This window comes from Pyrus communis, chromosome 17, assembly GCF_041283825.1.
Source record: "Pyrus communis isolate YQ-2024b chromosome 17, ASM4128382v1, whole genome shotgun sequence".
NCBI lineage: Eukaryota > Viridiplantae > Streptophyta > Magnoliopsida > Rosales > Rosaceae > Pyrus > Pyrus communis.
In genome coordinates, this window is record NC_142581.1 from 12737229 (window position 1) to 12809317 (window position 72089).

The 72089-nt window shown below is 36.5% G+C and overlaps 3 protein-coding genes, 1 long non-coding RNA gene, 1 other non-coding gene and 1 pseudogene across 5 annotated transcripts; 4 read left to right on the forward strand and 2 right to left on the reverse strand.

Moving 5' to 3' along the window:
* The first annotated feature begins 16023 nt into the window (after positions 1-16023).
* On the forward strand, positions 16024-17382 carry LOC148689490 (uncharacterized). The gene is made up of 2 exons (XR_015958289.1): positions 16024-16374; positions 17126-17382. It is a non-coding gene; the product is annotated as an uncharacterized LOC148689490 (long non-coding RNA).
* A 5090-nt stretch (positions 17383-22472) lies between these two features.
* LOC137749149 (pollen receptor-like kinase 4) lies at positions 22473-25649 on the forward strand. The gene is made up of 3 exons (XM_068489262.2): positions 22473-23469; positions 23671-24345; positions 24591-25649. Exons 1-3 carry the CDS (start codon positions 22758-22760, stop codon positions 25229-25231), a joined length of 2028 nt encoding a protein of 675 aa, XP_068345363.2. The 5' UTR covers positions 22473-22757; the 3' UTR covers positions 25232-25649.
* Positions 25650-37719: 12070 nt separating this feature from the next.
* Positions 37720-48350, forward strand: LOC137709049 (kinase with adenine nucleotide alpha hydrolases-like domain-containing protein). Its single transcript, XM_088689549.1, has 11 exons — positions 37720-38145; positions 38222-38346; positions 38666-38787; positions 39135-39343; positions 39438-39483; positions 39625-39913; positions 40055-40156; positions 40226-40654; positions 40966-41721; positions 47895-47988; positions 48073-48350. Exons 1-11 carry the CDS (start codon positions 37833-37835, stop codon positions 48084-48086), a joined length of 2499 nt encoding a protein of 832 aa, XP_088545675.1. The 5' UTR covers positions 37720-37832; the 3' UTR covers positions 48087-48350.
* LOC137709591 (U6 spliceosomal RNA) lies at positions 37808-37911 on the reverse strand. Its single transcript, XR_011064883.1, has one exon. It is a non-coding gene; the product is annotated as a U6 spliceosomal RNA (small nuclear RNA).
* On the reverse strand, positions 44285-47347 carry LOC148689491 (uncharacterized; annotated as a pseudogene).
* Positions 48351-61830: 13480 nt separating the features above from the next.
* On the forward strand, positions 61831-63611 carry LOC137709048 (uncharacterized). Its single transcript, XM_068448191.2, is given in 4 exon segments — positions 61831-61884; positions 62086-62114; positions 62116-62459; positions 62991-63611. Coding segments are annotated over 4 exon segments (951 nt in total). The 3' UTR covers positions 63515-63611.
* The last annotated feature ends 8478 nt before the right edge of the window (positions 63612-72089 follow it).

Here is a 72089-nt window from a genome sequence, read left to right on the forward strand (position 1 = left end):
ACGCTCGAGCATATACTTAACCATAGTCACCACTCACTAGCTCACATTTTATCAATTAAAACATGATTTTGGATGTAGTAACATGCCTTAGAGAATTCCTCAATTCCATACTGGATATACTCTCTATTTTCACACAGATTTTCTGACTACACTCCCTACACTAGGTATATGTGAGAAGATTGATGTAAATATGTAGATTAGCACTCAGATAAGTTATAATCAAAGAAGGCAATTTCTGGAATTATTAATATGTATATGATCTCATGAATGGAATGCCACTACTTAGACGCGAGAACCAGGGATACCATATGCTCGTACCAATTTTAAACTCCACATATTGAAACACATAACAATCAAGATAGAAGTTTAAGGGTTGTAACGGGGCTAAGATATTGGCTTACAAAGAAAGGTAAGGATAAACAAAAGTTCTTAAAGCAATAATAAGCAATGTAATGAAATAAACACTTAGAATTCACTTTTGAATGCAGAAATCAACTTTGAACACCAAGGGAAACTTCACACAACACTTAGGGCCAGATTCACACTTTTGGACCCTTTCTTCAACAACCAACACTCGTGAGTTCATTCTCACTTATTTTCAACTGTTTTTCTTTCTTTTCTTCAACTTTTTCTTTTTTTTTTACATTTTTTTTCTTTCTTTTTCGTGCCCTTTTCTTTTTCTTTGGCACATAAAACATACATCCTCCTAGATTTCCAACGAAAATCCTTCCCCCACACTTGTTTTTCTGCAAATTTGTAGAACAAAAGGAATTCCCTCTAAGTCATTCTCCACTATACTTTAAGAACAAGGGCATGGATAGTCCTATTCTAGGTTAGGTAAGGATAATGTGGTTAACAAAGAAAATAGGCTAACTAAGGCTCAAAGAGGTTAAACCTACAATACATATGCAAATGGTAAGGCTTTTTGGCTCTGGTTTTAATTAAAAAACTTCATCTTGTTTTATGTTATGCACTCAATTTTATGCTTTGAATGAAACTGGCATGAGTTCTAGTATTTGGATCTATAATGATGAAAATGCATTCCAAGTAGCAACCAAGCAAAGAATAATGAGATCATGCAACGACTTTAGAAAACAAAAACATCAAGATTAATAACTTTCCAAATAAAGTTTAGGCTCAAGTCTCTCAGAGTTGTAGCGTTAGTTTGAGTTTCTTCCTTCAAGCATGTTACAAAAACTGATTTCTTTTCTTTATGATTACATGTCAATTCGTAAACGACAACTACAACTAAGCATAAACCAAAGAGCAAATCAAACTTCCATCCATGTTTGTAACTTTCTTTAACAGTCACGCAATTAAAAACCAAATCCTCATCATTGTGTTGGAAGGTACCCTAAGACACAAACAAACACACAAAAACGACTCTTTTTGGGTTTTTCAAAACTGTTTTTCAAATTTTTTGTCAAATTTTCGTATTTTCTGTTTAAGATACATAAAAACACTTCAAAACACACTAAAAAACACTTTAAAATAGTGAGAAACAACATTAGAAGTGATAGGTGATAAAATCCCACGAAAATCATGCAAAAACAGCTTATTTACCCCCCCCCCCCCACACTTAAACCAAACATTGTCCTCAATGTTTTAAGCATAGACTCACAAACAAACAAACAAACAAATAACACAACTAACAAACATGACAATCATGGCAAAGTAAAAGCAATAAAGAGTAAGGTTTAGGAACGCAAATCTGGTTATGGAGTGTTGGAGATTCCTAGGTCTTCTTTATTTACATGCATGGGTTGTCTCCCAAGAAGCGCTTGCTTTAACATCTTCCAGCTGGACGATACCTCATCTTAAGCTTCATTAGAGCCTACGGCATGGAGGGGTATATCCTCCACTACATGCTCCTCAAAGTGCTCATAGTATGGCTCAATGAATAGGAGGGGATAGTGATCCTCCCTGATTGTGGTGTTTTGGTTCGTAAAGCCCATGTAAATGCTCCCACCACCTTGAAATCGATTGGGTACCTACACCAAAGAAGATAACAACCTATTAGTTGAAATGGGAATTGGAATTGGGATTGGAGACTTACAATCATATTGCGATAGAGGCTCAAAAGTGGTAGCAATGTCAACAATTTCACTATGGCTGCTTTCGGCCAGATTGGGTGTTTTTAGGGCAACCACTCTAATTCCTTCTTCGATGGTGGTTCTAGATGCATCTTTCTTGATTGGTACTGAACGTTCCTACTTTATATTTTTAATTACACCAATGGAAAAACAAGAATGAACATCATTGGGATTCTCAATTGATTCAGAAACTTTAAAGTTAATCATATCGCCACCAAACTCCATAGTTAAGGCTCTCTTGGCCACGTCAATCTTAGTGTGGGCTGTTTTCATGAAATGCCGTCCAAGTAAGATTGGCGATGGTGGAGAATGGGTTGAATCCTCCATGTCAAGCACATAGAAATCTGTAGGAAAAATCAAGTGGTCTACCTGCACCAAAACATCTTCCAACACTCATCTCGAGTATGCATTAGATTGATCGGCTAATTGAATAATAACACCATCATTTTTAAGCTTTCCTAGATTCATAGATGCATAAACAGAATATGACATGACATTAATTGATGCACCTAAATCTAGCATAGCATGTTCAAACCTTGTATTAGCAATTACACAAAGGATAGTGAAACAACCCGGATCTTTGCATTTAGGTGGCAGCTTTCTTTGCAACATTGCAGTGACATTCTCGCTTACATGTACCACCTCTTTTTCCCGAATCCATTTCCTTGTTGTACAAAGCTTCTTAAAAAACTTAGCCTACTTCGGGATTTGCTTTATAGCATCAAGTAGCGGGATATTGACGTGCACCTTCCTAAACATCTCCAGAATGTCTTTTTCATCCTCCTCTATCTTAGATTGCATAAACCTGCTAGGAAAGGGCACATTTAGTGGAATAGAACTAGAAAAATTCGAATTTGGATTTACCTTGGTGGTTTGGGACGGCTTAGGTGCACTAGGGGGCTGCAGCAAGGGTTGTTCTACCCTTGTTGTGGCCTTGTCCACTTCTTCTTCTTCGAGCAGCAACTTTTCATCCTCTTTTTTACTTGCTTTGGATGGTTTGGGGTTGATTCCAACTTCCTTGCCACTTCTCAAGGTGATAGCCTTAGTGGTTTCAAAACCTCCCTTTGGATTCACAATGGTTGAACTAGGAAGTTTGCCTTGTTCTCTAAACTGCCCAAGGAACTCAGAAATCTGCCCTATTTGCTTCTTTATGCCACTCATCTCCTTTTCTTGGTTCGCTATTCTATTATTTTGATTTTGTAATCCCTATGATATAGAAGTTAGTAATTGAATAGTTTGATCATTATCAATTAGCGAACCTGAGTTTTGTTGGGCAGTTTGTGATTGAGGTTAAGATTGTGCGAATGGCCTTTGATATATCCCAAGGGGTGGCTGTCGAATTCCTCCTTGTTGTTGAGGTTGTTGAGGCTCCCTCCACTTGAAATTTGGATGATCTCTCCACCCCAGATTAGAAGTGTTAGAGAATGGATCATGGCTTGGTTGATTTTGACTTTGGTACCCCACAGCATGGGCACTCTCGTATCCTCTATTCTCTATCAATTAAGGACATTGATCATTAAGATGTCCTTGCATAGAGCACGCTCCACATATAGCCGCACCTTGCATTTTGGATCCATCGACAACCTGAGATACAAGCATAGTGAGATTAGCTAATTGAGATTGAATTTCAAAAATTGCACTTACCTCATTCACTTGTTATTCCCGTGAGGGGTCTTTTTGTCCAACTCCCTCGTATTATTGTGCATTCAAGGCTCGATTTTCAATTAAGACCTTGGCAGCCACTGGTGTTTTATCAACCAAAACACCCCCTGCAGAGGCATCTAGCATTTGTCTCTCAATTGGAAGGAGTCCCTCGTATAAATATTGAATTAAAAGTTCTTCCTTCATTTGATGTTGAGGGCATGATGCAACTAGAGTCTTGAAATGCTCATAGTACGCTGGAAAAGACTCTCCTTGGCTTTGTTGAATGCCACTAATTCTCTTCCTCAAGAGAATGACTCTCGAAGTTGGGAAAAACTTCTCTAAGAATGCTCGCTTCATGCTTTCCCAAGAAATGACGGTTTTGGGTGCCAATTTGTATAGCCAATCTTTAGCCTTTTCCAAAAAAGAGAATGGAAAGGCTTTCATCTTCAAAATATTCCCATCCATATTAATGGGTGTCATACTCGAGCATACTACTTCAAATTCCTTCAAATGCTTGTTTGGATCTTCCATGGACAGCCCATGGTATTTGGGAATATGTTGCGGCAAGCTTGACTTCAATCCGAACTCATCGGTCTTTCCTTGAGCCGCCTTAGGATATTGAATGCATAAAGGCACTGCATTGTCCAACCCCGAGGCTGAAAGTTCCTTGATTGTTCGATTATCCATAGCCATGGCTTGTTCTTCCTCTTCCACTTATTCTTCTTCAAATTCGGCCTCAGAACTAGATGCACTAGGTTCTGGATGCCTCATCTTTCTTCTCAACGTTCGTTCAAAATCGTCATCAAATTCCAATATATTCTCACGAATAGGTTGAGAACTATGAGTCATAAACTAGTACCTAAAACAAAGTAAACAAAATCAAATCAGAAAACAAAACAAAACAAAACAAAAACAAAAGGAAAACTCACAGCACTAACTAGGGGAAGATTAACAATTTTGCTAATCCTCGACAACGGTGCCAAAATTTGATGTGAAAATTAACTTGACACACAAATTAAACCCTATTGTTGACAATTGTAGTATATATGCAAGTAGGGATCGTTCTAGACCGAGGATTAACTAAGGATGCTAATCAACACAAATAAGACTCAAAAACACTAAATTAGACTCTATAGACTCACAACTAACTTAAAACACTCAAAACAGCAACAAACAATAAAAAAGACTCAATTCTAGACCTAACAAGTGATTTTGATGAAAATAAAACTTAACTTGACTCAAAAGACCAAATAACACTAAACTAGACGTAGAAACACCAAACTGACTCTAAACAGCACAATACTAGCAAATGGACTCAAAACAGACTCTCAGGAGTTATTTGGATGAATTTTAGACTAGTAAGACTCAAAACACTAAATTAGACAGATTCAAACACTTTTTTAACTAATCTAATACACTTAATAAAAGGGGATATTGATTTGGACGAAATTAATTAAACTAAACAGGTTAAGCACAAAAATAGGTGAATTGAATGGGTGAAAGGCTAGTTAGAGGGTCCTTCTCCACACATGACATATGCATATAAACCAATTTCCAGTTATTATTCCTTTAGACTATGAATGACAATGCCCCAAATTAACCATGAAAAGCATAAATTAACTTTCAGATTTTCCTTAACTCATTGAATTGGATGGAATACGCATCGCAACCGAATTATCTTTCTCAAGTTCTTTATATGAAACGCATAATAAAGATACATATCAAAAGTCATTAAGTTCTATGAAAATCATAAGCATTGACAAGGCATTCATCACTATGAAACGCAAGAGACTCATGCCAAGGATTCACTTAACACGATTATGACTAGCAACCTCCACTACTTGTGAATACAAACAAATAACTATTACATGAAACTCCCTTATACTTTAGCATCAATTCATGCATGCAAATTAAGTGTCGACCCTCAACCAACATACATAAACAAGTTTTGATTACTCAGATAAGCAATTCACATTCAAGACTTAAGAAACAATAATTGGATGTAATCAATTCATATAAAACATATAATCATGGCTTCGAATTCACCTCCAACTATAAAGAAATTAGTTCCACATGATTGCAGAAATTAACAATGAAATCAACATAATTGTAAAACTAAAACAAGGATAGAAGACACCCCAGAGACGCTCCAAAACTCCCAAAAGCTTGGGCATAGGCACGGCACAAAGGCTTCTCCCTTCCTTCTTTCTTTTTACTGCGGTACAAATTGAATTTTCTGATTTTCTCTCTAAGTTTTCCCTCTATTTGGTGTGGCATAAATGTATATATATGTATGATGCACGGCAAAACCCTAGGGAAATCAGAATTAGGTCTAGGGTTTGGTAGACATTAGGTGGGAGAAGGACTAGGGTGCGGCACAAGGCTTTAGCCTCAAGAAAATGGTCAAAACCTAACTAATTTCTGAAAAGGCTTTGCACGATCCAAATCCACAAGGAATAAGGCCAATTCAATTCAGAATCCAAAAGGAAAAAGGTTAGGGAAATTCGTCAGAAATTAGGGCTTCTAGAAACTATGTATTTTGTGGCATAAATTGGGATTTCTAGAAAGAATGAAGGGGAAGGGTGCGGCACCATTTTAGGAACAGATAGGGTCTTCTAGAAATCAGGTATTTAGGTCCTCTTGTAGCTAGAAATAAAGTAGAACAAGATTAGGTTAGGATAAGATAGGATAAGGTTGTTTGGATAAGATAGGATAAGGTTCCTTCTTTGTAGTTGATTCCTTATCTTTAAAACTTCCAATTTTGCTTCTCCCACTCTTTAGCACATTCCTAGACACCTTTGGTCTTCAAATTCATCCATCCATCTTGCTCCACTCACAAGCTATCCAATTGATGCCCAAAACTGCTCCAAATGGCTCCAAAATGCACTTTCTTGCCAACTTTGCCATTAGGACCTACAAACACACGAAAATAGCTTAAAACACTATAACAAGTAGTAATTAGCTAACTAAATGGAAGGAAACAACATAACTAAGTAGCATAAATATGCTTCTATCAAGCATTCAACTATAACAGAGTGATCGAACAAAGTATGATCGTCAGTTTAGCAGGTTAATAATACAACTACAATAGTGTTTCCCTGTTTTGTACTAGAAGTCTAAATAAAGAAACACAGTAAAGAAAGAAATGAAAGCTTACTTAAGACTTGGAGATTACTTGAATATGTACACTTGAACTTTTATTGATATATAGAATGTTTACAAAGATAGTTGTTTACAAGAAAGTGTTTACAAGGATGCTATGAAGACTAAGGATGATTGAGAGTATGAAGATGATGTGAGTATATGGTGAGAGTAGGGTGTTCAGGTTTTGAGATGCTGAGGCTGTGAGGTGTCTGTTTACAATGAATGGAACTCCTCTTATATAGACTGAGTGAGAATATTCTAAAAATTAAAATCTTTGCAGATGTATAGTATGGACATCTTCTTGGTACTTGTCATCTTCTATTGTTGCTGAAATTATCAGCACTGTTTCTGAAACGTAATCTGACTTATTTGTCTTCTTTTTGCTTTGCATGTGAGCTTGCATGTCTTCTTTTGCTTTGTCTTAATAAATACATGTGAGCTTGCTGCATGGCTGTCTCTAGGAACCCATTTTTTGCTTTTATTTTGAACATGCATGTGATCTTTCTGATTTCTTGTCTTCTTTCCCATACCTTTTTGATTCCTTGTCTTCTTTCCCATGCCCAATTTGGGTATTATCACAAAAATTTGTCCGGATGATTAAAATGAAACCTTTGAGGGTGTTTTGGTTACTTTTCCATAGAAAATATGCAAGTACATTGATAGCAAAAAAAAAAATTAAGAAAGTTCCAAGGATAAAAATAGATACATTCGTCATATACATTGGCAACAAAGTTCCCATTTTCTGTTCTTGGATCAGCTGTTATTACATTGGACAATACTGTTTTATATCTTGAAAAATTATATTTTACTACAAAATAATACATTTTATGTTACCACAACAGAACGGGAAATTTAAAGAACAGTCATTTATGGTCCGTCCAATCATGTTTTACAAAGTGATTTTTGAATAACTGTTATGTAAAACGAAAATGACAAATAGGATTTTGCATTTACATAATTTGAGAAGGTAGATTTAACCTGAGATTGATTTTTGAGAAAAAAAAAATTGAAGACATTTCCTATCCCTATCTAGGAAAAATTAGTATTCAGTCTCTAGTTTCTAATGTTTATTGACTAAGACCCTATCAGTTTTTAGATTTTGATCAAAGTCCCTAGGATTAATATATTAATGAATTACATGTAAGTTACTATTGTGGTCTATTTTATCTGACAAGGAGAGAGAGGGCCGGCAGCAAGGAGAAGATAGAAAGATGTGTTTGTAGAGTTGTAAGGGAATGTGTGTGTTGTTATCCCTCCTACATTGTGCCTTTATTTACAGTAGTAAAGGGAGAGAAGATATTCCTTCATCCTCAAGGAATACAAGATACAATAGGAAAGGATAACTAGAATCAAATCCAATCTAGGATTTACACAATCGTACTTAAACTAGGAATGTTTACAACAGTTACATAATTTTTTTTCTAATTTTTTTAGAGTTTTAATACTCACACCCTTATTAAACTCCTAATTAATTTTCAATTCAAAATATAAAAAATAAAACTAGAATAAGTTTGTGCAATCTTGTATGTACCCATTTTTTTATATAAAATTCATTCAATCTTTCTCTAATCTATTTTTTAAACTTATATGGGTACATTCTATTTCATTGATTTGAGAATGTATTCATGTCAAGTTTCATAGAAGCAATTTAATCATGCTATTAAGCCTAATATCTTTTCTTTTTTCTTTTTTTGAAAAATGTATCCATGTTTTGGTACAATAATTTTTTTGGTTAGTTTTGATGAACGTACCCATTTGGTACATATATATACACACAATATATTGGAGAGTATAGTTGATTTTTAATATTTTAATCCCATAAATTATGGGTTTTATTTAAAATTTCATTAATATAAATAACTACAAATTTTATTTGTAATTTAAAAATATAATAACCTACATAGAAATACATTATTACATCAATGTCAGGGACTTCAATCAAAAACTAAAAACCACAAAGGTTTTAGTCAAAGAAATATTGGTAGTTAGGGACCGCATCCAAAGTGTCTCATCTAAAATACCAAAAAATAATAAATACGTGTTTGGTAGTCATAGACTCATAGTTAATACAATATTTAAGATGGTGGTAATAGTGGTAAGGCATGTTAAAGTTATGCCTGAAAACCCAAGAAGGGTAGTGTTGGTAGCAATGGTGCATGGTTGGAGTGGTGGGAGTAGTGGTACAATAGAGGTGTCAATTGTGGTGGACATAGGTGCTGACAATAGTGGGGTAGAGGGCAATGGTGGTGGTGATGGCGGTGGCATAGATGAAGATGGTGGCAGATGTGTGACAACCCGTCCCTAATTTTAAGTTTTATAAATTTTAAAATATTTATTTTACGAAAATGCCCTTAGAGGAGAGGATGTTTGAGATTACGATATAGAAAATTTTATATTATCGACGATGTTGCTCGAGGAGCTAGTTCGCGAGCAAACCGAGGCTTTTATCAAATGTTGTATGTGTATTTCCCAATGGGGGCATGATGATAATATTGCACCCTCGAGAATTTGTTACTTGCTTATCGAGACACAGTGAGTTGTTGGTATTGCGGGCTGCAGACCGTAAAATTGAGAACTTATTTGTAGAATTCGTTAAGCAAGTGGACATCTAGGTCCATATCTAGGTCCGTATACGTTAGTATTTTATTTATTTATATGTTTAGTTATTTATTTATTGTTTGGGCTTAACCCAAAATGCTACACACTTATTCTCGAAGTACGATACGATAAGAGTGCGTAAGTGAAATCTTTCTATGTTCGGTTTTGATTTCAGTACTATTATTTTAATTTCATTCTATTATATACATATCTTGACAATATGTTACTATATATCTATTTTCGACTTTATGTTTTGAGAAAATTTTAGTATTGAACTGAAGGAGAAAGAAGGTAAGAGTTTGGAGGCATGAAAGAGGAATCACCACACTCTAATCGCAACAGAATGGCGTTCTCTTTTATGCAACCGCTCTAACTTGATTTCTTCCTTATATATATACTTTCTCCCTACCTTCTGGAGTTTTTATGTATAACAAATGATTTTAAATTTTGGGGACGAAATTTTTTTTAAGGTGGGTAGATTGTGACAACTTGTCCCTAATTTTAAGTTTTATAAATTTTTAAATAGTGATATTACGAAAATGCCCTTAGAGGCGAGGATGTTTGAATTTCGTTGACCGCTCAAAGTCACAATTAATGTTTCCGAATAGATCTTGAAGCTACAAACGAAGTAGGCAAAAGCTGTTTGCAAGTCCAGATTATAGCGATATAGTTACGGACGTTTGAAATTGTTTACTCAAATTTTAGTTTAAGAACTAATTAAACTCCCACAATGTGGGAATTGTAACCAATCAAATTAAAGGGGGAAGGACCAATCATAAATTAGAGGAGAGAGAGATAGCCAATTAGGAGAGGGGAGAGAAAGCTTCCAGCCTTCCCTTTTCTATCGACCCATCCGTGCACACCCACCCGACCAAATTCCGGCGATTTCCGCCATTTTTCCCGTTGAACCACCATCATCCAACACCTGCAATCTCTTCCACAACCTCTGTGATATCCCATCCCTAAAATTATTATTTTATTTTATTCTTGATGTATTTCGAAGATTTGATTGGAACTAGTTCTTTATTTCTCCAAATTTGAGAAAAATGAAGTGAGGGGTACTTTAGTCCTTTCAAATTTTCTCGACCTTTTCAGTCAACTCTTGAATTTTTTAGGTAGAGTTCGATTCCATGAGCGTGTAGGCGTAAACAGATCTTATTTCCGAGTCAGAACGGAGAAGTTAGAGTGGTTTGAAGTTGGTGGCATTTTGGTAATTTTACCAAAATGCTATAATTAGAGTGAAACCTCTAGAAAAAGGAGGGAGTTTTTGAAAAATGGGAGGAAAAGCTGCTGTTAACCCGTTTTAGGGGAGAATTGGACACATAAACCCACAAAACTTAACCCGTTTGTATCTTTTTCATCCGAGCTCCATTTTGGGTGATCTTGGTGTCCATGGAAAGCTCTTGACGAACCCTACATCTCTGTGATGTTAGATTTCCCAATTTCTTTTCCATCTTTGCAGTTTGAATGAGTTATGAAACTTCATCTACTCTTCATAATCTTCAAGTTGGTATGCTTAGTTTGTGCTTTTGTATTCATTTTAGAGTTGGGTGTTTAGAACCCTAGAAATCCGGTTTTCTCCGGTAAATTTGGACGGTTTCCAGTTAGAATTTATCGTCGGCCTAGTTGTGAAAAGTGTTTCCCTTGTTGAGCTTTAGCTACCATGTAAATTTGAGCTCATCTAGTTAATATTGAAAATTCAGGATTTCTAAACCCTCCATCTTGACTACCACCGCGTGTGGCAGTGCGTGAGATCGTTCACGAGTGTTGTCTAGGTTTCAAATACCTTCTAGTGACCCTGTGAACCTATGTCTAGCTCGGTTTCCAAAGATTCAATTGTTTGGTGTGGTGATCAATTTGGACCGCCCCTTATTTGTGTGATTGACGACAATCCGACCGTTAGATCATAAGGAAATTTTAGTATGTTATTCTAGATGCATAATGTGGACTTTGGGAAGTTATGGATCATAAATCCGATGTACGAATCTTCAAGATCGAATTACATAGAGTGGTGGACCCTATCGTTGACCGAGAGTTGAATGGTGGTCAACATGTCTCGATACGTTCTAAATAATAAAATTAGTACTATGGGAGACTTAAGTGAAGTCTACTGGGCCTACATTGGTTAGTGAGTGACTTGAACATATGTGATATGTTTATTACCTTGATTTCTTATATTGGTATCATCTGTGAATTTGACTTGGTTTTCTAATGTGATTCTATTGAAATGTGATTATATATATATATATATATATATATATATATATATATATATATATATTTAGTCATAGACCTATGTTTATTAAACATGATTTGGGTTGTGTACTGATGATGATCGTGATATGTGATTTGACGTGCATATTTGAAAGGTGGTTAATTTGCATAGATGGTATGATATGATGAAATGTCAGTGATTTTAATATATGTGAATATGAAATGGTTTTATAATTATGTTTCCTATAAATTGTTAATTTTTATATTTAGCCATCGAGGTAGTTTATGAAGTGGGATTTGATGTGCATATTGGAAATATGGTTTGTTTTGTATGATTGGCTTGATTTGATGAAAGGTGAGGGCTAGTAGTGGACTAGGACCCTGCTTGGTTAATCTGCATTGGGGGGTCACTGGTGGTCCTGCTTGGTTAATCCGCATTGGGGGACCATACTATATGCATGGATCGTGCTTGGTTAATCCACGTTGGGCGATCCTTATGGCCATGTATGCTTAGGAGTGATCATGCTTGGTTAATCCTCATTGGGTGATCACTTCCTAAAAGTTGTAGGAGTGACTCTGCTTGGTTAATCCACATTGGGGGGTCACGGCCTGCTGGGTTACTTTCTTGGGGGTGGCTCTGCTTGGTTAATCCGCTTTGGGGGGCCACTTCCTGTTTGGTTACTTACGTAGGCTTCGGTCCAACTGCATCCCTTTAACCGTACTTTTCATTGTGTTCTATGAGATTATGGTTATGAAATATTGTGATTTGTTTCAGACGAACCGTTGGATGTCTAGGTGACTCCTTCAGAGTTTTCAAAAGTTTGGTATTGATTTCTTATGAATGATTTATATTCAAGGTTTATAAATTGTGATTGATGGCTGGTTTTATTATTGTATCATATACTTATTTTATTGTCACTCACCCGAGCCTCTCAACTTATCTGAGTGCCTGATTTACCAGTGCACTAATTCCATAATATTGGCATTGACTTTTGATATGATAGGTCTGGGTAGATTATGAGAAACCGCTTGATATTTTGGTTTTGTTGAGTGGTCTGGAACCCGATGTTGTTGGATTCCGTTTAGTGGTTCGGAATCCTTGCTCTTGTTCATTCTGTAAGGTGATCTTAGAATCCTAAATTTGAGTAGATGGGAATTACCATGTTTATTACTCATAATCCAAGTGGGGAATTATATAGAGTTTCTTGGTTAATTCGTGAAATATTATGTTATCGCACTGTTTGATTAACGTAATTAAATGCTAAAATCCTGCATCTTAGATTCATGAATTGATTAATTGACGGGATTGTGGAATGACATTGGATATGAGTGTGGTTATTATGAGTATCTTAGTTGATTAATATTTCTAGAGAATAATATGTACTTTGTTAATTCTTAAATATGTTACACACTATGAAATGCGATTTTATGTGGGAAACATGATGATTTATGTGATGGATGAAGTGGAAATGTTAATCGTCATGTGGGATTGTTATGTTGGATATCATTGTTATTGTTATGATTAGACTTGTTGATAAATGTGGCTAGAGAATGGTATTGTACATCGTTGGTTCTTTGAAATGATATATGTTGTGAATTTCGGTATCATGTTGCGACATAATGACCTATATATTGATGGAGGGGAAATCATGATTTTCAGGTGGGTTTGTTGTGTAACCCTGAGTCTAGTAATTTCATGCTTGTCAAGTTCTATTAATTGAGAAATGTTATGCCTTTCGACTTAATCGGACTGTGTTATATGTCAATTTTTATGCATGACGAACTACAAATGGCTTGATCCCTATTTAGGGTACGTAGGCAATCTAACGGGGAGGTTAGATGCAACCATAAAGCATACGAAAAATTACTATGCGATTCGATTATTGAGTTGTGCTTTGCCCATATCCCGGAGGTGGGGTATGATAGATACAGATTTTTGGTAACGTCACGTGTCAATTCTGGACGTATGTCGGGATTGGGGTGTGATAACCTCCCTTCTACCATCTCCACCCAAATTCGAAAGTTTTTAGGTCCAAAACAGTGTAGAACCTCATCGGAGCACTAGAGGTGCTCAACGGCAATTCCTCTATTCCGGCGAGTTTCACCACCCACCACAACCCCTAATCAACTCCCCTTGGACCCAGGAACAAGACCCAACCAGTGGTAGGGGTGTTGGAACACTAAGGAAGGAGAATCAAAGAACACCCACCTTAGGGTTTCCAAGGGGTTCAAGCTAAATTGGTGCTTTTCCTGGCCAAATTGAACTTGGCCATAGGTATGAAACTTGCTCTATTCACTGACATCTTCATTCTTGTAAAATTTGAGAATTTTTGGAAATAGCTGAATTTTCTGGCGAGTCGGCGTGGCCGACTGCTATGTGCAGCGGTGGCACGTGGCCCGAGGCCCCCTAACCTTTCTAGGCTAAATTTGATACCCCGATTCTATATGTGAAGTCCGATTGATGAAATCTCATCATTTGAACATAGTTTTGATATAGACCTCCACTTGATCCTTATATAAATTGACGATCTGACCGTTGGATCGTCACCAAACATTAATAAATTATAGTACATAATATTTGAGGAAAATAGGAATTTACGGATCAGGAATCTGACGTTTGGATCTTCCCGAATTGGATTTGTATGTTCGTAAAATAAAACGTAGTGATGTCACTTAATTTTAGCAATTGGCGGAGATCCAACCGTTGGATCATTCTCAAACTTTAGGATGTTGTTCTAAAAGCTTAATGAAACTCTAGGGCAGTTACGGATTAGAAATCCGAGGCGCGGATCTCCTGGATCGAGTTACGTAGGGTTGTGGACCCTACCATAAATCTTTGACCGACAGTTGACTTTTGGTCGATGAGTTTCAAACTATTCTAGAACATCCTTGGGGATGTATTTTATGTAAGTTACATGTTCTATCTATAAGAATTCTGAGACATGATTTGATAATGGTCTAGGTATTGATCGTTTGAGACGCCTCAATATTCGTGCTAGGGAGTTGTAGCGCAGACATCAGGTGAATAGGTCTATATATATATATATATATATATATATATATATATATATATATATATATATGATTGACAGTTTCTAGAAATGTTTTTGAATTGATTTATGCATATTAGGCCACGATTTACTTAGTTTTAAAAGATGTTATGTGGTTGAGATTTATGTCGTCATGGCATATTCATATGTATTTTACCTGCTCATAAATATTGTACTGTTGTGAAATGCTAAAGAAATTCTATAGAACGCGTAGGTAAGTTCAGGTAAGTTATTATATTGTTGCAATCATAGAATCATTATGGCATGCATATATTCATGTAGTGCTCATCATTGCTGCACCCCAGTGTTAGTGCTCCTACCCCGGGCCAGGGCCAGCCTTCACGTGATTGTTCACCTCCTGCACCGTACGCTCACCTTGGATCTAAGTTAGGTGCTAGTCTGTCGTACAGGTCGTATTAGGCGACTCCGAATCGTAGGTGACCTGCACATGGTGCTAGCTTTCACATGATCGTAGCACTAGAGCGTATATTGTTACACCTAGCAATCGTATAGGTCACATTAAGTGGCTCTGACTCGTGTGTTAGCATAGATTGATGAGCCATAGATGTAGTCGTACATGTTACATTAGGTGACTCCAACTTGCGTGCCAATATAGATTGTTGAGCACATGCCTATATTTATATTGTTGTTGAGTTGTTGTGTTGTGGCATACTTTTGGATTTACTGTTGGCATGCATTTGATTTTCATTCTTGTATGTAGTATGATTTTCTGGAAACTATACGTGTTTTACAGCGAGGGGTTAATATGTTCAGAAAACAAATGGGTTTTTTTTTTTTTATAAAACTTTATTTTCAGGCCCACTCACCCTTGTTTTGCACCCTTCCAGGTTTTAGTAGCTGAGCTTTTTTTATCAACGAGAATTCTTGGCAAATCTCAGTATAGGTGGCTACCTTTGAGGGTATAATCCTTATTCTATCTTAATGTACTTTACTTATACTCGGACATCACGTGTGAAATGAGTTCATTCCCGCTCACAGTGCACTCTTGTATTTAGGCACTTTTAGGTTTAAATTTATTCATATTTTCCACATTACTACACTTTATGGTTTCGTCACCTTCCAGGTGTCGGCCAGCATAGCTTGATTCGAAGTCATAATGGATATTTCGAATCAGGGTGTGTCAGATGGTAGGGGTATGGTAGGGGTAGGCAAACGAGCCCTGGACCCGCAGGTCGGGGCAGGTCCTCGCGGTTAAGGGCAGGTTTGGGGCGGGTCTAAGTATTTTGAAGAAGAAACTGGGTGGGACGGGACGAAAGAATTGATGAGACGGGGCGGATCTAAATATTAGGAGGAACGGGCCCCCAGCCCAAACCGTTTCTAACGTGGGAAATGATGAATTTAATGATTATTCCCAGTTTCTAACCTCCACCGTCCACCATTTGATTGGATTTGGACTTTTTAATCACCCAGTCTCATCTTCTTCCTCTACTCCTCACAGCAGCCATTGCCAATTCTTCGTCTCTGTCTCCCTCTCTTTGGCTACTTGTGAGATGCGACCATCACCACCTTCTCCTCCCAATCGCGACTACCCCATCACCGCCGTCTAGAACACCACCATGATCCTGTGAATCGAAATCGACCACCTTCATCTCATCTCCTCCTAAATTAAGGTACTATAATTTCTTAAATCTTAACTCTCTGGAGTCGTTCCATTCTGCAATCTCTTATTCTCTCTGATTAATTTTTTAGATTTAGGGATTTAGGGTTTTCTAGGTATATGCCTTTTCTAACTCTGCAATTTCTGACTCTCTGCATTCTGTAATCATATGGGATTTCAAGAAAACCCCAAACCCAATCCATAAATTTACCTTATATGAATTGGAAGGGGTTCATAAATTTGCCTTCATAGGATTACCAAAGAAAAGCTGCACATGCTGATGCTGTGATTAACATTAACCAAAATTGTTATGCTCAAACAAGAGATTGATGGTGCACTAGATTTAGGGATTTTGTTGGGTTCTTGAATCTTGACCTCTGTTCTGTTCCAACTTCAAATCTTTTGTTGAATTGAATTTGAATCTTCTGTTGAATTAAATTGAATTTGAATATATATATATATATATATATATATATATGTGTGTGTGTGTGTGTGTGTGTGTGTGTCCTGTGATAGTTTTAGACTTGTATATATTTGAATCTTCTGTTTCAGATTTGGGTATTTTTAATTAGATTATGTTTGGTTGATTGGTGGAACGTTTCTGTAAATCCAAGTAATGTAATTAGATAATTGTTGGTTGATGAGAAAATTTAGTGGAGAATTTTGTAATTCCAGTTAATATGCAAGTCCGCTTGATTCAAGTTCTGAAATTTAATCGATTCGAAATCCCCAATTTGACGTTGAGATGCAATATATGTTTGCAGTCTGTAGACTATCACTTATGCAAGCCCAGCAAGTTGACACCAAATATGATCAGGAGGAGGTATTCAAAATCCCCTTTTTTTAAGTATGACCATTTCATGCAAATTGGATTTGAATGTAAACTCATCTTCATAAGCTTTTATTTGTAACTATTGGTAGGGAAAGATGTATTCACCCCTCTAAGAACTAGGAGAAGGCTGCGAACGCCTTGTACTGAGAGCAGAGCCTATCTCATTGTTTTCTAATGAGCTATTCTATATACACAGTCCAAATAACCTGTTCTAAAAAAAAATAAATAAAGAAAGTAATTTGGACCCGTGGACTCGGCCCGATTCGGCCCATTTAAAAAGGGCTAGGTTAGGTCCCGTTCCAAATCTTAAAATTCATATACCTAGCTCGGCCCGTCCCGTTGCATTTTAAAATGGGTCAAGTCCGATTCCTACAAATTTGGGCCCGTGCCCACCCCTAGCAGATGGTGATATTGTTAACAATGGTTGTGAGAGATGGTTGTGGGAATTGTTGTTGGAAAGGTAGTGAGGATGATAGTGGCTGAGATGGTCATGGCCATGCAAGATGAGGGTGATGGTAGCGGTGGTAAGAGATGTGGTGAGGCAATGATAGCGGCGGTGGTAGTGAGGTGGTAGTTCTTCTTGATTTATTACGGGAATGCCAACTTGAGGCCCAAGGCCCAGCACGTAAAGAGAAGTTCATAATTTTCATTGTGCTTGATTTGACTTCTTTCAATGTGATTGAGAACCGAGGCAAGAACACATCTCAGTCGAGGGTTCTCTCCTTCGGTGCAAGGACTTTAGAATGGGCTTTGTTTGTTAAAGTGAAGTGGAATGAATTTAGTCGTTGATGTAGCAGTAGGGCTGGTGATTGATACGGTGAGATGGGATGGGATGTATGGAGAAGACGAATCGCATCAACCCAAACGCACTAGTCAAGTGGATCAAATTGATAAGTATTTACATTATAATCCTCCTACTACATGGAAATAACTGCGAGAAAGTAAATTCGCGATGAAATAAATTGAAAGAAAGTAAATTGCGATAGAATCAATTGCAAGAAAAATATTTGTTCCAAGTGTGAGAAAATTTAAACCACAAAAGGTGCAGAGAAAGAAAAAGTTGAATGTGTAGGTTGGGAACTTTTTTTTTTTTTTTTTTTTTTTTTTAAATGATACTGGAAATTCATTAACCAGGGCCAGAAGCCAAAGAGAAACACAGGAAGCCGAAGAAGGCTAGCAACATTACAATGAAAGAGCAAGCGGGGCATAAAGATTACAAGATGCTGCCGAAAGGTTATCGCGTCTGTCCTACACTTGCACTGCTCCTACGGACTACGGGAGGCAATGAGTCTGTCCTTGTTCAAGATTCCCACGAGCGAGGATGGGGGTCAATCGACCCAAATTGAATTGCGCATCCCCGAACAGAAATGCAACGCCACAAAGGATGTCGCTGCATTTGCTGATCTTAGGATCCAAGACCAGGTGCAGGCCTGAAAGGATTTCCCTAACGCCAAAGACCAACTAAGGATAAGAAAAACCTCCTAGGTGCTGCACTCCAAGCCTTAATGGACACCTTCCACCGAAAGCAAATTTCACCAAATGCTTCATAATGGACACCTTCCATTCAACGTGCCATCATATCATTAATTTTGAAAATTTGGTCTAACAAACTCCTAAACCAGCTCAGCTTACAGTAAACGATATGACGTCATTTGGTCAAAAGCTTGTGTGCCCAAAAATTAGTCCATACCCCAAATACTAGGAGTGAAAAGACTAAGACCTGGTTTGATACTGAGGTGATTCTGAAAAAAATTGGTATAAAAAAAAGCTGGGAGCTGTTTTTGTGTTTGGTAAACATTCAGCTTCAGCTTTTTTTTACAGTTTTGGGTGAAAAAAAAGCCAAAACAAGAAGCTGCAAAATCCAATTTTGAAAAACCGGCTTTTTTTTCACATTTGTTTTACATAAAAGTTTACTAAACACAATAATACTATTTTTTTTTTTTTCAAAAGCACTTTTACAAAAAAGTTTACCAAACACTCTGCTACTTTGTTTTACAGCTACTTATTCTCACAGCACAGCAGAAGCAACTTTTGTTTTTCAAAGCACAGCAATACCAAACCAGCCATAAGCCGAGAATTATAATGAATGGCCACCAGTCTTCAAACCTCACCGCCGATTATTTATTCTACAAAAAACATTCTAATATGTTTGGTAGTGACAAAATCCTACCAGATGCTTTAATGCTCCATACAAAGAATCATGGTGGATTCCCCTTTTGTTTGCAAGTCAGCATGACGTTGCCCCTATTTTCTTGGCACCGGCTCAAGCAGCCAGATGGATAAGAAAAAAAAAAAAAAAACATAAGTTTAACAAACGAAAATAAAAGTCACTGATACATACATAATGAGGAGGAGGCCAACGATACTTTATTTCGAGCCGAGATATTTTTGTATCATCGACGTCGATTTGGTTTTGTTTCAGGTTTTGAGATGAATGCACCCGGAAAACGTTTGTAATACTCAGCTGTAGAACAGGCCGAGTTATTATGCCCCCAAGCATAATTGCTTTGCCAATTTTGGCTTTTAACTTGAACAATTCACATGAACAAGATTGCTCCATATTAGCGGAATTATCAATAATCTCAATTGAGATGGTTTCTTCATCTAAGGCCGTGTTTTAGCCTTGTTTATCATTGGAGAGTTCCTCTGACAAATCCTCATAAAGGTTTCCTTCTAAGCCAACCAAATTTTCAATCTTGGCAGAAAAAATAGGTGGCCTAGCATTTTCTTCTAGGCCAACCAAATTTTCAATTTCAGACAAAAGAACAAGTGGTCTAACTTCTTCTTCAGCCAAATTGACAATTTTCTTAGGCCTGGCTAGAGCAGAAATTAACCGCACTTCAAATGGAATCGATTTGAACTCGAGAACAAAAGGAAATGTTTCTCATTGAGCCACACATTAAATCGGGCTCTATCTTCTTTCAACCATTGTTCTTGCAAGGCGCTATGAGCTTTCACCTTTATCATTTGGGAGAAAGACTTTTGCCTCTTTGTGTGTGCATCAAGGGTCTTTTTCGCCTTATATTAAATTTGGAGGTTGTTCAATTGGCCAAAGAATACCATATCGTAATATTGGAATATCATATGAACTTTTTAGTTTTACCACTACGTCCCACTAAGTGTCCCAAAATGTTGAGCCCTAAAAACTACCAAGCCTACGTGATGCGCAAGCTGAGAAATTAAGAGCTAGCTACGTCTTTCTTATAATTGATGTTGGTGTGCCAACTTGCCGCCGGGGTTAATTGGGCAAGTGAGATGAATGTGGTGGTGGTGTAGGATCGTGCTGTTGACTTCTGAACCGAGCGACTATGGCCAAGGAAGGAACACTCACTGCCTAGGGTTCTTAGAACTTAAAGACAAGGATGCTAATCTCGCTACGAAGTTCAATAATTGATTTGACTTTCATTGTGTTGAAAAAGAGGTAACTTAGGAACACCTCACTTCGCCGAAGCTAATGAGATGATCTCTTGTGACGAAATAATAGAGGATTCCTCGTCTGTCGAGACTTAGATAACCAACAAGGATAGAAGAGTGTTGTTTAATCAAACTGAAGGTCTACTGCCAAGCAAGTTCTACAGCTTCAGTGCTATTTAACTAAATTGAAGGTGACGAGACTTAGATAACCAACAAGGATAGAAGAGTGTTGTTTAATCAAACTGAAGGTCTATTGCCAAGCAGGTTCTACGGCTCCTGTGTTGTTTAACTAAATTGAAGGTGTCTTTAGTTGTTAACACAATGATGTTTAACCAAACTGAATATATGTCAACCGGGAGGGGGGATGGGGGTGTGGGGGTTTAGTAAGTAGTTAATGTTTTTTTTTTTAGAGTGTGAGAGAATTTCGCGTAAAGCATTTATTTGTGTGTTGAGTTAAGAAGTCCCTTCATGTTGCAGAGTATCTTGTATTTATAGTAGTCGCATTTTGTTTAGCGCGGCCTCATAATTTGTAGAATCCAATTGCATTTTCAACTTTGTGGATCATCATCTTGCTACTTTGACTCAGAACCTGTTTGAGTGACCGATCATTTTAGCCGGCTGAGATTTTCCAAAGATATGAATAAAGCCTGAGATTTTCCAAAGATATGGTAAAGGCTTTCTTCCAGTTTTCCTTGATAAGCTTTGTCTAAAGCCTATATTTTCCAACGCGCATGCTCCTTGACCAAATTAATGAATACACCCTCCCATCTTTATCTCCTTTTTCTCCTGACTGATAAACAAACAATTTGCAGATGCCAATTGTTTTGTAATTGTTTTTATCATATAGCAAGTAGCCAGCAACATCTTTATTTTTCAAAACTCTGGAAATAATCCTATGGAAATAATGGATAATAATATACCATAATTCTCAGTTAATTATTCCATTGTAACATTATCACTATACATCTCGTCCAATGCCATTGATTTTTCCTATAAGGGTAAAAAAAAACACTAACACATCAACGTTGATTAGTGCCTAAAATATCGGTATCGTGGGAATATCTAAATGCAAATTTGTGGAAATATCTATAGATATATCGACATCGATATCAATATCTGTTGCCTTGATGGAAATTTGTTAAAAAATGTGAAAATTTAAATGAAACATTACAGAATGTCATATAATAGTTTGTCTATACTTAACTGATATGTCGGAAATATCAACAAAATCTGGTCGATTTTAGCCTAAATTTAAGAGTTTTTTTCGATATGAGGTGAAGTTTAGACTTCATCCCCTCTTTCCATATAGTTCTTTGATGTTTTCAATTTCATGAAAATATCGACCCTTGATTGGCATTAGGGTTTTCCGTAGTTTGAAAGAAGCAATTTACTCCACTTAGGAAGGTGCCAGACTGGGGTCAATCTGAAAACAAATCTTGCTTGAACATTGTTAATTTTTGTTAGCAGCCACAAAACCATATGCACAACTTCTTCTACTAACTTTTCTGGTTTCTAACTAAGTTAACCCTTGCTTAATATAGTGCAGAATATATAATATAAACCTAAGAATCTAAAATCCATCTTGAACCATAAAACTAAAAATCTAGAAAACATTCCAATAAGTTGATTAATTTTTTGGTTAATTTCCTCTTTTAATTCTGTTATGAAATATCAGATTAAATTCACCATTGTTGAAACTTAAGGAAAGCACGATCAGTCATCACAACCCTATTATTGGCACGACAACAAACTTTGCTTACAAAGTATAGCAAAACAACATTTCCAATTGAAAGGTCGACCTTAGATCTCTCCTGCCTAAAACTAAACCTCTATCTAACACACAGAAACAGCTCAATTGAGCTGTCATGCCACACTAATTAGACATTGTCAATTTCACAGGCCATGGTTTCCTAAATTTCTTCCAATATCATCCTCTCCACCTCTTCCTATCCTCTGGTTTTTGGCCCCTTCACGCCCACCTTTTGCACTTCCTCTTATTCCCATTCCCAATAAGCACCAATAACAAAACTAAAAACTCAGAGATAGAGAGGGGGAAAGGGGATTTAGTTTGTGCGATTAATTAGAAACCAGTTCAATTTCTGATTAATTAAGCTGGCGAACCCTTTACGTTTGTACTACAACAACATTGCATGGTAATGGGCGCGCATATGGCTATGGCTAAGCTTATGCGCGCACCAACCCCAACATCTTTTGTTACCCTCTTTGTTGCTTATCTGTCATGCATGGTCATGTTACCGTTTGGTTCACCAATGGATACGACCACCGATGCCCTTTTGAAGTTCAAGAAAACGCTGCAATTGGGAAGCAAAACCGAGGTTCTTAGCAATTGGGATCCTAACAAAAACCCGTGTAACGGTAACACGGCGAATTGGGTTGGTGTGCTTTGCTTTAATGGGAATGTCAGGGGTTTGCAGCTCGAAAACTTAGGTTTACAGGGAAAGCTGGATTTGGAGCCTCTCGCTCAGCTGCCTTATTTGAAAACCCTAAGCTTCATGAACAACATGTTGGATGGTCCATTACCGGACCTTAAGAAATTTAAAAAGTTGAGGTCTTTGTATTTGTCTTACAATCATTTCTCTGGTGAGATTCCAGACGATGAATTTGAAGGTATGCACTTGTTGAGGAAATTGTATCTAGCAAACAATGCGTTTTCAGGCAAAATCCCTTCTTCCCTTACCACTTTGCCTAGGGTTTTCGACGTGGGACTTGAGGAGAACAAGTTTAGTGGCCAAATACCTGATTTTAAGCAGAAGGATTTGAAAAGGTTGAATGTATCTCAAAATGAATTGGAGGGTCCAGTTCCAGAAAGCCTAAAAAAGATGGATCCAAGTAACTTTGCAGGTGATTAATTAATATTGTTCACACGTTAGAATATTTGACTGATTAATTTTGAATTGAAACTGAAATGTAAATGACATTAATTTTGAATTCAAAGTGAAATCTCAGTGGATGTGATCATCAAAGTTTTCCCATTGCGGTCATCATCTTTCATTTAAAGCAACACCATTTATTAACTTGGATCTAATTTTAACCAAAGTGCAGGTAATGGAAAGCTATGTGGTCCGCCTTTTCAGGGAGCATGCAACCCCGCTCCTCCTCCTCCTTCTCCACCTGCTGCTCCTCCTACGACTCCTGCCCCACCGCCTGAATGCACAGGGGACTCATGCGGCACGTCTAAAAAGCCGTCAGGTCTAAAAGTAGCCTTAATTGTGGTGAGTCTATTACTCCTACTGGCCCTCATTGCTGTGATTTTCATGTTCCTCAACAACAAAAAGCAACGATCAGAATTAGACAGGACTGAATCATTGGACGAGTCCTCCAAGTATACGGCAGCTGCAGGGAGCAGCCAAATGGATGTTAAATCAGTAGAAACTAACCCACATCCAAGGAGGGCGGACCAGGGAAAGTTGTCATTCGTGAGGGAAGACAGGCAGAGGTTTGATTTGCATGACCTTCTTAGGGCCTCAGCTGAAATCTTGGGGAGCGGGACGTTTGGGGCTTCCTACAAGGCTTTGATCATGACTGATGCTGTGGTGGTCAAGAGGTATAAGCAGATGAACAATGTGGGAAGAGAGGAGTTCCATGAGCACATGAGAAGGCTTGGAAGATTGACACACGAAAACTTATTGCCTTTGGTAGCCTATTATTATAGAAGGGAAGAGAAGCTCTTGGTTTCTGACTTTGTGGAGAATGGTAGCTTGGCTTCTCATCTTCACGGTGAGTTTTTTCCCTTCTGTCACAAGTGAGCTTAAAATTAGGTCTCCTTAATTATGTGCATGCTTGGATGACTACTATTATGATCCGCCTACCATATTTACTAACATTTTTTATGGTGTTTCTCATAAGATCCGGTGGCATCCACATACCTGAGTGGGATGGTGATTGTTGAATATATATAGTACGAGTTGATTTATTAGTTCATAGTGAAATAACTTAATGGTGGGAAATTTTTGTTTTTACAGGCAATCATAATTCAGATATGCCTGTGCTTGATTGGCCAACACGTTTGAGAATAATCAAAGGAATATCAAGAGGATTGACATACGTCTACAGTACACTCCCAAGCTTGGTTGTACCCCATGGTCATCTGAAATCCTCTAATGTGCTTCTAGACGAAAACTTTGAGCCCCTATTGAACGACTATGCTCTACTCCCCGTGATCAACATGGAGCAAGCTCAACACTTGATGATGGCCTACAAATCACCCGAATATGCCCAGCACCGGCGTATAACAAAGAAGACTGATGTATGGTGCTTCGGAATAATCATCTTGGAGGTGTTAACAGGGAAGTTCCCGGAGAACTACCTCAAGCAAAGTTATGATAGTAAGGCGGATTTAGCGAATTGGGTCAACGGAATGATCAAGGAAAAGAGGACGAGTGAAGTGTTCGATGTAGAAATGGGGAGAGTTGGGAACAGTAGAGGAGAACTGCTAAAGCTGTTAAAGATCGGAGTGAGTTGCTGTGAGGAGGATGTGGAGAGAAGGCCGGATTTGAATGAAGTTGTTGAGAAGATTGAAGAGTTGAATGAGGGAGAAAGTGATGCAGATTACCGATCAAGTGTTTCTAGTGAAGGAGATGATTACACTTCACAAGTGGTGTGATTTGAGAAATGATGAGTGCTTCTTCATTCCAAGTACTACTGGCTGGTTGGGACTTGGGAATACCAATGTGTAAATTAGATGATATAATATGCAGGGGTACTAGGTTTCAGCTAGCTTCATTCGGAATGAACCATTCCCATAAGTTGAAGCATGCATATGCAGCGAGAGATCTGAAATTAAAGAAATGAAGAACTAATTGGTTACTTTTGTTTTGTGTCATTATTCTTTGCTCCCATTTTTTTTCGATCAGGAAATGGGGTTGTGTTGTAGGAGTTGGGGGATGACATCTTGTATCATCTTGATGTAATGGGAATTAATTAGTTGATAAACTAGTTAGAAATGCTCTCTCTAGTTAGAAATGCTCTCTCCAAAAAATCAACATGTTATTAAGTCCAATATTATCTTTTTTTCACTTTTATTTTTTTATACTCATTTTACATTTTTCTAAATATTAAGGATAATTAAAATCTTCTAATTTCTTTCATCTTTTTTGTTGCATTTTTTATTTTTGAATATTTCAAGATTGGTTTATGTTTAAGGGAGCCTTACATATAGAAACAAAAACATATAATATATTTTAAGAAACTCTTCACTAGTTTTTGGACATTTTAAGGAGAGACAAAAACACAAAAACGACAAAAGCCCATCCCAAGAAACATGGAACAAATTTTTTTTAAAATACCAGCCATACCCTAAATAGTTGTTTTTGTTAACAGAGGCCAACACACACAACATAATGAAATTAATGTGTGTTTAGCGCAACTACTTCTTGACTTTTTTTGCAGCATCACTTTCGAAACTATATGTAGAATCAGTTTGTATCATTTACTAAACCTCCTCAATCATTTTTGTAGAATCCGTTTTGTATATATTTTTAGTGAAACGAGTGGAATCAATCAGTATACTTTCAACAAACTACGTACATGTCATCAGTACAATTCATCCTCGATCATTTTTGCAAATCAGTTTGATATATATATATATATATATATATATATATATATATATATATATGTAATCAGTTTTGTATATTTAGTAGAACCTGTATGTAAAGTTTTAGTAAAATCATTCTGTATACTTTCAATAAAACTACATACATGCCCCATCACTCCAACCCATCCTCGATCATTTTTGTAAAATCAGTTTCAAATATATGTAGAATCAAATTTTGTATATTTTTTTAGTAGGACCATTTGTAAAGTTTTAATAGAATCAGTTTTGTACTTTCAACAAAACTACATATATGCTGTCAGTCCAACGCCTCCTTGACCATTTTAACATAATTAGTTTCAAACACATGTAGAATCAAGTTTGTATATTTTTTTTGTAGAACTCGTTTGTATAGTTTTAGTAGAATCTGTTTGTACACTTTCAACAAAACTACATACATGACGTCAATCCAACCCCTCCTCGACCATTTTTGCAAAATCAATTTCAAACATACGCATAATGAGTTTTATATATTTTTTTAGTAGAACCAATTTGAATAGTTTTAATAGAGTTAATTTGCACACTGTCAACAAAACTACATACATGTGAGCTGTCCAACCCATCCTCGACCATTTTTGCAGAAATATTTCAAACATATGTAGAATCAATTTTGCATATTTTTTAGTAAAACCAATTTGTTTAGTTTAGTAGAAGTATATTTTTTTAGTAAAACCAGTTTGTTTAGTTTAGTAGAATCAGTTTGTATACATTCAACAACCTTCATACATGCCATTAGTCAAACCCCTCTTCGACCACTTTTGCAGAATCAGTTTCAAATATATGTAAATTCAATTTTATATATTTTTAAGAAGAGCTTGTTTGTATAGCTTTAGTAGAATCAGTTTGTATCAACAAAACTACATACATTCCATCAATCCAACCGCTCCTCGATCATTTTGCAAAATCAGTTTTAAATATATGTAGAAAGATTTTTGAATATTTTTTAGTATAACCAATTTGTATAGTTTTAGTAACATTAGTTTGTATCAACAAAACTACATACATGTCATCAGTCCAACGCCTCCTCGATCATTTTTGCAGAAACAACTTCGAATAAATGTAGAATCAATTTTGTATACTTTTTTAATATGACCAGTTCATATAGTTTTAATAAAATCAGTTTGTATACTTTCAACAAAACTACATACATGTCATCAGTCCAACCCCGCATTGACCATCTTTGCATAATCAGTTTCAAATATATGTAAAATTAGTTTTGTATAATTTTAGTAAAATCAATTTGTATACTTTCAACAAAACTACATAAATGCCATCTTTTCAAACCATCACCAACCAATTTTGCAGAATCAGTTTCAAATATAAGAAGAATCATTTTTGTATATTTTTAGTCGAACCATTTTGCATAGTTTTAGTAGAATCAATTTGTATACTTTCAACTAAACTACATACTATTATTCAACTCCTACTCAATCATTTTTGCAAAATCAATTTCAAACACATGTAGAATCACTATTGTATCGTTTTAGTAAGATCAGTTTCTATACTTTTCAACAAAACTACATACATGCCATTAGTCCAACCCATCATCGACTATTTGTGCAGAATCAGTTCCACATATATGCAGAATCACTTTTGTATATATTTTTAATAGAACCAGTTTGTATAGTTTTAGTAGAATCAATTTGTATACTTTTTAACAAAACTGCATACAAATCATCAGTCCAGCACATTCTCGACTATTTGTGCATAATCAGTTTCAAATATATGTAGAAATGAGTTTTGTATATTTTTTTTTATAGTAGAATCAGTTTGCTTAGTTTTAGTAAAATCATTTTTTATACTTTCAACAAACTACATACTTGCCATCAGTCCAATCCATCATCGACCATTTTGCAGAACCAATTCCAAATATATGTAGAATCAGTTTTGATACTTTTTAATAAGACCAATTTGTATAATTTTAGTAGAATCAGCTTGTATACTATCAAAAGAAAATCATTTAAAAATATAATGATTAGCAAAGGAAGTTTATGAAATTTACGCTTTTCGTATAACAAACATGCAACTTTGGGGTGCTATTAAAGAGATCAACTCATACACATTTGTCCAAGTTCAAAATTCAACGCATTTACGAACCACCAAAAAAAAATTAATTAAGGAGGAAGTAGTATCTTGAATTAAATCTATTGGGTAGCACTGAATTTCCTATTATATGATTACATCTAACAAGAATTCTACTATTAGTTCATAATATCCTTACTAACTCAGATCGAAGAAATTTAGATATTTGAAACCATATATTCTCAATCAATCATATAGCTAAGCTAAATTAGTCTGTTCCAGTATTCAACATACACAGAAACTAAGATTTATTCTCAGTTATTTAATGTAGCAGAACAGTTGTAATAATCTTTACGGAAAAAAAAAAAAAAAGCAGAACGAACGACGAGTAATGGCCATATATGCGTTCAGGTTCTGAACTAGAAAGAAAGTAGTACTGATCATATAAGAAATTTAAGAACTGTTAATTACCCACTTATTTACAACTTAAAATTCTATAACTTGAAATTGGAAGTGGACATACTAGTTGAATTTTTAGTATGAATTGATGAAGAAAAAACATTTTAGGCCAAATTTGGTGTTGATTTGGTCTAGAAACGTGGACCATCGTGGAGCATCTTTGATTGGGTAGAGTACCTAAACAGTTAGGACTTAGAAATGTAATCTTTAAGTTATCTTATTTTATTTGGTTTCCTAGTTTTATAGAAAACCTTGTTTAGGTGTAGTTTAACAAATAAAACACTATAAATATAGTGTAGCCATGTTTAAGGTTTCTCTATGCACTACTTTGAAGAACTTAGCATAACTTTTGGATTTTGTACTTCAATTACAAGGTGTTTCCCATCTTTTTTTCTTGCTAATAATATTTTGGCTTTTCGAATATGATTACACGTAACTAATTCCTTCGTTTTTTTTTTCTAGGGCGAGGCCACCAGTTTTAGCACGAATATGTAGTTTCTTATCAGTTCACATATGAAATGATGCATGATTGCTTTGGATTTTTAATCACCGCGTGTAAACTATCTATATATCTTAATGCTTGATCACTATTAGGATATTTAGACAAGTAATATGTTGGAATATCACCTTAGAATTGATTAAGGCTTCTTGTGATTGATAATTGTAATTTCACTTAAGGCGAATATCATGTTGTTAAAGGTTGCATGGTTTTTCAAAAGGTTTTCATAAAGCTTAATAAGTTTTGTATGTTCATACTTGATCCGAATATCACATGGATTGCATGTTAGATATATGTTCTTACTTGAATATCACGAGGACAATATGCATTACGAAAGCCAAATAATAAAGCATGTATGTGGTAATTCATAAGTAATTGGTAGAACGACGTAGGATTATTAATGGCAACGATTAAACCCGTGTGCCTTTTTCAATTGATTTTTATTGAAGCTATTTATTTTTCTTCCTTGCTGCCTGTTAGAAATATGCCCTAAAGCCAATCATGTGATGATAGTTTACAAACATTTCACATGTTAAACTAATCTACTTTAATATAAAGGGTAAAGATTATTGTTTAAAGCCATCTCATATAAATGTTATATGCTTAAACGATAAGTCTAAGGAATATGTAATTGGGAGAATGTGATTTAAAGAAGTTAGATTCATGAGATCATTGTCTTTCGTATACATATCCTAAACGTTCCTGATCATAGGATTGCCAATTAGGCATTGACAGTCCGTTAAGATCAGTACATCCTATGTCTTCTCTTAGACAAAGTGACTAGTCTTGAGTCATTAGTGTGACTAACACCAAGACAAGCATGTAACTGCTCAATAAAGAATGAGTCCACTGAATGCGATCAACAAGGAGTTCTCATACTCATGTCACATGAAAACTCATGGTTGGGATAATGCAAAGTAGTCATTTGACCTGAGGCATCATAGTTGTCTTATGGTTAGGCCCTTGATCTTTGACTATGTCAAAGTCACTCCGTCAAAAGGTGTCCACAACATAGTTGGGGTTAAGCCACTTAGCCATGGAGGCAAATGAATAGGCCCTTGATCTCTAACCTTCAAATCGTTTGAAGGAGAATACTCTATGATACGATTAAGAATCTCTGGCCAGAGTATGAATGAGATTTAGGAATTCGTTCCAAATCACATTCAAGGTAATCATATACGTAAGAGAATCACATTGGATAGTAGACATGAATAAACTATCAAATCAAACAATGTGGTCTTCTGATTAGCTTGGGTAGCCATGGCATACTACTAGGTGTCACTCATGGTTTGCGGAAACCCTAAAGGTGTATAGTCACTAAAGGGAGAGTTGTAAAGTAAGTTTCAATTCACAATCGATTTGAAGAGTTCTAATCGCCCACTGCCTCGTTAAAATGAACCTAATGGATCATACATCGTGTAAGGTAGAGATTGAAGAAACAATAGAGATAAGGAAGGATAATTAAAAGGTTTAATTATTTATGGCTAGGATTAATTAATATGTTAATTAATCAAACGAATAAGTTTGTTTTAGACCTCGGGTTAGTTTTGGGCCTCAAGGCCCAATGGGATTCGAATGTCAAGTCCAATAACTCAAGTTGTATGACAACTTGAAAACACAAAGGGCATGAAAGCCCAATGAACCCACATGGGCGGCCATAGAGAGTGTAAGGGAGAATTGGTTTTAATTTCAATTATGCCACTCAATGTAAGTGGCTATAGAGAGGAAATTATAACACATTCCCTCAAAGGGGTTTTCTAGAGAGAGAAAGAGAAAAACACAAAAGCTCTCTCTTCTCTTAGGAGGTCGACCACCCTAGGAAGAATGCACTACCATCCATTTCTTCCTAGGTCACCCATCTCTTCCTCAATGCTCTCCTTGGTGTGGAAACTTAGAGGTTCCCTTTCATGGGAACTTGGATAATCCATTCCTTCATCTATATCCAATAAGTTATGGAGCTAAGAAGTAAAGTTCCTCCATCCACATCCATGGAGCCAAGGAGCAAGGAAACTAAGGAAAGAAGGCCCTTCATATGGGTGAATATCCTTTGCTAAGCAAAGAGGTACTTCAAAGGTATAAAAGTTTCTCAACTCTTTTCTTTAAGATTTGAGTCGAGTCTTGGTTCACCACAACTACTAGGCCTTGAATTTCATGGGTACAGTTTTGTTTTTGGGTGCATACAAGCATGATTCTGACTTAAATTGTTAATTGCATGCATAGATGTTACTCAAATAAGTTTTTTTTCACAATTTTTTCCTTCAATCCAAGTTTTACAACATCCAATTTCAATTATTTAATTTTCTGATTTTATCTTTTGCTCCGATCTAACCTTCTCCTGGTGTCTTTGTGTTCTGGAAGACTTTTCTTAAAATCAGGTCTCAACCTGAAGACTCCGAGTTGACACCCATGTTGCAGTAGCATCTGATCTACAACTGGTAAGTAGGGAGCTGGAATTGAGCACACTCTCAGCATTTCTCTGCAACGTCGAGGTTGAACTTCAAGATTACAGCGCTTCAAGGTGGGTTGGTTATTCTTTATATTAGTGTGGGAACCGTAGTAACTTAAACTGGGATGACGGCTTCTAATTCATACGCTATGAAGAATGGAATTTCTCTAGTCACCTTGCGAATGGTAGTTTAGGATGTCCATAAAACTCCAGGCAGTTTTTTTGGCCATTTACTCTTCGTCTCCAATCTTTTCTTTAAGCATTGTAAGATAGTTTTGTTTGAAGTTTTTGCCTACCCATTACCTTAAGGATAACTTGGGGTGGAGGTGAGGTGATGGATGCCAAGCTCCTTGTACTAATCTGTAACTTCAGGATTGGTGATTACAGCCCATTCTTTGTAAGTATGGTACTGAAGATACCAAAACGATAAATGATGCTCTTCCAAACAAAGGATTTTACCGCTACCCCAGTGATCCTAAATAGAGATTCTACCTCAATCGAGTTAGAGAAGTAATATGTGGCCATTCTCACGGATTTTTTGTTTAGTTGTCTAATGAGGTCGATGTCCCATTGCATGAAAGGCCATACCCCTTTTAAAGTGCTAAGTCATCAGGATGTTAATGGTTCATAGAGGCATAACTTTGGCAATTGTCATAAGTCTGAACATAACCAACCATGTCCTGTCACATGGTCGGCCAATAATATCCTGCTGTCAGCGCCTTCTACACGAGTGATCTGGCACCTACATGGTTACCGCATATACCAGAGTGGATATCATTTAGAATCTACAGGCCCATCTCTAGGGTGACAAACGACATGTGGGTTCTGGAGTAAAAACATTGGTAGAGCTTTCTGCAAATAACCGTGTATCTTGAGGCCTTTTGGACCAGTTTTCTAGCCAAATGACGGTCTTCAGGTAGCTTCCCATCTTTGATGTAGTTGATTATCTCATTTATCATGTTCTTCCTGGTGTCGATAATGGTTATTATCTCTGACGTAGGATGGTGATTGCTTGGAACCACAAAGTACTCAAACGGGATCATTTGCCAAAGTACGTAATCAGCAGTTGATGTGATGTTTGCTAAGGTGTCATCATGTACATTCTCGTTTCTAGGGATTTGCTGAATTTTGCACTTGCTAAAACCTTCAAGTAAAGCTTTGGGTAAGGCCCCATCGCTAGATGATGAACAGCGTAATCACCTTTAACCTAATTCACCATCAGCATGGAATCGTAATAAACTAATAGTTCCTTGACTTGTAATTCTACCTTAGCCCGCGAGTAATGCCTTGTATTCTGCCTTTTTATTACTAGCCTTGAATCCTAACTTCAAGGCCTGCTCTAGTATATATCTATCTGGCAATATTAAGACCATTCCTCCTTATGCCTCGCTGACGTTCAAAAATCCATCCACATAGAGTTTCTATATACGAAGATTTTCAGGTGTGTTCTGTGAATCCACGAATGATGGAATGTCTTCAACTACTAGTGTGAATTTTACCACAAAGTTCGTGAACACTTGGGCTTTGATTGAGGTCTTAGAACGATAAATGATTTCGTCCTGCCCCAGCTCGATAGCCCACTTTGTGATTCTAGAAGATGCGTTTGCAAGATGGATTGTAGAGGTATTCCATCATGTAGACTACTCTGAATGATTCGAAGTACAACCAGAGTTTCATGGCTACAGTAACCAGGGCTAAGATGAGTTTCTCCATTTTCGAATATCGAGTTTCTGATTTGAGAAGAGCTTTAAAGATATAATATAACGTCTTTTACTTCTACGAGTCTTCTTGAATTAGAGGCACGCTGACCACGCAGTCTGGCAATGCTAGGTATAAGAATGAGTCCTCCCCGTCTACTGGTTTAGTTAGTAATGGCGGATTAGATAGGTATTCCTTTAGTTTCCATGAAGGCTTCCTCGCACTCATCCGTCCAGAGTAAATCTTTAGTTTTCTTTATTGTAGTAAATAAAAGTTTGCACTTGTCGGTGGATCATGAAAGGAAATGGCTAAGCGATGCTGCCCTCCCGATCAAATTCAGAATCTCCTTTATTATTTTGTGGACTTTACATCCATGATCGCCTCTATTCGGTCATGGTTGGCCTTTATTCCGCGTTTGGTTGCTAGGTAACCCAAGAACTTTCCAGATGTTATTCCGAAAGCACACTTCTCCAGGTTGAACTTCATGTTGTGCTTCTGGAGTAAGTCAAAGGATTTCTAGAAGTGGTCGAGATGGTTCTTCCTCTTTTTTCTTTTGACAATCATGTCATACTTATAGACTTCCATCGTTCTTTCGATTTTCTCCTTGAAGATTTGGTTAACCAACCTTCAATATGTTGCCCTTGCGGTTTTTGGGACCAAACAGCATAACTCTGGAATAGTATGTACCTCAATTTATAATGAAGGAAGTTGCTTTCATTTTCGGCTCATACATCTTTATCTGGTTGTAATCGGAGTAGGCGTCCATAAAGCTTAGTAACTTGTGCCCTGCCGTGAAGTCTACCAGCAAGTCAATCTAAGGAAGAGGGTACGAATCCTTAGGGCATGCCTTGTTCAAATCGGTGAAGTTCACGTGAACTCTCCACTTCATATTCTTCTATACAAGTACCACATTTGCTAACCAATCGAGGTGGTGGACCTCGACAATAAAGTTGGTGTCCTTGAGTTTGCTGATCTCTGACTCAATGATCTTACTCCGTTTTATGCCATGATTATGTTTCCATTGGATAACCGGCTTGGCAGTAGGATCTAAGTGGAGTCAATGATAGATAAAAGAAAGGCTGATTCCTGGCGTATCCTTGGTGACCATGTTAATACATCCTTATTGGCTCCTAGGAAAGCTATGAACAATTCTTTCTCGTGATCGAATAACCTAAAGCTTATCTTAGCTACATTCTGGCTTGTCGAGGTTGATAATGATGTTGACAACGTCCTCTTTAGCTTTAGATTCCAGAGTGTTGTCGTCTAGGGGGTCAAGGTCTAAGTCAAACTCTTTGTAGTTTAACTGTTGGCCCTTAATCTATGATTGTGATGTCGTTTCATCCATGGCAATGCTAGAGCTCTGTTCTCCCTTCCATATAGCGTTCATATTTTTTACCGTACAACAATGCTATACTACTTGGTGTCCTTTGATTTCTTTGACTCTGCCAGGCGTCGGGTAATGAAGCAAATTATGGTAATATCATTTTGTGACCACTATTCTAAAAATCCCTACCGACTGCTGCCTAGGCCTCCCTAGGCACTAGATGGTTGGCCACTGCCTCGATTAATCACTAGGTATTTGAAAATTAAGAAAGGTCACCTAGACCTACTTGGGCGTTCGCCTAACCTGTCTAGGCGTCCGCCTAGTCACCCATTTAAGTTGCGACTATCACTTAGATAGAAAATAGATAACTTTCATTTTGCATTTTATTTTATTTTAATAAATTGTAAGTAACTTGTTGAATACTTAGATGAGCACTCATTATATTCTGATTCCCCATGTTTTCAATAGGTTATAATACTTTCTAATCTATATGTAATTCTATTTTTCAATTTATATATCCCAATACAATTATTTATTTTTTAAGTATAAACAAACACTTATTTAGATGATATATAATAAGTTTACTTAAATCTGCCTAGTCTACTTATGCTCTCGCCTAGTACTAGACCCTAATCCGCCGCCCAACTAGCGTCTTTTGAAACCTTAGTTGTGACCTAAAATCTAGAAAGAGAAAGAAGAGGGTGTGGCAAAGGGAAAATGAAGAAAGGCTTGAGAAATTCTATGATGATATTCATCATGTACAGTGCCTTTATTTATAATAGGGTTAATATCAGTTTACTACCCTCATGTTTCGTGGTCTTCAACATTTAGTACATCAATTTTTTTTCGTCCCAGAGTCATACCTAAAGTGTTAATTTTGGGACAGTCTCATACATCCGTTAGTCAAACTGTTAAGTCTCCCGTTAACTGATGATGTGGCACATATGTGGACAATGAATGGGCGCCACGTGTCATTAAGGGTCCACATAGAAATTTAAAATTAAAAAAAAAATAATAATAATTATAAATAAATAAATATTAAAAAAAAAAAAAAGAGAAAAAAACCTACAAGCTTCCCGTATTCTATCTCCCCATTTCTTTACTCTGCAACGCCAACCCCCCCCCCCACCCCCAGCGCACCCTCTCCCTCCCTTCTCTATTCTATAACCCCACCCTTTCCCTCTTTTCTCTATTCTGCAACCCGCACCCGGCCTGGCTAAGGTTTCCCGATTCCACCTCAATAAGATCTGGGTTTTTTTCTGGGTTCTTTTTTTTTTTTTTTTTTTTTTTTTTTTTTTTTTTTTTTGGGCTGCAGGTAGTGGGTGCGAAGGTGGGGAGGTTGGGTGCAGGGAGAAGAGGGGGTGGGGAGGGGGGAAGACAAATTGGTTTTTTTTTTTTTCTCTTCTTTTTTTTGGGTTGTAGGAAGGGGGAAGAAGATGAAGATGGGGAGAAGAGGGGGGGGGCACGAGGAAGGGGGCTTCTTCTGGGTTGGGGGAAGTTTGGGTTGGGGGGAAAGGAAGAACTAGGTTTTTGATTTATTTATTTTTTTTTTCCCTTGTTCTTCTGGGGGGATGGAACTGGTTTTGGGTTTTTGGGGGAGGGGGGGAAGGACGAACTGGGTTTTTATTTTATTTTTTTATTTCCTTCTTCTTCTTTTGGGTTCCTTTTCTTTTTCTTCTACTTTTGGGTTGGGTGCGGGACTGGGTTTTTTTTTTCCCTTCTTCTTCTGGGTTGGGGGCAGGGTTTTTTTTTTTTTTTTAACTTTTATTTAATTAATTATTTTAATATTTTTTAATGACACATGACGCCCAGTCATGGTCCAGATGGGTGCCACGTCATTACTTAACGGAAGAATTAACAGTTTGACTAACGGATGGTATGACTCTGGGACGAAAAAAATTGATGTACTAAATGTTGAAAATCATGAAACATAAGGGTAGTAAACTAATATTGACCCTTTATAATAATAAGAAGGAAAGAATAATTTGTTCACCAAGTAATACAAGGTCTAATAAGAAAGATCTTCTAGATTTCAAAGAATTCATAATTTATCTACATTCGGAATTTACTTAATCACATTGTGTTACACCATCAAATATTTAATTAATTATTTTAATATTTTTTAATGACACATGACGCCCAGTCATGGTCCAGATGGGTGCCACGTCATTACTTAACGGAAGAATTAACAGTTTGACTAACGGATGGTATGACTCTGGGACGAAAAAAATTGATGTACTAAATGTTGAAAATCATGAAACATAAGGGTAGTAAACTAATATTGACCCTTTATAATAATAAGAAGGAAAGAATAATTTGTTCACCAAGTAATACAAGGTCTAATTAGAAAGATCTTCTAGATTTCAAAGAATTCATAATTTATCTACATTCGGAATTTACTTAATCACATTGTGTTACACCATCAAATATTTAATTAATTATTTTAATATTTTTTAATGACACATGACGCCCAGTCATGGTCCAGATGGGTGCCACGTCATTACTTAACGGAAGAATTAACAGTTTGACTAACGGATGGTATGACTCTGGGACGAAAAAAATTGATGTACTAAATGTTGAAAATCATGAAACATAAGGGTAGTAAACTAATATTGACCCTTTATAATAATAAGAAGGAAAGAATAATTTGTTCACCAAGTAATACAAGGTCTAATTAGAAAGATCTTCTAGATTTCAAAGAATTCATAATTTATCTGCATTCGGAATTTACTTAATCACATTGTGTTACACCATCAAATATTTATAGTAGTTAGCTTAAAAAATTCAAAATTCAAATCCTCACCCAGATTTATCGTCACTAAAAAAAAAAAAGCATTTTGTGAGAGAGAGGGGGATATCCATTGCCTACTCTTAGATCTTCTACTTTTGGCAACAACTCTCTCAATCGCCAGGCTACCTCCTGAATTCTGAGGCTTCTATTTGAAAAGCCAAAATAGAAAAACCGCCAGGTTCTGAACGAAAAGAAAAAAAAGGAAAGAAAGACCAAACAAATGCAAAAACTCATATGCCTGTTGTACCGCCTAAGTTCTTGTAAACCCTAAATCTAAAGTATAGTAATTTATTTTTATTTTTATATTCGTTTCATCAGGAACAACAGGTTTCAGGACTCATAGATCTCTAGGCCAGTTAACATTCTCGATTTATGCGTATCATCTTTGTGGAGAAGTCATGCTTATCTTCTCTGTATCATTCTAGTATTCTCGGATGTCCCCATAGAAAACTGTATCCTAGAAACATTCCATTTTTCATAGAGGATTTTGAGAAAATGTGGTCTGTAAAAGGAGGAAATGTTGCAAAGAAGGGCGCAGGAGGAAATGGATTGGTGGCAGTTGCCATAGACAATCAGAAAGGGAGCCAAAATGCACTCCGATGGGCTGCTGAGCATCTTCTCACCAAGGGCCAAACTGTCATTTTACTACATGTTGTTCAGAAGACATCATCAGTTTGTTCGTCATGTAATCTGTCTCTATCTGGAGCTAAAAATTTACTTTTCAATGGTAGACAGTGTTACAACTTCTATTTTTGGTGCAGTAGCTGGAAACAATGCCATTGTATGCAATATAAACAATCCGTTTCAATCACCGCGCAAACAGCAGCTTGAAAAGATGACCAAGGATCTGTTCCTTACCTTCCATTGCTATTGTGCTCGTAAGGACGTAGGTTTTGGAGCTCTTCCTTTGAAAGCTTATTCCATGACCACCCTGCAAGAAATGCTTTATTAATTTTTTTGGAGCAGAACCCTAAAATCTCATGCATTATCAGACTTTGCAGTGAACACATTATACGTATCAAAGCGTGTCTTACAAAAACTTGTCTTAAAAAGTACATACCATCATTTAAAAATCAAATAAATGTACCCTTTTGGGAAGAGTGAATTATCATCGCATTACTTGTATTATGATTCGTGGTTTTGTATGGTTATATTTTTGTTACTTTTCAATTGTTTTCTCATGTCTTGCAAATTTGTTTTCTCAGATAAACTGCATTGATATCATACTTGAAAACTCAGATATAGCAAAAGCAGTAACAGAATATGCTTCTTGCGCTGCAATTGAGAATTTGGTTCTGGGAGCTCCAACAAAGCATGGATTTATAAGGTAATTGCCTCGGTCTAATATTTACCTTTATTAGATTTTTCTATCATGCAAAGAATGACAATTGAACAAAATGTTACAATAAGAAAAAGCATTATCCGCGAGCAAAAGCACGCACTATCGATGAAAACATATTGTTACTCAATATTCCGTAAAATAATAGCATGATGCTGATCCAAGCAGGAACACGTTGATTGTTTTCAAAATGTCATGGTTAATGTATTTGACTCTCATAAGTGTAATCACTAGGAAATATGACACATTTATCGATGCCATAGTACGTGTAAACCCAAGATACGTTTGTTTGGACTCATTTAGGGTGCTTAAAAATCGATGATTTTCTCATTCAGATTCAAATCATCAAGTATTCCAAGCAGTGTATCAAAAGGGGCACCTGATTTCTGCACCGTATATGTCATCTCCAAAGGGAAAATCCACTCTGAGCGACATGCTTCTCGTCCAGCAGCTTACAGTTCTCCACTACTTGCCCAAATAGAGGCATTAAATCAGCAAAGTGCTAAAGCAGCTGAAACACCTGGACAGAATATGTACTTGAAAGGTTTGTTTCTTTCAATTATTAAGTAAGCTATCTTCAAAACCAATTTTGCTTGAGCAATAATAAACGCATTTTTTGGATCCTCTCTATCCAGCAGCCAGACCATCGTTCAAGCCTCGTAACTTGCCAGATGAAGCTGCCAGGTAAGTCATAGCACACTAAACCTGGTTTTTGGGTACAACATGACATGGCAAGGCAATTTCTTCTCACAATGCTGGTATGCGTAGTGATTGATGCCATGTAATCTACCGAAAAGACTGATCCATCGTCCTGATTGGAAACAGATATATATATACAAGAGGAGGAGGTTTTAGTAATGGAAGGATTAGTGGAGGGTTCTCAGAATCGGAAAGTGAGAGATCATTTATAAGCTCCGACAGGGCAAGCACTGACCGAGCTTCATCTGTGATGTATGAATATATGGACAGAGGGCGGCTATCTACCATCTCAGACCAAAGCTTTGGATCAATGCGCCTAGGACCTAAGTTTGCAGAACTCAATTTTCCGCAAGAGTTCTTGTCAATTTCACATGAAAGCAACCAAACATCATCTTCATGGTCGTCAGAGAACCTGGTCAGCATCCGAAAATCTCAAACCTTTTACACCTTATATGATGATTTTTTTCACCATCATCCCTTTCTCAAATTTTGTTGCAATATCTTTCCATACACTGTCTAGATGATTTTTTTCACTGCATTTATTAAACTGATGCAGGAAGAAGTAGAATCGGAGATGAGGAGGCTAAAGCTAGAGCTGAAGCAAACAATGGACATGTACAGTACGGCATGCAGAGAAGCACTTACAGCTAAACAGAAAGTGAGTGCAAGTTAGATTTTTTTTTTCTGCATTTTTTCATGATTCCATTCAAACTTACGTCCCCTGTAGGAAATGGAGCTGCACAGCTGGAGGGCTGAAGAGGAACAAAAACTTGAGGAAGCACGATTGGCTCAAGAAGCAGCACAGGCAGTTGCGGAGAGAGAAAAAGCTAGGTGCAAGGCAGCCATAGAAGCAGCTGATGCAGCTAAAAGGATTGCAGAGTTGGAGTCAAATAAACGGGCAAACGCAGAAATTAAGGCTCTTAGAGAAGCAGAGGACATGAGGAAGCTATTATCAAATCTAGCCCACACTGATGACAAGTATAGGAGGTATTCCATTGAGGAGATTGAAGAAGCAACAGAACACTTTTTGCCATCTCGAAAAATTGGGGAAGGAGGTTATGGTCCTGTCTATAAGTGCTACCTCGATCACACACCTGTTGCAGTCAAGGTCTTGCGTCCGGATGCTGCTCAAGGAAGGTCACAGTTTCAGAAAGAGGTAAAGGGACAGAGAATCTTGACTAGCTCTCATGATTCGTTAAATTTTCTTTTAACTTGGTTTTGTGCTAAAAACAATTCCATTGGACAAAGGTAAGTATAAGTAGTGAACTCCACACAATGGCCAAAGATTTTCGAATAAAATTAGCTATCCTACATTCTAGTTTCCGTTACAAGTTGAACATGCATTTTTTCTTTTACAACATGCTTATTATCTTACATTTCGTTCTAAGTTTCATCCGACAAACATAAAAGTAGAAAGATATTATATGGAAAAATTTAGCTAACCTCTTCTTTCATGATTCAATGCAGATCGACATACTTAGCTGCATTCGACATCCCAACATGGTGTTACTTCTAGGAGCCTGTCCAGAGTATGGCATTCTAGTATATGAATACATGGCCAATGGAAGCTTAGACGACTGTCTCTCAAGGAAAGGGAACACCCCAGCTCTATCTTGGCAACTGAGGTTCCAAATAGCAGCTGAGGTTGCCACAGGCCTACTTTTTCTTCACCAGACCAAGCCGGAACCCTTGGTGCACCGTGACCTCAAGCCGGGTAACATTTTGCTAGATCAAAACTACGTGAGCAAGATTAGTGATGTCGGATTAGCCAGACTTGTCCCAGCTGTTGCTGAAAACGTGACACAGTGCCTCATGACAGCAACTGCCGGAACATTCTGCTATATTGACCCTGAGTATCAGCAGACAGGAATGCTTGGTGTAAAATCTGATGTGTACTCCTTGGGCATTATGCTTCTTCAATTGGTAACAAGTAGGCCACCTATGGGGTTGACTCACCAGGTCGAAACTGCAATTGAAAAGGGCACATTTGAGGGGATGCTAGACCCAGCTGTGCCTGATTGGCCATATGAAGAAGCCTTGAGCTTTGCAAAGCTAGCAATCCAATGTGCAGAACTTAGACGAAAGGACAGGCCAGATCTTGGCACTGTGATACTGCCGACACTGAATAAACTGAGAGAACTTGCTGACGAAAAGATGAACCACAAGTTATTAGGAGGCAGTTATAGCCCTTCCCTTAATCACAGTCACGCTGCCGATCAACAAGTAAGTCAAGAAAACTCAAAAGTTCAGAAGCATTTATTTTCATATGTCTACCTAAAAAACTATACATAAATTCTCAACCCTCCCTGCATATTCCTGGTATTACAAATTAAGTGTCTAGGATTCGATTGGATACGATAACTCGTTGGAATCAATGCATGTTGAAGGAAGAAATGCATGCATGCAACTTCCAAATCTTGTCCAAGTTGAAGGTAGATGATGTTAGTTATTTAAACACTGCATGCATAGAATCACATACATACAATGACATGCATACGTAAACATAATAGACTTACCTGAAGAAGAGCTCGACATTGCTACAATGAATGATAGAAGATCTTCTACACTCAGCAGCCAATAATCCAGCTAGAATAGGGTTTGCTAAAAAGGGATGGCACTATGAGTGCAGGGACCTCCCTATATATATCCAAACTTCCTTGATATCAAGCCTATTAACTGATACCTTTGATAGTCCAAACAGATTAGGGTTTCGGTATAGTCCTTGTTGATATTGAACTCTTGTCAAGACTTGATAAGGTTACAAGAATATAATTGCATGTTATTAGGACTCTTAATCTTAGCCAAGTAGGATCGAAATTTCCTCAACATGGTAACTCACATACTGAGCTATCAGTTTGTCGGGAACAGGAACTCATTCTTCTTGACACTCACATCTTACATTCTCCCACTTGAGTGTCCAAGAAAAATTATATTACATTGGCTAAGACTAAGGTGATCATTGAGTCCCCAAAAGTTGCAATTCAACCTTTAACAACCTGTCACTTATGGCTTCAAATACTAAACCATAAATGCAGTATGTAATCTCTTCACCATAAGCATTGTGTTGTTTGACAGAATTCAAAGGTTTTAAGTTGATAAACAACATTCAACTCCTGAACTGAGCCTCATACAAAAGTATGGCTCATATTATTACTATAACATAACATGAGAACAAAACATTATGAAAGCATCCAATTAATCGAAAGGAAACATAACAGAAAAACAATCAATGGGTTTACTACTCCCACTCATTAACATAATCAAAATCCTCTCGCATCCCTATGTAGTAGACATGTTTCTTGAACACTCCCACTGGTAAGCCCTTAGTCATTGGATCAGCTACCATAAAATCAGTTCCAATATGAACTATGTTGATCAGTCATTTTCTGACTTCAACTCTCACACGCAAGTACTTAATGTCCATTAATCCGCAAGCAATGGACCTCTTGTTGTTTCTAGAAAAGAAGACTGCAGCCTTGTTGTCACAGTAAATAGTTATCGGTTTTTCAACTGACTCTACAACCTTCAATTCCACGATAAAATTCCTCAACCAGATTGCTTGTTTGGTGGTAGTGTAACAACCAATAAACTCAACCTCCATAGTTGAAGAAGAAATCACCTTTTGCTTGGAGCTTTTCCACGAAATTGCACCAGTAGCAAAAAGAAAAACATATCCACTTGTAGACTTTCTATCATCAACACAACCTGCCAAATCTGAATTGGAATAAGCCACCATTTCCAAATTCTCAACTTGGTCAATGCTAAGCTTATCACCCTTTGCAATGGGAAGCTCGCCACCTGCACATTTCTCTATGTTGAACCTCTTCATGATTTTGTCAATATAGGACTTTTGAGATAACCTTAGCATCCTCTTGGATCTATCTCACTCAATCTCAATACCAAGAACGAAATAAGCATCACCAAGATCTTTCATATCAAACCTTTCAGTTAACATGGTCAAATTTGATGTACCACTGCCTAGATGATTGCTTTAACCAATAGATCGATTTGTTAAGTTTGCAGACCATAGACTCCTTCCCTTTCTACTCAAAACCTAGTGGCTGAACCAATACTATTTCTTCATCCAAAACACCATTGAGAAAGGCTGATTTTACATCCATTTGATGTAATACCAAATTGAAATGTGATGTTGAAGCCATGATCACCCTCAAAAAGCCTTTGGATGAAACTCGTGAAAAGGTTTCATTATAGTCAATACCATCCCGTTGTGTAAAACCCTTAGCTACAAGATTAGCTTTGTGTCTTTCAACCTTTCTCTTTGCATTTCTTTTAGTTTTGAACAACCATTTGCAGCCAAAAGGCTTAGCATTGCATGGAAGTGGTACCAGTGTCCAAACTTGGTTCTTCTCCATAGCTACAAGTTCTTCGACCATAGCTGCACGCCATAAGTCTGTTCTTGAGCTATTGATAGTTTGATTAAAAGTTAGAAGATCATCATCATTTCCTATATCATATTTAGTCTCTTGTAGCTACACAAAATCAGGTAGAATCACTGGTTTTCTTTGCCTGTTTGACTGTCTAATAGGCAACTACACTTCTTGTAATGGTTGAACAGCATCCTAAAGGACTGGGTGCTCGGGGATTTGAGGTTCAGGATCATAACCATTCAATGTTTCAGGTAAGACATGGTGTTCATTGGTTAAGTAGTTTGTCAAATAGTTGGGAAAGTAAATGAGTTTTCTTGAGTTCCAAGTAACAGTGCATCAGTTGTTGCAAAGGGCTAACCAATTTCATTTCCAACTTCTTCGAAATTTGAGCTGATGTGTTAAATTGTTTCTTCTTCGAGATCTTCAATAAGCTTTGCATTGTTGGTCTCCTGAATTCTAGTGTGAGAATCAAGACGATAGAACTTAAAACCCTTGGACTTGTCAGCATATCCAATGAACCTGCAACTTACAGTTCTCGGATCCAACTTTTTCTCGTGAGGATTATAAAACCGTGTCTCAGCTTTACATTCCCAGACATGAAAATGATTGAAGCTTGGCCTTTTTCCTGTCCATGCTTCAAAAAGTATAACTTTGAAAGACTTGCTTAGAGCCTTATTGAATGTATAGTTTGTTGTTTTGAGTGCTTCTCCCCACAAAAGATTGGAAGTTTAGACCTTGAAAACATGGATCGAATCATGTCCTTTAGGGTTCTGTTCTTCCTTTCTGCCACTCTATTTTGATGTGGAGTACCTGGAGTGGTGTATTGAGCAAAGATCCCCGAGGCTTCAAGGTAAGACGCAAAGGCCCCCTCGTGTTGTCCAGTCTTTGTGAACCTGCCAAAATACTCACCACCCCTATCCGATCTCACTATTTTAATGCTCTTTTTTAGCTAGTTTTCAACCTCAGTTTTGTATGTCTTAAAACAGTCAAGAACAAAAGATTTTTCAGATATAAGGTATACATAACAATATCTTGAAAAATCGTCAATGAAAATGACAAAGCATTAGTTGCCACAAATTGTTTTATTTGGGAAAGGGCCACACACATCTGTATAGATTATCTCTAATAGTTGGTTGCTTCTTGTGGATCCTAATTTTCTAGTATTGGTCATTTTCCCTTTGAAACAATCAATGCAAGTTGGAAGAGTTTCAAAATCAAGGTTTGGGATGAGATTTTGTTTAGTTAAAATCACAAGTCTTTCTTTGGATATGTGGTCGAGTCTTTTATGCCAAAGTATAGGAGAGTTTTCATTTTGAGACAGTCTCTTGGAACCAATATGATAAACTGTAAAGCATTCATGTAAATAATCACACTGCAATTGCCACATATCAACATGAAGGAAGGTGTAACCAAGCAAGGTGTCTAATTTATTCGAATGGAAAAGTCTTACACCTTCAATGTCTCCAATAAAAGTATAGCCTGATTTCACTTAGAAGCTGAAATCAAATTCTTTCTCATGGAAGGTACATAGAGTACTGGACTTAAAAACAAAATGAAACCAAAAGCAAGCTTTAAAGAGACACTGCTAACTGACTCGACTGCTACTTTGCTCCCATTCCCAACAAAAAAATTGTAAACTTCATTATTTCTCTCCTTTAGGTTTGTGAAACCCTGCAAGGTATTTGTAATATGGATTGAGCATCGAACCACCAACCATAAGGAGGTACGTAAATCAAATTTGACTCGAAACAAACATAAACATTGATTTCATTACCTTTCTTAACAAGCCAATTTTTAAAACCAGTGCATTCTTTCCTTAGATGACCAACTTCTTTGTTGAAATAACAAGGCTTTGGTGCTTCAAAGATAGCTTTAAAATTTTGAGATCGTTTAAGGGGGTTAGCATTTTTAAAAGAAGAAAAATGTGAGTTTTTCTTCTACTTACCAGCAACCACATATGACTGATCAACTGCAACATGTTTGCCCTTTGCTGTGTGAACTAGGTTCACAGTCTCCACTTTATCAGTTGACAACCTCAATTCCTCTTGTGCACACATGGAGATTAAGTCATTGATGTCCCAAGTTACTTTCTGAGTGTTGTATGACACTTTCAACTGACCATACTGTGCACTAAAGGAATTCAATGCCATATGCACTAGAAACTGATCTGTGATCAGATGCTCCAGGTCTTTCAACTTCTGTGCTATGTCTGACATCTTTAGTATGTGTTCTCTCATGCTACCAACACCATCAAACTTCATGGATGTAAGTTTTGTGAGAAAATTCCCCGTTTCAGCTTTCTTAGACTCCTTAAATTTGTTCCCCACTGCATAGAAAAATTCTTTTGCACTGTCACTCTTTGGAATGCCACCTTTCACACTGCTTGTCATGGCCCTCCTCATAATCATGAGAGCCATTTTGTTTGCCTTCTCCCATTGAGCAAACTTCAGTTTTTCTTCTGCTCTACTTGTAGCTGTTATCGCTGCAAGTTTGTCTTCCCTTAAGGCCAAATCGAAATCGTTTGTCTTCCCTCTTAAGGCCAAATCAAAATCCATCATGACAAGGGCTATCTCGATGTCTTCCTTCCACTTCTTATAGTTGGAACCAATTAGTGTTTCGATATTAGAGAAGTTAAGAGAAGTCATAGCTGCATCAACAATATATGTTCAGTATTTGTTCTCATAAGCTCTTCATTAAAAGTTTAAGGTATGAACAATTAATGGCATCAAAAGTCATATAATACCAGTCACATCTTTAGATCTAAAACTAATTATATTAGAGTTTGCACAACTGAAATACAAAATTTCACATTAGTGACGCAATTTTAACACTTTTGAGTAGATAAAATTGCATCAATATTAATTTTGCATCTCACTTATACACCAATTAAACATGATTGAATATAAGAATTCTTTAGAATTATCTCAAAATATATTCACCATCAGTTCAATAGTTCTGTTCAACTTGAACAGATAAATTGAAGGATGATACAAACACTTTTGAGTTGAAATTGAACATGTTCACAAAAGATTTGTCTGTCAAGTCCTATAGTGATAATAACTCATTAGGTTTTGGTTCTTCGAGATCTGGAGACTCATCCTTGTTCTCCTGCAAATTAAACTTGCAGAACAGGTACACACATACACACACACACACACACACACACACACACATATATATATATATATATATATATATATATGCATGTATAAGTGATGTAAATTAAAACATAGTGTCGCTAGGTAATAGTCGATAACTGTATCAGTTTCTTTGCGCGGAAGTCTCATGTCAGGATCATACATTTATTCAATATATTCTTGTGCTTATAAGGATTCTAAACACGACAGTGTGTGCTCTGATACCACATGTTAGTTATTTAAACACTGCATGCATAGAGTCACATACATACGATGACATGCATACGTAAACATAATAGACTTACCTAAAGAAGAGCTCGACATTGCTGCAATGAATGATAAAAGGTCTTCTACACTCAGCAGCCAATAATTCAGCTAGAATAGGGTTCGCTCGAAAAGGATGGTGCTGTGAGTGCAGGGACCTCCCTATATATATCCAAATTTCCTTGATATCAAGCCTATTAACTGATACCTTGGATAGTCCAAATAGATTAGGGTTTCGGTATAGTCCTTGTTGATATTGAACTCTTGTCAAGACTTGGTAAGGTTACAAGAATATAATTGCATGTTATGAGGACTCTTAATCTTAGCCAAGTAGGATCGAAATTTCCTCAACATGGTAACTCACATACTGAGCTATTAGTTTGTTGAGAACAAGAACTCATTCTTCTTGACACTCACATCTTACAGACGATGGATTAGGCGTGAAGGAAATGTACCCTCCAAATCCTAAATTTTTTTCTATTCTAGGGATTGGAAGCAATGAATTTAACATCCATTTCTTCGTTCACCATACACATAATCTAGTGAATCATGCAATCAAATTCATTCTTAAACACCAAAATAGTTGACAAGGTCACATCTTGTGCAGGAAGTAATAAGCGATCCGCAGCTCAAGAACCCGGAAACCTCAAAGAGCCAATCGAGCACATCTTCACAGCCAGAAAATCAAGCAGAAGAAGCAGGTATAGAACTATAGACTATGTAGTGACAAAACTATCATGAATAAACTGAATTTTAATGGCTTTCACTTTACTCTTCTTTCACAGGGACAACTGAGTAAACAATGGGAGCAGCAGCAGGTTCGTGTGAGTTCCATAAGCAACATCGCTCCACTGACCCCATTAGTATAATTGCCTCATTTTTTTTTTCCAGTCGAAGTTTTGGATCCCATAATGTTGTTTTTAATTCAAGTGCTTGCCAGCCTGAAATCTTGTTCCTGTTCTCATGTAAATATATAAACTTTATGAACAAATGAGTATGCAAACGTGTAAATTTCAAATATGCTTGTAAAATAAAAAGACCAAGAAACCCATAAATTGAAAAATTACGTACAGGTCCTCATTTTTTGCTGAACAGACATCAAAAGATGAATGGCCATTTTTGAAGAAAAAGGAAAAGGTGATGAACTTGCAACAAGAATTCGACATGGAAGAGAAGTTTCATCCTTGTTTATGCAAAACCCGAGCCATCTTCTTTTTCCCTTGATGGGCTGCATTTACCTCTTCTGGCCCCATTTACATTTACTTCTCACCAAATTCATTAATAATTGGGAAAACTAACCAAAATCCCCCAAAAATTTTCCTTTTAATCATCAAGACAAATTTTTTCAATAATACCCAAAATGGGCATGGAAAAGAAGACAAGGAAAAAAGCATCTCAGAGATATCACATGCAAAAGCAAAAATTGGACTCCATGAGACAACTATAAGCTCACAGGCATATATCAAGACAATCAAGTTCACATGCAAAACAGAAAAAAGACAAATAACTCAGACTATGTTTTAGAAACAGTGCTGACAATTTCAACAACAATAGAAGATGACAAGTACCAAGGAGATGTCCATATCATACATTTGTAAAGATTTTAATTTTTCAGAGTACTCACTCAGTCTAGATAAGGGGAGTTCCATTCATTGTAAAAACACACCTCAACACTTCAACATCTCAACACCTAAACACCCTACTCTCATATACTCACACCATCTTCATTCAGAGCCTTCATATCATCCTTGTAAACACTTCCTTGTAAACACTTTCTTGTAAACAATTATCTTTGTAAACATTCTATATATCAATAAAAGTTCAGGTGTACATATTCAAGCAATCTCCAAGTCTTAAGTAAGTTTTCTTTTCCTTCTTTAGTGTGATTGTTTAAATAGACTACTAGTCCAAAACAGGGAAACACTATTGTAGTTATATTATTAACCTGTTAAACTGACGATCATACTTTGTTCGAGCACTCTGTTATAGTTCAATGTTTGCCATACAAATAATTGGACATTAATCAGGGTACCTCTGAGTTCTTCGTACCTCTAAGTTCAGCCGTTAAGGCCTTATACTTGTACTGTGAGTAGTCGTCATGCTGAAACATATCGAGTTTCATGTGCAAGGTTTTATGTCTAGTTGTTATAATAGTCATCCGACTATTTAACCAGGCCTGCTTTCCGAATCTGGTATCAAAGCCAAATTTAGCATTTTAATAGTATAATTATAATAGTAAAGTACCTTGAGGACGAAAGTCATTAACACAACTGATATCACACTTGTTTATTTTGTATGAACAACAGATATTATTGTCCTTGTAGACCTTGTCAACCATAACCACCAGGTATTTATTATCCCAACCACGCAACTATAACTAGCATAAAGAGAAGATTAGCATACATATCCAAAAGAATTAGTGGGATTTTGAAGAAGCAAAAGTTTTATCTTGGTTACCTTGAACATCCTTCATTTATTCATAAATATAATACCACAGAAGTGCAGCATAAAGTTTTAGAAGCAAAAAGAGTAACATATCAAGTTTTAGAGACCTTGAGAGAAGAAAGAGAGTTCCTAAGAAACCAGTTAGCAGTAACTTTAGAGAAAGGTAAACTGTAGTTTATGATAGACTATCTTAATTTAAAATTAGTGAACCACAAAAAAGAAAAATAACCTTAGACCAAAATAGTTTAGTTTGTTATTTTCCATTGAGAAAGCATAATCATATTTTGCCTAGTGAAGAAAATCCACAAGTCAATAGTATTGTAGATCTTACTATTAGTCAAGCAAAAAATATAAAATTAGAAAATAACAAGCATAATCATTTGTTAAACCAGTTGGTAGAACATTTTCAGAAAATTCCATAAAAACAATTAGACAAAATCTAGATTATATTACATCTCAGTTAGAAGATAATAATAAAAATATTCAAAGGTCTCCTAGCAAAAGAGAGGTAAAAAAGCTTATTGACCTCATAGATAGCAAGCATAAGCAAGTAGAACTTAGATCATTAGAAATAGTTGAGCAGTTAAAATTAGAAGTTCAAAAAAAAAAAAAAAAAAAGTTGAGTGAACAAGTAGATAAGTTACATAATAAAATAGATGGATTATTAGTTTAATGACCGATTCTAGAACTAACAGAAAATATATCCAAGCTTTGAAAGAAATTAGTAAGTTAGATAAAGAACCAGTAGGTTTAACAAATTTTTTAGATAAAGAACCAGTAGGTTTAACAAATTTTTCAACACAAGTAGCTAGTAGTAATATTCCCATTAGGAAAAATAATTTAATTATTCAATTAGGTTTAAGTTTGGCTAAGAAATTAGATCAAGTTGAAGAACAAAAAGCAAAAATAAACCAAGTTTTACATAACGCATATTCATCACTTCCACCATCTTGTTAGAAAAATTAGAAAATTTAACTTTAAGTGCAAATAATAATATTAGAAGACCTAAGATAAATCCTTTTGATAATAGAAAATGAAACTTTTTAGGAGAAAAGGAAAAGAAGTAGTTAAAGCTGAAGATATTTATACAAATGAAAAAGAAGCACAAGAATTTATTAGAAGAGGTTTCGAGAGAACACAGAAAAATAAATATAATTTGTATCAATTAGGTTTATTTGAAAATAGAAGCAGAATTGTAAGTAGCATCAGTCAACATGAAATTAGTTGTATTGATAAAGACGTTACACTTAATTTAATCAGTAAAGAAGCAGTTACTCATTTGAGAAAATCACATTTCAGTCAGATTCATATAGGAACAATATTAATTGGAATAGCAGGATGAACCAAAGCACAAGTAGGCACAAAAACTTTAGTATACATATATGATGATAGATGGGATAATCACCAGCAAGCAGCAATAGGAACAGCTGAGGTATCCTTAAGTTCAAACTTAGCAGTCATAGGATGTATTCCAAATTATGTCATGACAATTAATGAATTTAGTAAATGTATTGAAGTGAGCATAAGAACAAAAAAATTATAATATGACAGGAAAGTATAAAAATTTGTGTATTAGCTTAATGTATATTGGTAAAGTGTCTGATAGATATAATCATAAGTTTAATTTAAAATTTCAAAAATTTAGTTCAAACATTTGGTAGTAAACATGTAAATATGATAGAAACAAAACCCGTAGATAATAGTTTTTTAGAAGAAATTCAGTGGACATTACTTAATTTACAGGGCGCAAGAAATAGATAACCGGATAAAGTACAAATATATGAAACTAGTACAGGTCAAGCAATAATTAGGTTTAGTAATTACAAGCAACTAGAAAAAAATAGAAGAGGATGAAGGTGAGATCGAAAATGAGAGTATCCATATGGCTTTTGATAATTTAGATATTAATTTAGTTGAACAAAATTTTGATCATATTGTAAATAAGCTTATAGAAGATATTAATCATTTAGATGAAGAACAATATTTAGAAAAATATAAGACATACAATTTAAGACTACACAAAATTTCACATGAAGAGATGAAAATTTTAATTTTAGAAATAGGAGTAGAACATATTTTAGGATAAAAAGAATATAATAATTTATTAGAATTAAAAGCAGAATGTAATCCAGCAGAAGAAAGTAGCACATCAGGAGTAGAAAATCCAAATCTAAGGCACATGGGTAGAACTAATCAACAATTTTTGAGACCAACAAATGAACAATATAAAGAACAAGCTATAGTAGATTATATGGATAAAAGTAAGATGAAAGCACGTAGAAAAAATAGGATTCCATATCTGAGAGGATTAGAACAAATTAATATAGCAGGAAATATATTAAATTTAGATAATGTAGATCCACAAGATTGGGAGAGAACGATTGAGAGATGGGAGAAAGGTTGCGTATATGCATCATTATTGTTAAATTTTAGTAATTCACAAAATACGTTAAACTATTTTGAACATACCTTAGATGGTTTAGTTTTTTATTATTTCCAATCATGGAAAGTTCAAAATCCTAAACAACATCAGGCAGCTAAAACACATTTTAATATTAATGGTTTTGTTAGTTTGATTAAGCAAGAATTTTTAGATCATAATAGGTTAGATGGCAGAAGTGAACAAGAACAAATAAGAGCAATTAGAATTTAGAACAATTACAAATTTGTGATTTACAGTATATACCTGGGTATACCACATATTTTTTTTTTTAATATTTAGGAAGAACATGTAGAATTAATGATATTAATTTATTAGATACTTATATGACAAAAATAAAAGGACCAATAGGAGAAAAGATTTGGAATGGAAGGCAAAAGCATTCAAAGAAAAATGATATTGCACTAGGACTTAGAATTCAACATGTATATGATATACTTAGACAAGAGTGTAGTCAAACAAAAGTTAAGAGACAAATTAGGAAGCAATTTTACATGAGTTGTAAAAATATAGATTTACCACAACAGTATGGTTGCCATAAGAAAAATAAGCATAAGAAAATATACAAAAAGAAATATAAGTCATACAAACAGTATAAGAATTTCAGCATAAAACCTTCAAGAACATATAGGAAGAGAAAATACATTCCAAAACAATTTAGAAAAAGAAGTGGCAGACCTTGGATTAGAAAATATAAAGCACCAAAAGATAAGAATAGTTGTAAATGTTATTCATATGGAGAAGTTGGACACATTAGACCTAAATGTCCAAAATTAGGTAAACAGCCGAGAGAAAAAGTACATTTAATGGAATTGTTTAAGTTATAAGAATATGAATATATACAGCCAATATACAGTTTAGATGATTTAAGTGATAATGAGAGTATTTATAGTGCAGAGAGTATTAACATATTCAGACTCGGAAAATTCAAGTAGGACAAATAGTGATTTAGAAGAGTATATGTGTGCATTCATAGAAAAACAACATGAAGAAGAATATAAATATATAAATTTAGGTTAGCCAGAAAAATGTCATAAGTGTAGCAAGTTAGTTGCAAACAAATACTATAATTCATATTCAATATTATGTGAAAAGTATTATAATAATAGATTATTAGAAGTTAATTCAGCTGAATCAGTAGAATCACAAGAAAGTACTGAAATATTAGGAAATATTGTTTATAGTATAACAAAGCTAAAAAAATAGTTCTTTAATTACCATAAATTGTGAAATAGAATTAGCAAAAGAACATACGATAAAAACAACAACTATGATAGATACAGGGAGTACAAAGAGTGTCATAAGAAAAGAATTAGTACCAGAAAAATATAGACAAAAATTAGCAAAACCAGTGAGAATAACACAATTTGATGAGAGACCAGTTTATTTAACACATTGTATTAATAATGAGTCTATTAAAGTAGAAAAATAACAATTTAATTTACCATTAACATTTGTTTTACCAGTAAGATTGACACACCCCGATCCGGAATGTCCATTAAGACTCCGAATCGAGATGTGTTGGCCGACACTTGGAAGGTGACGAAGCCATAAAGTACAATGATGTCGAAAATGTGAATAAATTTAAACCTAAAAGTGTCTAAAGACAAGAGTGCACTGTGAGCGTAAATGAACTCATTTGTACAGTACAGTAGTGTGGGTAATGATCATACCTTCAAAGGTAGCCACCTATACTGAGATTCGCTAAGAATCCTCGTCGATACGAACTTTCTGCTACTAGAACCTGGAGGGCGAAAAACGAAAAACATGAGTAAATCAAGCTTTTTGAAACCATTTCTCATTCCAAAAATAATAACCTTCACCATAAAACCCGTATAATTTCCCAGAAAATAATACTACATACGTATATAGAAATCATGCTCAAGAATAGTGAAAACCCAAGTATATGTCATGTCAAGTATCTCAACAATGAAATAAGTAAGCCAGGTCAAATAAATCAATATAAAATGATATGTCAGCCGGAGTCACCTAACATGACCTGTACGACTAAACCTATAGCTCATCATATATGCCTGCATATGAGTTGGAACCACATATTGTGGTCTGTACGACAGGGATAGGTGTAAATAAGTACGCTCAAGTGCTACAATCACGTGAAGCCTGTGTGAATAATCGAAGGTCACCTACGAGTCGGAACCACCTATTGTGGTCTGTACGATAAGGCTGTGCACCAAACTTGGATCCAAGGTGAGCATGCGGTGCGGGAGGTGAACATCACGTGAAAGACTGTGCGCTGGCCATAGACGGGAGCACTAACACCAGGGTGCAGGATAATGAGCTCTAAATGCATCTACGTATAATCACAAACAATGCATTCCACTATCATCAACATATACTCACCTGAAGCTTACCTGAGCATCCGCAGCATCAAGCCATAACATGCATATCTATACTAATGCATATTCTAAAATATAATGCAATTGACATGGCATTTAAAATCGTAAATCCATTTAAAACAATTTCTGGAAAAACGTAAAGAATATATACATACATACATACATACATATATATATATATATATAGAAAATCAAAAGCCCACTCACCTGGAGTCTGCACTACAAGTCCCTAGCACAAACATTGAGGCATTATGAACGATTGGCGTCTAGAACAATTATCAAACCACATCTCAAAATCATTATCGATAGAACACGTAACTTACGTAAAACACATCCTTAAGGGCATTCTAAAATGATTTGAGACTCATTGACCAAAAGTCAACCATTGATCAAAGATCGACGGTAGGGTTCACAATCCTACACAACTCAATCCAGAAGGCCCGTATCCCAGATTTCTGATTAATAACTTCCAAAGATCCACATTATGCTTCTAAAACACCATACTAAAGTTTCATTCCGATCCAACGGTTGGATCTCCGCCAATTGTAAATTCAAGTGGCGGTTAACGTTTTATTTTATGAACTTATAAATTCGATTCTGGAAGATCCGTACGTTAGATTCCCGATCCGTAAGTTTCTAATATCCTCAAATATTATGCACTATAACATATCAAAATTTGGTGACAATTCAACGGTCGGACCGTCGATTGCTAAAAAAATCAAGCGTAGGACTTTAATGGAACTATTTCTAAAAATAATCAACCGGTGGCAGTCGGCCGCCACGATTCACCGGAAAATTCAAGTATTTCTAAAAATTCTCAAACTTCATAGAAATGAAGATCTCAATGAGTGAAGCAACTTTCATACCTATGACTAAGGCCAATTTGGCTGGGAAAAGCCTTAATTTCACTTGAACCAGTCGGAACCCTAGGTTTGGGTGTTTCTTGATTCGCCATCTCCGGTGCTCCGCCGCCCCTATAACTAATTGAGCTTTATTTTAGGCCTCATGGGGAGTCTAATGGTAGTGGTAATTGGTGGGAATAGCTTCAGGATTTTGGGATTTCTCGCATGGACCTGTCGCACCCACCGATGGTTTTCAACCCATTTACAACAATTTTGTTCTAAATCTGGGGTAGAAAATGAAGAAGGAAGGGCTAGATGATGTTTGGGAGTGGTGGTTCAGCTCAAATCATCAGAAAAACAATGGATTTCACCGTAGAAGCCCTCCGGCTACAACCAGATCGCAGGTCGCACAGGTCAAGGGTTGATTTCGTGCTTCTCATTTCTCTCCCTTCCCCTCCTTTCTTCTACTCCCCATTCGTCCAACCCCCTCTCATTTCCCTTCTTCTTTCCTTTGTTTCCTATCTCCACCGCCCATCTCCATCTTTCTTCGATCTGGGCCACACATGTGGCTCTATCAAATTATGCTCCAAAAAAATCTAGAGCATTCCAGAAAATAACCAATTTATTAAAACACCCCCAACTTTAAACATTAATAACTCCTTTGTTATAACTCTAAAACACATTCTGTTTGCACCCCACATGCTCGTGTCAACAAGTACCACCCGAATAAGCCAAGAAAACAGATCTTACATGACACGACAAGACGGTAAATAAAAATCAACATATATGCCTCAAAGGGCATTTTCGTAATTTCTCATTTTTAAATTATAAAAATCGTAGTAATTGGGGTCGGGTCATTACAAGGATCATACCCATTCATTTTAGGTTTAAATTTTTTGAAAAGTTTACAAGGTTTTTTATTTATGAATCTGAAATAACATTTTTCAAAAGAGGTATTACAATAACTGATCAAAGTAATACTGTAGAAGCATACAAAAGTATAAGTATAGAAGAATCTAGTGGTCAAGATGGTTATTATTTAGAAAACTCAAAAGACAATGATGAGCATAATAACACAGAAGAGTTTGATGAAGAAATTTTTGAACATGAATATCTGATTTAGAAGAAGGAACCCGTATAGAAATATTACAGTTAAATAAACCAAAGAGTTTAGAAGAATTATTACAATTAGTAGAACAAACTAGAATCATAGGAGAAAACCCATAGTTACATTGGAATAAAAATAAAATAATAGCAAAATTAGATATAATTAATCCAGTTTTAACCATAAAGACAGCTGATATGCATTCTAGTTTAATAGACAAACAAGAATTTGAGCAACAAATAAAAGAGTTGTTAAACTTAAAAGTAATTAGACCCTCTAGGTCTAGACATAGATCAGCAGCATTTATTGTAAGAAAACGTTCAGAACTAAAGAGAGGTAAAGCTATAATTGTTTATAATTACAAAAGATTAAATGATAATACATATGAAGATAGTTATAAGCTACCAAATAAGGATTAGCTTATAAATAAAATGCAAGATAGTAAATATTTTAGTAAATTTGATTGTAAATCAGGATTTTGGCAAATAAGATTAGCAGAAGAATCAATTGAGTGGATGACTTTTACTTGTCCAGAAGGGCATTTTGAGTGGCTTGTTATGCCATTTGGACTTAAAAATGCTCCGTCAATCTTTCAAAGAAAGATGGATCAAATTTTCAAGAAATATGATAATTTTTGTAGTGTTTATGTAGATGATATTTTAGTACATAGTAAAAATAGAAATGAACATAGAAACCACTTAGAAATAGTTTTACAAGAATTTATCAATAATGGAATTGTGATTAGCAAAAATAAAATAGCATTAGAAAAGCAAGATATAGAATTTTAAGGAATATATATCAAGTCAGGTACAATACAATTATAAGATCATATAGCCAAAAAGGTCTTAGAATTTCTAGATAAGTTAGAAGATATGAAATAGTTACAAGCATTTTTAGGATTGTTAAATTATGCAATGGGCAAGTATACTATACCAGAAAAAGTATAAGGAGTCACCAAAGTATGACGAACAAGTTTGTAGATATTCATCAGGGAAATTTAGTGATGTATAGTCAAGATTACCATCAACAGATTTAGAAATTTTAGTAATAATTAACTCACTTGAAGCATTCTCTTTATTTTTACATAATGAAGTATTTACGATTAGAACAAATTGCCAAAATATAGCTTCTCATTATAACAAGATACATGCTAATAAACAGGCAGCTCAAAGATGAGTTAATTTTGTTGATTCAATTACAGGGAATGGGTTTAAACCAATTTTTCAACATATAAAAGGTAATGACAATACATTAGCTGATATCTTATCAAGATTAATTTGTTGAATAGGAATGGAATATCGTGGACCATCATCCTCAAATGTTAAAAGACCACAAGGTAGAAGAACACTTTTCAATAGCATAATGATGCACCATGGACTTACCAGCATTACCACATGTACCAACATTCAACTTTAATGGCAATATTGTTAAAGGAATCAGAAATCCAACTCTGAGGTATAGGTCAAGAGTACCAGGGCTTTTTGATAGGTAACAGGTTTTCCTAGATAATTTTTAGAATATCCAAATTAAACAGTCAAACATGAGGTTAGGTCATGAAAAATTAATTAGAGCCTTAGAACAAGAGTTTCATAGTTTTAATTTTAGTATCCTTCAAAGCCAGCATCATATTCATTCTCTTGAGTATAACCTTTAAGTTATTTTTGGGGACCATGAGTCATTACTTAGTAAGTTTACCAAAATGAACGAAGAACTCCAATCTTTTAGAATGCAGCAGAAGGCAAGTGACACCCTGAAAAGAGAATTGAAAATAAATTTAGAAACTGCTCAGCATAAGAATAAAGAAAAATAGGTTATTGAACCCATAGAACAAGAGGCTAATGAGCCCATCAAAAGAGATTAAGATTGAGCTCTTAGAAGAAGACATTGAAATGAAGTATCATCAAAATAATGAGTAGCATCAGCATCTGAGTGACAAATAAAAACAAGAAAGATATGAAATTTTTCTTAGTAATATATATTTAGACTTAATAATAGATGAGATCCTATTAGAAGAAATTTCAAAAGCAAAATTAAGAATAATGCCACCAGATATGCAAAATGAGATCTTGAGCAGAGAATCATAGTCCTTGAAAGAGTTACAATTACAATTACAATGTGCTTTGTATCAATCCATCTTTGATCCAAAACCAGGGATGAATATTATTACAAAGATGTATCCACCATGTCTTTGTGATAGTACAGATAATTGTATTGGTAAACCAGATGTTAGCATAACTATGGCCAGGATTAACATGAGAAATTTTAGACCATGGCATTTTAGTTATGAGCATCAGAAAAAGCATAATGTGGTAGAAGTTACCCCTGCCTCACTATTAGAATTTGGCTATCTTGATAAAATATTCATTAACCATATTTCCGAACTAGAATCTTTTCCTGAAAAACTTATAAAAGTAGTAGAAGATTATCTGGAAAGGTGGAAAGAAATTTGTGTAATTTTATTAGTAGTCCTCCAAATTGGTATGTACATATGCATAAGGAGAAAGTCAGACATATAGTCATGATTAATGAAGAGTCATTTAAACTATCCCCTATCTCCTCACATAGGTGGACTCCTTCATACAAAAATATTCTAAAATTTCGAGAGATCCAAATGCTAGCTTTAGCTGAGTTTGAAGATTTTAGGTATGATATGGTATTAGTAGCAGAAAAAGAAGAAATGTATGTTTACAGTAAGACAATGATCGGTCATCAGCCCTATTGGAAGCCTCAATATTTCAAAGAGAAATAGCAGAAACGTACTATAAGGTGAAAAAAGATAGAGAAAGAGATGCAGAGCTAGTAGAAGGTGATGAACATTATTGGAACAATTTGACAGAAGAAGAGCTGCATAACATTGACAACATGATGAAAGCATGAAGAGCTGGCAGTAAATTAGCATAAGTTGAATAGTATCATGTAAAATAATATATTTCCAGACATAAATATCAATATCATTGTGGATCCCGCTATAATAATAAAATAATGGCATAAGAGTAAATAAAGAGAAGAGTTTGATCCATTATGGACTTTTCATATACAAAATGTCATTTTGATTAAGAATGAATAGTGATAGGCCCTTTTCGTTAGAATTCCCTTAATAATTCTCTCAAAATTGATGACATGATTCCTCCATTTTTTTCATAGGGAATTGTTATTAGCACTTCAAAAATCTCATTCTATACTCCTCACAAGTGTATTTTTCTTTCTAATTATAAAAAGTTTGGAGTGCTAATAACAATTCTCTTTTTCATAATCTTTTATCATTATTGAGAAAAAAAGGAGAGTTCAAAATTACTTTTTATATCTTTTGCAGGTGTTGCTCGCTTTCCGATAGATCATGCCTATACAACAATTTAGAAGAAAAAAAAAAATTAAACTCGAATGCATAGATAAAAATCCGACATCTATATACTAGAATGTTGAACCACGTGAATGGCGTGGCTCGTACATGGTCCTTGTAGTTTTTTGCCTCGTTAGTGGTTTAAACTGAACTTTAAAATAACTTGACTGCCGAAAGCAAAGTTTTTTTTAGACAAAATATTATAAGAACAAAAAAGGTTCAATGAATAGCCCAAGAATGTTCCATCCATACCTTCAGATGAAATAAAAATTACAACGTGTCAAGCATAAACTCTGTATGCAAAATTTTTAATGTAAATTAACGAAAAATTTCGTTTGTAATAAAAAAAATAAAGAAGAGTCACACATCAATAATTAATTTTAAAGGTGAGTAAGTATTTCTTTTCTTCTGTTAGTTAGTTAGCAGTGTGACTTCTTTACCCTAAAATTACTTATTGGATAGTGTTAAGGAGATTAAATTTTTAAATCAAATAATGTGTCACCAATATAAAACAAGCACGTTAATCAACACTTCTAATCATCAACCACCATAGTTAAGTTAATAGTGTCTCATGATTGTCTTATTTTAACAATTAAGATAAACACATTAATCAACACTTAAGTAATAATTCAACTATTAACCACCACATATTTTTGTTTTACAAATTTAATTTAAAATTTTAATCTCGCAACGTTATCCATACTTTTATCCTTGAGGGGGCATTTGTTTGCCCTCGTTAAAGTTCACTGGACTGGACAAAATTAAGGGTTAGTCCAGTCCGATGTTTGTTCCTAGCAAGGATTAGCTTTAATGAGACTAGCTTTCACTCGCCTCAACTAAAGGCAGGACTATCCGGTCTTAGTGATTACCCCTGAGAACCATGGGACTAGCTAAGACCATCATCTCTTTCATCCTTGTCCCACTTGACAACTAATCACAGCCACTCCTTGTGACCGCTGACCACACACTGCCGTTAACTTTTTGATTCGACTATCTTTTTCAAATGTGTTTCACAACCAATTTTCACATAAAAAATATACCAAACAGAAGCTGGGAGTGAGGGGATTCCGTTTCTACCTGAATCGAGGCCAAAAGGTGGTCGGAGGTGGCCGGAAATTGGCCCAGAAGTCTCGGCATGTTTTGGGTTTCTTCAAATCCATGACAAATTTGAGCATGCAAGGCTTCAATATGTGTCCAGGGATGGAGAGCAGTTTGTTGGTGGTGCTAACCTCATCCAATTCGACGAGATTTGGTTAGAAAACACGATGGAAAACCTGCAACTCGTCGGTAAAAATGGAGATGTGAGGTTTTGTCGAATTACACATAACTAGAGCGAGGGAGAGAGGAGAGAGAGACTGGAATCGAGAGGGAGTTGGACAGAAAAAAGAGAGAAATAGAGACTAGAATTGAGATGTCTAATCTGGGAGAAGGAAGGGTGGGACGGAGAAGGGAAAGAAAGAGGGAGAGAGTGACGGTGAAGGAAGGAAAAGAGGGAGAAAAATATAGGATAATAATAAAATATTAATATTTATTAATTAAATAATATAATATTATTTATCCTACTTTTTAGTCCGACAGTGCACTGAACGGTTCACTAAGCTAGTCTAGCTTAGTTTATTCTAAGCTATAGTCCAACTTAATTCCTCAAATTAATCTAATTCGAGATAGTCTGATGCAACAATCCTAATTGTCCATCCTAATATGAATTCAACAAAAATTACTTTATCCTTTGTTAAAAAAATTACTTTATCAGAGGCTCATACAGTGCCTGTGTGTATTGCATGATAGATCAATACGTGGCACCTATACATAGTAAACGTATCATGTTCATAAGAAACGGTGCCTGCAAGTGTGAGGTGTCCAGTTGTTGATTACTTTCTAATTTCACTTTTTCCTTCCGCTTCCTTGCTGAAATGAACAAATTAACGAAGGTTCTCAGATTTTCTCTTCTTGGCAAAAACATAAGTAGAAAATTTGCAACTTTCAATAGGCGTTGTTTCACAAGCGTTGTAAAATGGGACAAGGCCAAGAAGTTAAGACTAAAGATGATGCCCAAGTTGAAATTCAGGTTTGTTTCTGTCTATATCTGTGCTCAAGTGGTTCAACGTGTTTATCTTTGTATCCGAGCTCGTGTTTGAATTCTGTCCTGAATGAAATAATGATTTTATGTGTTTGTTGACTAGACCCTAATATGGAAGTTGAAGTTAAATGTTGATTTGATAGTGATATTAATGTGCTATGTTGATTGTGTGACAAAATTAAATGGCAGGAAGGGGGGGAAGTATGTTTCTTCTACCGGCCCAGACGACGTTCAACGGTTGTACATTGTTTTAAGGCCGGAGTCTGGTGAGAGGCCAGTTGAAGAAAAGCAGGACCCCGATTCGGGTAAGGAAGGTGCGATGGCAAAGAAGAAGGGACCGAAAAGTTCTGGTGAAAGCGAGAAGGGTTCGGGTGGTGGCGGAAAAAGTGAAGGTGGTGGGCATGGCAGGCAGGAAGTGAACATTGAGAAGCAGCCATTGCTGAGGTTCATAGTGATGGGAAGGAAAAGCCTTCCAGATCCAGGAAAGAAAGGCAGACCCTACTGGGGTTTTGTTGAGATGGTCGCCACGAATATTGATGATGTGAAAACTGCTCTTCAAGGGGGTTAAGTTGTCTAATTCTTTAGGTTTCATTCGTCAACCTACACTAAATTCATCAACCTTTTTTTTGTTGTTTTGTGTGGTTAATTCTCAGCTTATTTTTCGTAGCGTGTTACTAATCTTGATGTTATAATATGGATTGGTTCACGAATTTAATGTATTTAATTAATAATATGGACTAATCCATGAATCTAGGGTATTTAGTGAATCGGTAATCCCACATAATAGTTCTAGTATATATATTTGGAAACTTGTTTTGGAGAAAATTTTGTGTCTGATAAGTGCTACCTGATGATGTTTTGTACTTTGGTCAGGGTACAGAGTTAATTTCTTGTGATAGTGCTATGGTCGCATGAGTTACTACTCATACTTCTGGAGAAATTTTTGTATATGACAGATACCGTAACACATGGTGATGACAATGTATACTTCAAGTGTTAACAGTCTCATTTTGAGCAATTTATTTGTAGTTTTGGACGTAATCCAAAAAAGATGGGTAGAGATCAGTGTTCATTCTATGTATGTTATATTGCAGAGGAGTATGAAACTAAAACAAGAGGACACAGACATACTTCTGAAGCAAGGGCATTAGGAGAAGGCGTTTACCGCATTCTGCGGCACGAGGGGTGAAAGAAACCCCACACTCATCTGATTTACAAGCTGGGGTTCCCACCCGAAAATGAGAGCAATAAGCCTCAGGAGTCGCTTAACATTAAACATGAAGGCTCATTTCATATTCAGATAAAGAACCCTGATCAACACGCCAGCAGCAGAACTAGTTCTCGGTCCAGAGGGCTACAGAACAAGCGCACAGCTAATTTTCCTGCCCACCTGCAAGGCCTGTTTGGGAAATTACGGTACCACCCAGCTGATCCACCCGACTTCTTGAACTACGAAGGATGTGAGTTCTTGCTCATATCAGCTTCGGATGATGTAGAAGAGGAGTTGGGGTTGGATCTTCAGACAGAAGAGGAAGCCAATGAATCTTGGTCCGATTTGATCAAGACTTTCGGGGAGATAGCATCAACCAAACCTCTTCTGAAAGGCATTTGGGTGTGAAAAAAAAAACGGGGGAAGGATAAAAAATAAGAAGCCAGCCTTTTTGTTCCTTTGGTGGTGTAAATCTTGTTGCTTTCGACAAAACATTAGGAGTGAGTTTGTATGTAACTTTAATGCAAACTGGCCCCTTGTGCACGTGTAGAGACATGTATTTTATGCAAGTACTTTTGTTTTAGTACAGACACCTCTGCAATACAACGACTGTGCAAATTGGATATGTCAATGTAGCTCCTGAACAGACGCTAAACCCAACCGTGAATTCCTTTGCACAACCACTCAATGTGTACGTGTGAATTGCTTGCACTCGCACGTACAAAATGAAAGCCCGTTTGTTTGGTACCAAAAGCTATTTTTTTTGGTTTTTGAACTTTTAGTCTTCTTCATTGGATGCCATTTTCAACCGAAATGGCTAAACATAGCCCCGTTCAGTCGTTGGGTTGTATTTTTTAAGTTTATATATCCCTGCAAAAAAAAATTATTGTTAAATGAACAGTGTTAGGCCATGCACATATATCATTTCCAACCGAAGGGTAAACATAGCCCCTTCAATAATGTATTATTTTTTAAGTTTATATTTTTAAATTTATTGATTAATTTAGATAAACTACCGTTATATGTTTTCAAATTTAACAGTTGAATTTGAATTAATTATTGCAACTAAGAAGTTAGGCCCCAAGAAATGGCTAAAGTCATCTCCAATGGATCAACCCATAGGCTATGTTTTAGCCCGAAATTGAACAAAACTTATCTCAAATGCAGGTTTGAGCCAAAAGAAAAAAGGACCCATTAGGCCAAACTCAAACCCTTTGACCATCGGGCTGGGCATGTTGAGCCAACCACCCAGCCCATTTGAGGGGCCCATGCTATCAGCATCCCACTTACTAGCTGAAGTCATATTTTGATTTTTTTTTTTTCAAGGACGAAATTTGAGAAAAAAATTATAATTTTTTTTTATATAAATACTAAGCTATTTCTACACTATTTCTCGTATCATTTTCACCCTTTCATACTATCTTTCTTAGAAAACTATAATAGTGAAACTAATAGAAGGCTAGAAGAATTGCAGGCAGTGGTTGACTAGTTTTCTGTATTTATCAACAGCAAAGAAACCAAAATATATACAAAAACATCAAGTAATGGTGATATAACTAATAAGAAAGTAAATATTTTATAGTAATGATGATATATTACAAGGATTCTACAATATATTACAAGGATATTTCTTAATAATTTTACCTTATTTTATTTCAATTGTTCACATTCTTTAAACTCCTAATTTGTTATAATTTTTAATATCAAAGTTGTTATAGTTTTAATACTTAAGTTGTTGTAGTTTTAATATTTAAGATGTTGTATTTCAATTAAGTTGTATTTCAATTAAATTGTGATCTTTGAATTAATGTCTAAGTTGTTAGCATGCAAGTAAAATTAAAATATATAAACATGAAACTTAAACAACATTTAACAAATAACCTTATTTTATTAATTTAGCGATAAGTGACACTCAAAATATGTGTGGATAGCCTTATTTTAATATGGTAGTTTAATTCAATTAACCAATAAAATTAAAGAACAAACTTAAAAATAATAAATTATTGAGGAGCTAAAAAATAGCCTCTTCGATTAGAAATGATATATAAATATGGTTTGGCATTGTTCATTTAAAAATCATTTCTTGCAGGGCTATAACTCTGAACAAGGCTAAACATAGCCCCTCAGTTGAAGATGGCCTAAGAGGGGGGCTACATTTAGCTAGCCTAATGCCCCTTTGGTCAAATTATAGTCTAGTGGACTCCATAGAATTATTGTGAAATCTATTCTCGGATTTCACCGTTTAAAATTACGTATTTCGTATTCTTATTCTTAGTTTTGACGCTTTTATATTTACGACGTATTTGATCCCTAAGTTTTTGTTTTTTCACTTATCTTTATATATTTGGATAGTACTCATCGAAACGAATGCGTGGGAGCAAACAGAATGTAATTTAGAGTTATAACGAAGATTCTACGAACCTTTAATCATCGAAGGCATTTTGGAAGATTGACAATTGAACACGTGAAATTTGTTGTCTGCCACGTGGGACCCACAGATTGGTCCCCATTTTTCTGGATTGTTCTTTTCCTCTTCTTCTTTCTCCCGTTACTCTCCCTCTCATTCACTCTTCTTCACCGGGACACGCCATCATCCACCACCATTTCTTTTCCAGCAAATTGGACCTTGCAAACATCCTCACTGTGTTCACCATCATCCCAGGAACCTGTTTTATGTGTTGGATACTCGAGTTTACCTCGGGATCAAACAAATCAAGAACCTCCATTTGAGCCGTCATTTTGCAGGTCAATTTCACCTATATTATGAGCAAATTGAGACCTCTAAGCACCATAATTGGATTTCTCACGACGTGTAGATGAATTTTCATGTTTGGATCGTGTAATTTGGTTGAAAAATGAGAAAGTTATAATGACGTAAAGTTTGCCCAGCTTCCGGCGAACCCGTGACCTTCCAGACAATTTTTCAGCAAAACCACCGCGATTTATCCATCTAAAAAGATTTCAATCTGTTCGTCTAGTTCCAAGCTATGATTTTCATTTTTGAATCACTCAATTTCGTTGAGTATTTACATAGTTATGGACGTTTAAAGTCTGCCGGCGAGTTACCAGTTTTCCCGCGGACAGCCGTCTTTCAGGCCATTTTCCGGCCACCATTTGGGCTTCAAGGGTGTAATTATGTTCTACACTTCTCTAGCTTCGTTTTGGTATATTATGGGTCGAATTTGGTTGAGAAACGATGAGATATGGAATTCTAAAGATTGCCCAAATGGACCATTGACTTTTGTTGATTTTTTTGGGTTTTGGCCCATGAACTATCTTAGGGTTTTTCGACATTTTGAATCCATTTTTGACATCCGTTTAGTGAAATTCTAATGTTTTAACGTAGTTTCGTAGTTGATCAGCTAATTAACTGCCACTTGAATTTCTGATTAGCAGAGATCCGACTGTCGGATCTTGATGAAGTTTTAGTATGTCGTTCTATGAGTATAATGAGGACCTTAGGAAGTTACAGATCTGAAATCCGATGTGTGGATCTTCTGGATTGAATTGCTAGGGTTGTAGACCAGACAGTTGACCTTTGACCCATAGTTGAATTTTGGTCAATGGATCCCAAATCATTCTAGAATGTCCTAGATGACATGCACAAGCTACGATTTCGTGTTCTATCAATAAAATTTTGAGACGTGATTTGATATTTGTTCTAAAGGACGATCGTTCGTGACGCCTCGATATTCGTGCTAGGAAGTCGTAGTGCGCGCTCCATGTGAGTGACTTTAATATATGTGATATTGGTAATTACCCTGTTTTTGTAATTGTTATCCTGTGTGGATATGGTTTTATAAATGTGTTTTCTATTGAATTGTTATTTTTAATACTTAGCCATCGATGTAGTTTTATGAAATTTGATTTGACGTGCATATTGGAAATATAGTTTGTTTTGTATGATTGGCTTGATGTGATGAAATGTAACCCATTGTCATGGGGTTTGTTGCTTCGAGACTTGTTTCACATATCATATCATTATTTCATTTCTCGTTTCGTTCAGCCATTATAATTGTGTACCTTGTGCTTTGTTCCATTTCTTGTTTCGTTGAGCTTTTGTATTTTGAGTACTTGTTTCATGTCTTGTTCTTCGAGCGTTGCTATATTCCTTGGACTTCTGCTTTGTTCCGTTGAGTATTCCGGAACTAGGTTTCCACTGGGGTTTCGTTAAGTGGTCTGATTCTCTGCTCCGTCTAGATTCAGTTGAGTAGTCTGGAATCGTATCCACTTGAATTCCGTTAAGAGGTCCAGAATCCCTTTTACTTCGCGATTCCGTTGAGTGGTCCGGAATCGTATCTTGGTTGGATTCCGTTGAGTGGTCCGAATCCCCTTTTGGTGTCTTGGTTCCGTTGAGTGGTCTAGAACTCGATTAATTGTTTTGTTAATTCTTCAAATTGAGATAGCTTCAGAGATGTAGGCTTCGGCCGAACTGTGTCGTTCTAGCCTTACTTTTCATTGTGTTGTATAAGTTTATGTTTATGAGCTTTTATGATTTGTTTCAAACAAGCCGTTGGATGTCAGGGTGACTCCTTCGGGATTTTCAGTGACTTGATTATGATTTCATAAAATATGATTTTATATTTGACATTTATAACTAAATTGAATCATTGGTTGGTTTTTAATAGTATCACATACGTAGAATTATTGTCACTCACACGAGCTTCACGGTTTATCCGGGTTGTTGTTTGCCCGCTACACCATTCCTATGGTGTAGGGGCGATTATGCAGGTTTTAGTAGATACGAGGAGCTTTGGGGTAGCACACAGAGTTCAGAGAGCTTGGAGTGTTAGTTTACCCCTATACTTTCCTTAAAAAGATGTGATTATTGTTATTTTCAGTGTAGTATTTCAGTTTGTATTTCCTGGCATCCCCCTACAGTTTACCGTCACGTGTCGATTTCGGGTGTATCTTGAGATCGGGGCGTGACAACTTTTGGTGGTATCAGAGCTTAGGTATTAGATGCCTATACCTTTACCTTAGAGTGAGGAAACCTTGGGTAGGTTATGGGTAGCAAGACCTTTACATAAGCAATGTGGATTCGTCCCGAGTCTTACTTATTCGCTTACTCTAAATTCTTTTATTCTTCAGACTTACAATGACGACTTCACATGGTTTTACCGAGTCAATTGAGGATGATGTTCTCGATGATAACGTAGCTCCTGGCACTGATCAAGAAGCTAGCCATGACTATGGTGGACCCAATGGTGCTTTTCAAGCAATTGAGGATTTGGCTCAGCTTATGCAAGCTCACATTTGTGCGACTTCTGCTAGTGGGAAGCCTTTGTATAGAGAGTTTCGTACTCATAAACCACCTTCATTCGATGGTTATACTGATCTGTGGGCGGCTAAGTTTTGGATTAATCAGATTGCCAGGATTTTCACCGTCTTACGTTGTTCGTTGAATGAGCAAGTAGATCTTGCTGCGTATATGTTGACAAGCAAGGCTTACAAGTGGTGGCAGATCACTCGTCCTGTATTGGCAGTCAGTGGATCCATTACTTTGGAGCATTTTCAGATGGCATTTTAAGAGCAGTACTTCCCAGATTCTTTTTTAGACGAGCTCGAGGCGGAGTTCGCTACTATCGAGCAGAGCACAAATACAGTTGTTGAGTATGTGGCTCGTTTCACCAAACTTTATCGATTTTCTCAACCTCTCCCTGAGGAGAAGAAAACAAAGAAACTTACTCGGGAATTTAAGCCTAGTATTCAAAATTTACTATCGATTCAGGGATTGACATCCTATGCTCAGACCATTGATCGTGTATGCACTGCGGAGATTAATGAGGCACGAGCTAGTGGTGATTAGAAGAAGAGGACCCGGTCGGAGGGTCAGATATTTGATACATTTTCAGGTGAGGCCCGACGATGTGTTGAATTTACATTTGGTGGATCTTATGACTTTACTCACAAGGGACATCATGGATTTGCACGAGATGACCAGCTACTTTTGGGAGAGATTCTCATTGTTCTACTAGGTAAGGTCATCATAGTCGCTTTTGTGGGCGCAAATCCTATAGTTCTTCTGGGGGAGGATCACAGACGCAGTCTCAAACAACCATACCACAAGTTTTCTCACACTGTGAACGTCGACCGACATAGCGGTCTATGCAAAGATGGGACTTTGATATGTTTTCAGTGTGGCCAGGTTGGTCATTTCATGAGCGAGTGCCCGAAGGGGGTAAGTATTGATATGAGCACAGCAATGGCCAATGTTGTTGGTCCAGTTGCACCTTCAGTTCAGGATACGTCATTCAGAGCACCTTCAGACTCAGGTCAGCAGAGATTTGTTTGACAGAGAGGTCGACAACCTAAAGTCAATCAATAAAGATCAGGATCGAGGCGTGACAATTATAGCCTAGCCATGGGTTGGAAATGAGTTCTTGGCCAAATCAAGCTATGTTTTGGCTTTTGGACTTTTAGCCTTCTCCACCGGAGATAACCGTCCAACCGAAAAGACTATGTATAGCCCTCATCTAGAATTATAGTCCTGTAAGAAATTATTTTTTAATGAATAGTGCCAAGCCATATTCATATATCATTTCCAACCAAAATGGCTAAACATAGCCCCTTTGTCACATCCTGGCCCGGGGCGGATCACTTCCCAGGCCCGCTCCACCACCATAGCACGATATTGTCCGCTTTGGGCTTACTATTCCCTCACGGTTTTGTTTTTTGGGAACTCACGAGCAACTTCCCAGTGGGTCACCCATCATGGGATTGCTCTAGCCCCCTTCTCGCTTAACTTCGGAGTTCCTACGGAACCCGAAGCCAGTGAGCTCCCAAAAGGCCTCGTGCTAGGTAGGGATGGGAATATACATTTAAGGATCACTCCCCTGGGTGATGTGGGATGTCACAATCCACCCCCCTTAGGGGTCCGACGTCCTCGTCGACACACCACGACCAGGGTTAGGCTCTGATACCAATTTGTCACATCCTGGCCCTGGGCGGATCACTTCCCAGGCCCGCTCCACCACCGTAGCACGATATTGTCTCCTTTGGGCTTACCATTCCCTCACGGTTTTGTTTTTTGGGAACTCACGAGCAACTTCCCAGTGGGTCACCCATCATGGGATTGCTCTAGCCCCCTTCTCGCTTAACTTCGGAGTTCCTACGGAACCCGAAGCCAGTGAGCTCCCAAAAGGCCGCGTGCTAGGTAGGGATGGGAATATACATTTAAGGATCACTCCCCTGGGTGATGTGGGATGTCACAATCCAAAGGCCTGGGTGGTTTCTTGGGCTGGGTTTCACGCCGGAGAAGAAGGCCGGAATTCGGCCGGAATTTAGACAAACTTTGAACGTCCATAACTTTGTTAATACTCGACGAAATCAAGTGATTCAAAAATGAAAATCATAGCTCTCGAATAGACGAAGAGAATGGTACGTTACACGACGTCTAGCGAGAAAACATCTCGAAAGTCACTGAGGTCGCTGGAAACTGGGTAAGATTCAAATGAGTATAACTTCTTCAATACTCAATGAAATTGGGTGAAACAAAAAGGACAGTTGTAGTACTCAGCGAGACGAAGAGACTGATACCTCGCACGCCGGCCAACTCGCCGTGGTTTGGCCGGAAATTTCCTCGAAAGGGGCGGTGCTCGCCGGAAAACTGGGAAATGTCTTCGAGGTGGTTTCTTCATGGTTTGACGTCCAAAACACAACCACGGGGTCAGAACATAACTATAGGGATGAAAAGAAAAGCATTTGGAGTGTTTTGAGGCTTACCCAAAACGGAAGGACAAGGAACTCGTCCGAGTTCCTCTGTGCTCCACAGAGACGAAGAGAGGGAGAGAGTTGACATGGTGAAGATGGTGATGTTGTTGTCGTTGTGGTGTTTGATGATAAGGGAGATGAGGGTTTGTTGGTGTGTGTGTGTGTGTGTGTGTGTGTGTGTTCTGCTCGGAGGGAGGGAGAGAAAGACAGAGAGAATGGGTGAGGAAGAGAGTAAGAAGAAATAAAAGAAAAGGGAAAGGGAAAGGAACCGGGAACAAAACAGGGGGTGGGCCCCTTGGGCTCACCAATTAAGGCTAAAAAAACAATTTTAAAAAGGAAAGTATCCCCCAAACTTAGTGAAAATACAAAAGTACCCATTTTCTTACGTAAATCCCGGGACGGGTTGGTACACCCTTAATAATTTCTTAGTTTTAATTTTACTCTTTAAATTTATTAAGTACTACTTATATCATACGAACATAAGGTTACCAAGACATGATTTAATAATTTATTAGTTTTTAAGTTTACTTTTTAAATTTATTAACTACTACTTATATCATATGAAAATAAAATTACCGAAACATGATTTTTTAAGGTGGATAGAAAGTGAGAAAATGGATTAAAATGAGTCAAGGTAGTAAAGATTAGGTAGAATCATCTTTTTGAAAATGAGGTCCTAATTTAGTTAAAAGAGAGATTTATGTGTATAGTTTATTGCACTTTTTCAATTAGAATACCCATTATAGGGAACCGGATCCCCTCCAGACCCAAAGGAACTGAGCTTAAAGATCAAATGATTTGGGTCATTGAAATTTGATCTAATAGCTACAATTATTATAACTTTTAGAAGGACCTCTTATTTGTAGTTGTTGGATCAAATTTCAATGATCCGGATCATTTGATGAGTGGGCTCAGTTCTTTTGGATCCGAAGGAGATCTGGTTTCCCATTAAAGAATCATGTGTCCACCCAGATGTCAAGAAACCCAAAAAGGTGTTGGTGCTGGGCTCCACAATTGGGCTGCTAGGCGGGCTTAACATGCCCAGCCCAATAGCCTTTTGGCTATTCTTTGACCTGGTGGGTTCTCATTTTTTTGGCCCAACCTTTCATTGAAGTTGAGTATTGTGGCATTTCGGGTTAAAATTTGACTTATAACCTTATAACCATATCCATTGGAGATGGCCCTCGTACCCTCAGGGATAGGGCTATATGTGTTCACGGACGTTGGAGGTCCATGCAAGCTCTATTTTCTGAAAATATGTAATTCATTA

Excerpts from the sequence above, each read along its gene's own strand:
- LOC137749149 (XM_068489262.2), top strand. The coding sequence starts at position 22,758 with ATGGTAATGGGCGCGCATATGGCTATGGCTAAGCTTATGCGCGCACCA. Across the intron at positions 23,470-23,670 it reads GGATCCAAGTAACTTTGCAG|GTAATGGAAAGCTATGTGGT; the intron begins GTGATTAATTAA and ends ACCAAAGTGCAG. Across the intron at positions 24,346-24,590 it reads CTTGGCTTCTCATCTTCACG|GCAATCATAATTCAGATATG; the intron begins GTGAGTTTTTTC and ends TTGTTTTTACAG.
- LOC137709049 (XM_088689549.1), top strand. The coding sequence starts at position 37,833 with ATGCGTATCATCTTTGTGGAGAAGTCATGCTTATCTTCTCTGTATCAT. Across the intron at positions 39,484-39,624 it reads TTGCCAGATGAAGCTGCCAG|ATATATATATACAAGAGGAG; the intron begins GTAAGTCATAGC and ends GATTGGAAACAG. Across the intron at positions 41,722-47,894 it reads GTCACGCTGCCGATCAACAA|GAAGTAATAAGCGATCCGCA; the intron begins GTAAGTCAAGAA and ends CATCTTGTGCAG.